Genomic DNA, 72,089 nt, shown 5'->3' on the forward strand with positions numbered 1-72,089 from the left:
AATTTATGAGTGGCAACGATATAAATTTGATATAATCTATGGTTGCATTTTATAAAAGGATTGTATTGATTTTGCCTTGTATTGATTGATTCCGTGAAGCATTGATGGGAAGTATTTATTTGAAATCTAATAGGTTGAGAGATGTGATTGTTCTTAATCTGGTCTTAACATTGTGATGTAATTGTTTAAACTGTGTTATATAAAGCATTTGTTTTGCTATATGTATACTAATACAGTAAACTAATACAGTGTGTGGACATTCCTTTGTGGGGGTTCGGGGACTACACAGTACTTAAGAACCAGCCCGCATCACCTTCCTGAGAAGCTAGGCCTTGATTGCTCGTCCATTGCTTCCGTAATAGAGAATCTTGGCGGGGGTCCTCTGTGCCTCTCCTCTACCATATAGAGAGCAGAAGTACAGACACCCCCTCCACTCTTTACAATCCCCCACTTCATACCCAGCGTGCCCCTCCAGGAGGTGATCGTTCTCTGAAAATGTAGGCCCTCTTGGTTGTCCTCCAACCATCTGCTTGCGCTTGCCACAAAAAGAGCGGCCCACAATCCAAGCTGACCTGAAGGAGAGGTGGCCTGCGGGGAGAAAGGTCAGTGCTAAATTCATTTGTTTTCTGATGTATTTTCTATACACGCCAGATTTCCAGCCCCCAATCCCTCTGATGGCTTTCTCCCCCATCCCTCCCATCCAGGCTGAGGTTGCCGCCCCAAAGCGAAAAGAATGAGATCCAACTCGATGGGATCCCAGCCTACCGCCCTGATTGCCTTTGTAAGGACAGTTTGATGCTGGAACCTTCTGAGGGCCTTGCCATCTGTATGCCTAAACAGTTGCACCCCTGGTGGGGGGCCGATGCAGAGGAATTCTCCGGTGGGACCAATAGGGCAGTATCTCATGTCGTCTATGCAATATAAATTAATTATTCTCCCCTTTCCTAACTGATCTCTTTTGGATCTACTAAGTCTAATGGCCATGCATTCATTGCCCAAAGTAATGTCACCTAATGCTAAGCCTTCCTCAGTATTTTGCCACTTTTTCGCTGCTCCTAAATGTCCCGCAATAATTTAGTGTGAAGGCGGCCCTGAATAATGCGGCCTCACATGTCTCATTGCATACATTGTGTAGGATGTCTATTAACTTTTTAGCTTCTCAAAGTTTAAGGGGCACGTTGTCTTTCTGGACTCCTTGCAATTTGGCTCAGCCCGTTAAGGCATACCTTGTAAGCGAGCTGTGAGTGGGGTTTACCCCCCTGCTAATTTAACATAATAGAAAACTGCTGCCAGATGGGAAGATGCTCAAGCTTTTTTCTTATTCTGTCTGAATGGCCATTCAAGAAACTCATTCATGTGCCTTTCCTCGATGTCTCTGATGTTACATGCCTTGGTTATTTCACCAAAGTCTTTTAGGCATTTACTGTATAGCTTGGCTGTTTTTGGGCCAATGCATTTCTTGCCACATCCACTGTATGCCTGTGGGCTCAGCTGTTGCTAGTGGATGGTTTGTTTTATGGCCCGCAGCACCCATGTCTTGGGTGCAGTCATGTGCAGTTTTGATGGCAAGGGGAGGGAACAAGAGAGAAATATATTACAAAACACAATAATTAATACGAGCAGTGGAGGGAAAAGGAGGAAGGTCGAACCTGCTATGCCTTGTGAATATTCAGAACGTGCAAGTGCAGCAAGGAAAAAGGGCAGAGGGTGTCAGTGCTGGGGAGTGCGGGCTCGTGGGTGAGCCACAGATGAAGTGCTTGAGTTGATGAGTGCTATAAGACCAGGGACTAAGTTAGAAGTAAGTGCGAACCTTCGAGGCGGAGGGCGTGCCAAGACAAGTGCTGAGGGTAGACAGGGCCCGATGTAAGGCTTACCTCTGGTGCCCAGTGTAGCCTACCATCTAATTGCACTTCAGCCATCAACCATGTTTCTTGCAATGCAACCACACCAAAGATGTCCATCTTACTCACCAGGCCATCATTCTCAAACAAGTGGGTATGCCCTCTAGTGTTCCAAGACTAGAGCAGATCCACCATGTTACATCACTAATACTCAGCAGCAAAATGAGACTTACATGCCACGGGTAACCACTGCAAATAGCCATCAAGGGTATTATTGGCTTGAGAGGTGGCAGGTGGTCCCGTGGGTTTCAGTGAAGCAGCCCTTAGCCTAATGATCTCTTTGTCTACTATGTCATGTGGCATACCTGATGTAGAGGGTGGATCGGGCAATACAGAAATCTGGGACCTTTTCGGGGCTCTGTTAGTAACACTTGATGGTGCTTCAATATCAGATTTGTGTAGCGGAATTTCAACGCATTAGATATTATAGCACAGGCGCAGAAAATCAGCTTAAAAACTTAAAACATAGTTTAAAGAGGCCTCCGCTTCAAAACATATGTTTGTTATGAGCTGATCCTTTATTTCAGCCTGGTCAACTATACGTATGTCACCGGATGTGACGACTCTTAATGGCACAATGGACTTGAACATGCACAATACAGCTGATCGATTCAAAGGTGTAGGGGAAGATTCTTGGTACAATTGCACTAACTGGAGGGCAGGTACCATCTTTCTTGGCCATTCAGATCTAATTCCTATCTGCGAACTGTCGTTTTCTGCAGACGTACCCTGAGGATGTGCCCAGACTGCCGGGAGTGTAGGTTGTGTGTTAATGTTCTTGTCAGCACATGCTGTGTGTTTAGGCTGTTTTGCTTTGAGGACCCTTCTCTGTTGCGTTTTGGTAGGTTTATTTGTGTTGGCTAAATTTACAGACGCAACTTCAACCGGGATTACTTCATCATCACCGACGACCAATGACACAACCGGTAATGGGCTGATTGCCACTACACTAGAATGGGATGGATCAACAACTGGACTAACACCATTCACTCTTCTTAGATTTTCCTGTTCATTCAATAATTTACTAGTTTTATGTTGTCTACTTAATTTTCTATTGCTGTACATAAATGCATGATGGACAGGAGCAATTAATTGTGCTCTAGATTTTTTCTTATGTTTTTTTGTCACCGAATTTAACGACACACTTGCTTTACTTGGTGAGCTACTTGACACACCACTACATGCCACATGACAACACCCACGGATGTTCCTATGTATTATCAAAGACCGGATTTTGATCTTCTTTTACAAGTTTTCACATTTAGAAATGAACTGTGTCAACAGATTTTCAAGAGCACAGAACATGTCGTCAGAGTTCATACTTATATCATTTGGGCTTTTCAACTGTGTTTCACTTGGGTCATGAATAGCCTTCGTGGTGGAATAATGGAAGACAGAGTTCCACTTGATATCTGTGGAACGGATAGGGAAAAAAGAGAGCGCTTGCACTGGGCATTCAGCCTTTACCGGTGTTCCAATGGAACCAGGGGAGGTTGAAGGATTAGCAATGCCCTGGGAGACACATGGTTTACTAGGAGGTGTAAAATACATGGGAGTAGACACAGCCTCCATTAGCGATTGGTCAGGGTCAAGACCCATGTATTCCACCTCTGGGTCGTCCATAGCTGAAGCAGCTAAGTCAATGGGAGGGTTCACCCCATTGATGAAGGGTCCTGAACTAGGGCTTTTACATGACTAGAATCATGCTGAAGGACGGTATTGGCATTGACACACCGAGTTGGCATAAAAATGTGAGCTGTAGGGTCAAGAATACCTATCCTGTTATCTCCAATCATCTCACAGGGTATTTGCACGATATCGGTATTTCCAATACAAGCAACATTATTCAAAATAGGTATGAAGTCAACTGGACAACATAGAACATCACTTAGCAATTTAGAACTCACACAACCCAGATCAGATGTCAGTTCAGTGACAAGGGTTTCTTTTACAATTGGCTTTTTACTATTGTATTCAGTAATTTGTTTACACATAGGCAGCACTTTCTTAGGGTTCGATATCATTTTCGGGATACACATCCTTCATGAAGTAAATGGATAAGGCACGAGCAAAGAAAAGAAGAGGCAGACAGCAGCTCCTGTGACTACCTAGACGAGTGCAGCGGCTTCGCCAATAGTATCAAGTGGCAGCCAAGCGGCAGCACACTACACGTATGGCTCTGGCAATAAATACAAATCACTCAACTAATATGGTGATATGGTTGATATCGTATTATATTCACCGTCACACCGTCACACTGTTTTTGCACAGAGACAATTTGACGAAGCTATGAGATAAAGGGAATAATAGTAGCAATCTCAACACCGCAGGACGTGTGTTTAATATTGTACACTCAGATGCTCATTTTTTTAATCCAACTTCAACTACGCCACAGGCAATAAAACTATATTCATGGGAACCAGTCCACACTAACAGCTAGCAGACTTAAACAAAAAATAGTCCCATTTCACATTTCATATTACATATATCGTATATCTTACTGCGGGTACAGACGGCGCTATTTAGCCTTGTTTCACCTTGTTTACTTTACCACCCCGCTACAGCTGCTTTAACACTGCACCACACCGTGGCTCCAGGGAACGTGCGATTTGTTGAGTGAGAGCCCACAAGGCAAACACAAAGCAGACAATAAAACGGGGGCCGCAGGGATCGCACTAGGCACTAGGCTGGACAATCATGGCAATGATGGTCAACGAAATTCAATAATAATAGCGACAGGACAGGGGCGGTAAGAGAGACCATAAATACTTTAAGAAAATGCTAAAAAACCAGGTGCACAGCGCACAACGCACGGTGCACGGACACAGACACACTTCTTTGTGCACTTCCGCAGTTAAATGTCACACAAATCAGTTCGTAAAGGAATCCAACAATAGATATAAGAGGAAAACAGTTGGATAGAACAATTGGCAGAATACTTGCCCTGCTACCTAGACACAGTTCTGTGTGGAGATTCCCCCCCCCAACCTGGGCAATCTGTAGAATAAAGATATATCACAAGCCCAGTCCACATATTGTTCAAAAGATGTAGAAGGAAAAAAAACACAGACTCCACTTTTGCCCTCCAAATATAAATTGTATTCAAGAAAAGAGTTTTTCAGAATTGGAAAGAGTCTTTCCTATAGTTCCACAACCCCAAAGTACCTGGTGTTGTAGAGTTCCTTGTCGGGAAATGGACGGCCCTTCTTCAGTGCGCTCCCTTTAAGGCAGGAGCCACGGGTCGTCGAACGTCCGGCGATGAACAGGGTGAACTACGGTGGTGAAGTGGCAGCTTCTTTGCTAGCAGTGTTCGTCGACGACGGAGCGTAGACATCCTGCAAGGAAGAGGCTTGCGGGGCACCTCGATGTCGATAGATCAGGACCGCAAAGAGTTTGAAGAACTGTAGCCCAGCAAGGGTGTCGAGTCATTGGCGTCTCTGTTGTCTTTAGGTTGCAGGAAACCCACCGGCGGACGCTCCTCGGAGCGTCGACGACCTGGCCTTCTCCTGCGGGATAAGGCGGGTGGCGGTGCGGACGAGCGCGTCCGTGACTCAAATGTTCTTAGGCAAGGGGACCACTGCGGCTCCGGTCGGCGACGGCGATCATCGACGGTGGTGGACAACAGTCCGGACGCTTCATCCTGGGATTCCGCGGCAGTCCCCATCTCCGGTCGGCAGCCTTTCGTAGGTCTGTCTACCAGGGAGCTTCTGCAAACATCAGCTGATGCACAATGGTCCCTCGTAGCTTGGAAAGAAGGCACCTTACCAGGTCCTCTCTGGGTCATTCCTTGGAGACACAGCAGCTTTCAGATCGATGAAGTAGAGCAGCAGCACCACTTCTCTTCCAGCTGGGCTTCAAGGTCAAGCTTCAGTTTCAAATCTGGTTACTCTTCATCTTCTGAACCGATTTCTAGCAGTGATAGGCCCCCAGACATACTAGTTGATCTCCCATTCATTCTGCTGGGACACACTCAGGAAACCAATCGCTCAGAAGGGCATTCAGCAGTCAGTCAGCCAATCAGGCCCATGGTGCATTCAGGCCACACTCCTCCCTTTCAGACACTCACAACACGGAATGTGGATTGGGACAAGTACCCAGCCATTCAATACTTCACATTGCATTCATACCAGTTTCGGGCAGGGCTGTCTCGGTCATTGTGTCAAACACCAGAACCCAGATATCCACAACAATAAGTGTCTATTCGTCACACACTCCATTCACCCAAGTCCCACCCACAGGTGTAACCACAACATACGGTCGTTGGGAAGGCTCCAGCTAGTCTGGTTGGCACTTCCCCACACTACAATATATGGAACTTCCACCCAACAGCCAGTCAGGGGGAAGGAACAGAGTCAGGGCTTCCCAGGACTTCGGGAAGATCAAGGTAACAGGAGATGGAAGTCAAGAGGCCACGGAGGCCATCTTGTTTCCACAGGAAGCTACCGATTCCAATGACAGGGCCTGGGCATCCCAAAATGGAGGACGCTCAGGGCACCAGTCATTTCAGCATGGAGCTGCCACCAGCCCGTACCCTGCTCTGTGGGCCACACACAGGTGCCCGAGAGAGCTGCACTGCCAGGAGTCCCACATGAACTCCTGCGTGGAAAACACAACAGAACACACGATAAAAAGCAGTAAAGGACAAGGATACGGAGGCCCTGTCCCTCCGATGCATTTGCAGCATCACAGTCGCCTCCCCCAGACTGAGGTTAGGGTGCCTAATCTCCCACGGAATAGATACACTCATCCAGACGGTCAACATACCTTCTGGAAAGGACATCTGCATTATCGTGACTCTTCCCTGGTCTATGCTCTATGGTGAAGTCTAGCCCTTTCAGGCTAATGGACTACCTGAGCAGTTTCGGGTTCTCATCCTTCATCTGCATAAGCCACTTCTGGGTCTTATGATCTGTTTGGACCTTGAAGGTAGACCCGGTAAGGTAGGGTCTAAAACGCCTAAGGCTCCAAACTATACTAAAACATTCTTTTTCAACAGTAGCCCACCTAAGTTCTCTACCATTGAGTTGTCTACTGATGAATATGATTGGATGTTCTCTTCCTTTGTCATCTAACTGGGACAAGACAGCTCCAATTCCGGTGTCGCAGGCGTCCGTTTGAACGATAAAGGTCTTGCTGTAATCAGGTGCACACAACACAGGTGCCCTACACAGACTTTCTTTCAAGCCATCAAAGGCCCTCTGACAGTCTTCAGTCCAATTAACCTTCCTCAGTTGTTTGGGTGAAGTAAGAGCTGTCAGAGGTGCAGCTATGGTTCCATAGTCCGCCATAAAATTGCGATAATACCCAGTGAGGTCCAAAAAGGCTCTCACCTGGGTTTGAGTAGTTGGAGTCTCCCAGTCATATACATCCTGTACTTTACTGGGGAGAGGTTGGATTTGGCCCCCTCCTACTTCATGACCAAGATACGTGACTTTCCCCTGAGCTATCTGGCACTTGGTAGCCTTGATAGTGAGGTTAGCCCTTTTCAAGGCCTGCAACACCTTATCCAGATGTGTCAAATGCTCTTCCCAGGTGGCACTGTAGTTGGCAATGTCGTCTAGGTAGGCAACACAAAGGCCTCCAGCCCACTGAGCGCATGATTGACCAATCACTGGAAGGCGGCAGGGGCATTCTTCAACCCAAAAGGCATGACCCTAAACTGGTAGAGTCCCTCAGGTGTTGAGAACGCTGTCTTTTCCTTGGCATGGTCCGTCACAGCTATTTGCCAATAGCCTGAGGTAAGGTCAAAGGTGCTCACAAATTTGGCAGAACCTATGGTGTGCACAAGCCCATCAGCCCTGGGAAATGGGTGCCCATCAGTTTTGGTGATGGCATTGACTCCTCGGTAGTCCACACAGAACCTCCAATCCTTGGTACCTACCTGGCAACTTGCCTTGGGCACAGGGACCACGGCCCTGGACCAGGGACTGGTTGAGGCTTCAATAACACCCAGATCCAACATCTTGGCAACCTCAGCCTGGATGTGGTTCTTAACTGTATCTGACATCCGGTAGCTCCTGCTTTTGACAAGCACACTGTCACCAGTGTAAATCTCGTGCCTACACCACGGTGTAAGGCCTGGTGTCAGTGAAAACAGAGAGGCATACTGCTGGAGAAAAGCCCTGCAGGCCCTCTGCTGCTCTGTTGTCAGGTCTGGTGAGAGGTGCACTCCCTCCACTGAGCCATCCTGAGGGTTGCTATGCAGCAAATCAGGAAGGAGCTCACTCTCATCCTCTTCTTGCTCTGAAGCTAGCAAGAGACATGAGACTTCTGCTCGCCTGTGGAAAGGCTTGAGCCTGTTAACATGGAAAACCTGAGAAGCTACCCCAGGGACTCCCATGTCAACCAGGTTATTGACTTCACCCATCTTGGAGATTATCCTGAAGGGTCCAGTCCACTTATCTGCCAAAGCTTGAGGCTTAGTAGGCTCCATCACGAGGACCTCCTGTCCCGTAGTCCAATCCACTGGCGATGTTTTAAGGTCATGCCAGCATTTATTCAGTTCCTGGCTGGCCTTGAGATCCGCGGTGACCTGACCCATCACCTGTGTCATCCTCTGTCTGAGGCCTAGCACATAGTCCACCACTTGCTTGGTGGGACCTGGAAGGGTGGCTTCCAAAACGTCTCGTATCAAGGCAAGGGGCCCCCTCACGGGATGTCCAAAGAGTAACTCAAAGGGGCTGAAACCAACACCCTCTTGAGGTACCTATCTGTAAGTGAACAGCAGGCATGGCAGGAGAAGGTCCCACTTCTTCATTAGGGGCTCTTCCAAAGTGCCTAGCATGCCCATGAGAGTGTTATTAAATCTCTCAACCAGACCATTGGTCTGGGGGTGGTAAGAGGTGGAGAACTTGTAGGTTACCCCACACTCTTTCCACATGGTTTTCATGTAACTAGACATGAAGTTGGATCCTCTGTCTGAGACAACCTCCTTAGGGAATCCAATAAGGGTGAAAATGCCCGGGGGAGAGCCCTGGCAACCACCTTGGCAGTAACAGTGCAAAGGGGTATAGCCTCAGGGTACCTGGTGGCATGATCAACCAAGACCAGGATGAACCAATGTCCACCTGAAGTGGGAGGGTCAAGGGGACCGACAATGTTGATGCCCACCCTCTCAAACGGTGTGCCAACCACTGGCAATGGCTGCAGTGGGGCAATGACACTACCTCCGGTCTTGCCAGACAACTGACAAGTTGGGCAGGTCCTGCAGTGGGACTCCACTTCTACTCCAATCCGTGACCAGTAGAAATGGGCAGAGAGCCTCTGCTTAGTCTTCTTGGTGCCAAGATGACCAGCTAAGGGCACCTCATGCACCAACTGCAGCAGGAAGGGCCTGTAAACCTGGGGTACCACCAACCTCTTGAGGGCACCAGGTTCAGGCTTAGTGGGCTCACTAACAAGGAGCTCACCCTTCCAATAGATCCGGAATGTCCTAGGCACTTCTCCTTGTGCCTGGGGCAGGGCCTGTTTCCTCAGACCCTCGAGAGAGTGGCACTCTCTCTGACCCTTGCAGAAGTCCGCCCGGGAGGGTCCCCCTTCAGCTAACAAGCATTGAAGGTCGGGGTGGTCCCTCCGGGTCAAGTACCTCTCCCACAGGAAAGTCTTCTGGCTCTTCTCCCACAGGAGTTGAGACTGGGTTCACCACTGGGCTCAGCCCGTCTGGAGTATGAGACCCAGCGGATGCTGCAGCAGGAAGAGAAGGAGTTCCCTCCATAGAGGTGGCCTTCTTACCCTTCGCAGGCACGTTGTCCTGAACCAGGACCGGAAGCTACGCTGTCTTGTCTCCAATCGTGATGTGGACTAAGGCTACAGGCGATTAATTGGGAGGCCCACCAGCTAACCTGGTAGTTTTCAGACGTCCTGCAAGGAAGAGGCGTACAGGGCACCTCGATGTCGATAGTTCAGGACCGCAAAGAGTTTGAAGAACTGTGGCCCAGAAAGGACGTTGAGTCGTCAGCATCTCTGTGGTCTATAGGTGGCGGGAAACCCACCGGCGGATGCTCCTCAGCACGTCGACGGCCTGGCCTTCTCCGGCGGGATAAGGCGCGCAGCAGTGCGGACGAGCGCGTCCGTGAACCAAATGTTCTTAGGCAACGGGAGCACTGCGGCTCCGGTCGGCGATGGCGGTCAACAATCCGGGCACTTCTCCTTGGGATTCCGTGGCAGTCCCCGTCCCCGATCGTCAGCCTTTCGTAGGTCTGTCTACCAGGGAGCTTTGGCAAAGATCACCTGGTGCACGATGGTCCCTCGTAGCTCGGGAAGAGGGTGCCTTACCAGGTCCTCTCTGGATCAGTCCATGGAGACACAGCAGCTTTCAGATCGATGAAGTAGAGCAACCAATCGCTCAGAAGGGCATTCAGCAGTCAGTCAGCCAATCAGGAGCACAGTGCATTCAGGCCATTCTTCTCCATCCAGACACTCACAACACAGAATGTGGATTCAGACAAGTACTCTGCCATTCAACACCACACACTAAAGTCATACCAATTTCGATCAGGGCTGTCTCAGTCATTGTGTCAAACACCAGATACCAGACATCCACAACAAGAAGTGTCTATTCGTCACACACTCCATTCACCCAGGTCCCACCCACAGGTGTAAACATAACATACGGTCATTGGGAAGGCTCCAGCCAGTCTGGTCGGCACTTCCCCACTCTACCATATATGGAACTTGCACCCAACAGCCAGTCAGGGGGAAAGGACAGAGTCAGGGCTTTCCGGGACTTCAGGAAGATCAAGGTAACAGGCGATGGAAGGCAAGAGGCCATGGGGGCCATCTTGTTTCCATCAGGAAGCTACCGATTTCAATGACAGGGCCTGGGCATCCCAAAATGGAGGACGCTCAGGGCACCAGTCATTTCAGCACAGAACTGCCACCAGCCCGTACCCTGTTCTGTGGGCCACACACAGGTGCCCAAAAACATACACTAGGTGCACATGGTTGTACCCCCACCCATGGGTGCCATAAGGGTATTCCATGGGTCTGTACACTAAAACCAAAAGAGAGAGCTGCACCGCCAGGAGTCCCAGATGAACTCCTGCGCGGAAAACACGACAGAACACACGATAAAAAGCAGTAAAGGACAAGGATATGGAGGCCCTGTCCCTCCGATGCATTTCTAGCATCACAGAGATGTACACGACAGGTTAGCAGATCTGTTAGGTGCCATGGACCCTGCGCCAGAATTTCTGATAATATATTTAGGCGGCAATGATTTGACACAATTGGGTAGGAAGGAACTCCTGGCTGAAATATGCAGTTCACGTAGGAGGATTGCAGGGTGTTGGAGGTAGACGGAGGTCATGATATCTGAAATACTACCCAGATATCACTGGCAGGGCGCCACCTCAAATAAAGCGATGGAAATACGCAGAAGGAAATTGAACAAAGCATTAAATAACGTTTACAAGTACACCGGTCTCAAGTTCATCAAACACAGGGGCCTTTTTTTAAATAACAAGGATTTGTTCCACCAAGACAGGGTTCATCTTTCAATAGCGGGCACGGAGATGTTCCCGAGAAACATTTTTTGCACATTAGCAGAAAGAGGGTGTCTATAAGGTACTTTTGGGGGGCCCTCAGTGGCCGTGTGACCTCTCAGGAGTGGCGGCATGGATCAGCCTCGAGTTGGTCCCATGATGGAGCAAGGCCCCCGCTCACCAACTCCCATGATGCCCAAAAGCATATCTTACTTTTGCATTGTTATTAGCTTTTTACTATGAGTAGTATGTTTGGCACAATAAAACATACGGCCTGTGCTTTCCCACCTTATCTGGTTTCTGGGGTTGTTATGTCTTTTGTTACATACACCAACTTGCTCACTATAGTTACCCGCACTCTGCCACTTCCAGACTTGTGTGGGTCAGACAAATCCTCCACCGTCCGTAGGAGGAATTGTCTCAGCAATTGAGGATGTGAAGGAGAGAGAGAGTAGAGGCGTCGTCTTTGGAACTTTTGGCTATGTATGTGGGGGTCAGTGACAGTGATCATCAGACACCAATGGAACTTAGTGCTGGGACATTTAACCGAGAAAGTCCGCTGCAAACTGTTGCTGTAAATTACATCCACATTCACACAATTTCCTGTCACATAATAGCTTTCCGCAACACCTATGCTGCACTAAGTGGAGTAGGAGAGGAGGAGGACAATTCCTCGCAGGGTGGCGCTGCTAGTTGTTCGTTGACAAAATACTGGAAACTATGTTGTCTGTGTTGGTTGGTAAATGTGATCGTATAGAGCAAAAGTTAGATTTTCAATGCCACACATTAAAGAGGCTTACAGCTTATAAGAGCACGATGCCTGACATCTTAACTAGGTTCGCAAGTAAGATGGAGAGGACCAAATGGTGGACGAGCGGCGTTTGGGCCCTGGTGATATAGCAAGTCGTGGTAAAGTCGATGAATCTAATCAGAGGGTTAGGATAAAGCGATTAGGAGTAAGATTAAGAAGGTAATTAGCCAGGCGGTTATGTAGGGGAGGAAAGGAGTCATAAGGCTTTGCGAGAACCTCTGGACATACCAGATAAGCTGCTTGAATTAACTGAAAATGCATCAGGTGGTTTTGCTGAATAAACTAATAATGAAAAGTCGTGGACTGCACCCCCCAAAGGGAAGTCTAATAAGAATATTAAAAAAGGTCAACTTTATCTGGGAGGATGTGCAGTGAATGATTCATTTGGTAGTATAGAGTGTGTATCCGACTAACAAACTAAGAGTAGGAACTAGAGCGCCCCACATACATTCCTAATGCAGCAACATAGTAGTAGACACATGAGTAGTTTGATTAATGAGTAGGCAGGGATAGGAACACCAAGGAGGCTGTTGAAATCCAAGATAAAGGTCTAATTGATTTAGAAGAGCTCTTTCGACCAGCTGAGGTGTCGGGCAGATAATACTAGAAGACATAAGGACGCCCCATCTCAGACCATAATGTCGCATGTCAGAAGTGACATGGACAACTGCAGTGACTGAACACGAGGGGCATGTGCTGACAGCGTTAGTGACAAGGCAACACGTGCTGTTCCCAGTGGGACCAAGGCACTTGGAGCCTTGGATGTCAATAGCTTTGCACCTATCCCCAAGAATAAGGCACTCCACATCCATAGTCTGTTTTCTGCTTGTGATGTGTATTCTATAAACAGGGCTGCACACTGTTATCCTGTGCGGCTTATTGGAAGTAACGATATATTGATTGTGGATATTAGAGAGAGTGTTCTATATTCTACCTTGTTTTTTATTTTAAATCAGAAGAAGCAATTAACTATTTACTCAGCAATAGGGGCTGTGATGGCTCGATTGTCTAATATGTTAGAAAGCCTGTAATGGATTCCAGTTCCACCTCAAGGGATAATGTATATCAAGTGTAATTAGAAATGTCGTAACACGAACTGAGGATGCCAATAGAGACAGGTATAACAGGTGAGTCGAAGAACCCTCCTACCTCAAGCAACCCGAGGGTTGACGAGATAAGTCTAGTGATAGCCGGATGATGGTCACTGGTAACGGGAAAATGTATAATCAAGCTTGTATGGCTAAGGATTGTTGGGACTGGTTATCTGAGATATTCCAGTCACATGGGATGACCCGTCCCTAATGGCAGCTCCCTATTACTATCTTGGAATCCTAGGGGCTGTTCTCATTTTGATGAATCAGGTAGACTCCTTGAGTCCATTGACCTTTTTGAGATCACTGCGTTAAAAGAGACTTGGCATGCAATGCCTCTAGCCATTGGTGGTAGGAAAGCTATCGATAAGCTGGCGGTAAAGGGAACTAGGGGGAGACCGAAGGGAGAAATGGTTAATAGTGTGCCTAGTACAGTCTCCATTGAGGAAATAGACTGTCACAATAATGCGTAAAGGTGCAGATTCAGTGTTGCCGGGGGGGGGGGGGCACCTAGCAGTTGCAGGAGTGATGGGGAGGGGGAAGAAGCATCCCTGGAGGGGGGGGATCATTGACAGCTGCAAACTGTAACATATGCACCGTGTGCGCAGGTGAGCTAGAGAGGTCCGTGGAGAAGAACGGGAATGGAGGCACCCAGGGGGCCAAGCGGGAGATAGGAATCCGGCGCACGTGCAAGCAGTAGAAGGGGCAGTAGAGTATAATATGAATCACAGAACAGCCGTAAGCCGCAGGTAAGTAACCCACTTGTCTTTTAGAACTCACAGGCCCTGTGTGCTGAAGAAATGTTGCAAGCTGACCATTCCCAGGAGACTGTAGTCACTAGGAAATGGGTCCAGCCGATACTTTCAAGGTCAGCGAGCCAGGCACCTGGACGCTCTCTGGTAAATGAAGGGATCCAACTAATAAATACAGGCAAATAGGAGCAGAATCATGGTGGGTAAGCAGTTTCAAAACGCCCCTTGCCAGATGGGCCTGGGAAGAGGGCTGTGGGGTAAGTGGGTGAGCCGAAAGGTGACCAATCATAGAGAGAGGATCGGTGTCCCTAGGGTGCAACAATGTTTTGTGTCCTTGTCAATGTCAACAGGGTACCTCATTGTTTGGATGCCATGTGAACGTCTTCCCATTGCCAAGCTCAGGTTGTCTTGTGTGTCTCATGAGAACTGATCATTGGCAGGATAATACATTTCCAGTGGTCAGCACAAGCACGTAATGTAATGAATGCCATTTTGGGGCGTTGTGGGACGGTGTGTGACATCATGTGGGGTGGAGTTGGACAGCGTGGGTAAGGGCGTTCTGTTCCATTCATGACTAAGTAATGTATGTTCAGCTATAGGGGACTGATGTAGTCCCACCAATAAGCTTTGTAGGATGTTTTACTAACTGCTACAGTTTTTGTTATGCTAATTATGGGAGACATGGATACAACATTTGCCCACGTAGGTAACGTCGACAGCTCCCTTCATTCAGTTCTGTTCCACTGTGCTGTTTGAATTGTGCTCTCCCAGCTGCTTCTGGACTTGTAATAAACTGTGCTATTTCCTGGTGTATACTCCTTCTTGGATTACATTGGTGTTCTAGTCGTTACTTACATTTGGAGGACTCCTGATAAATTTGGAGGCCGCAGCGAGATTCTCAGTTCCCTCAGCCAGCTCAGGGTATTCCGGCCACCCTACTGGGGGGCGCAGGTCAGGCGAGCGAGACCAGTCACACTTGCACAACTGACAAAGTTCTGCCTGGTCCCGAGCGCTGCCCACGCTCAGGTGGAGGGGCAAGCCATAGGGAAGGCTTTGTTCCGGGAGGACTCAAGATCTCTAGAACATGTGAGTGTACCCTCGCATGAATGTGTGATTCCGTGGTTGCATGCCCACGGAGGGGGAAGGGATTTTCTTTTATTGTGTTTAGGACACATCCTACAGGGATCGGGGGGGGCAATCGGCCATAAAAGTCTTAGAGTCTAGTTTCACCCATCCGATAGAAAGTGGGTGTGTGGCAGGCACATCTGCATTAGAGCAGAAGAGTGCGTAGAAGGTAGTGGACCCCATTAGATGAGAGTTGTGTGTAGTGCAGGTGATTGTATAGTTGCATCATTTTTGGGGATTGGGGTGTTTATGATTTGTTGACTTGTAGAAGGCGGGCAAGCGATAGGATAGAATATGTTGGATATGTTTAGTGTTCTGATTTGTGATGTTTTGTTGATTTAGCATTGTTCGAAGTTTAATTGGTCTATATGGCGTTGGCCGAGGTAGAAGCAATGACACCAGAGATAACATGAATATAGTTGCGTGTGGCTGAGTAGTGGCAGACGCAGGGCCGGAAGAGGGGTGCGGCCAGGTGTCTGCATACTTACATATAGTATTTAGGAGACTGGTGAGCCTGTGGAGAGGGCCATTATTGAACTAACAAGGAGTAATTGGGTAGGCCTGAGGAGGAGGCCGGTAAGCGTGACAGGTGTGAGTGGGCGGGTCTGTGGAGAGGGCCAGTGAATGTGGATAGGGTGTGAGCTGAAGGAATGGTAAGTATGGATGTGTTAGAAGAAGGCACGATGTGTGTGAAAGGGGAGAGTGAAAGGTGGGGATTCAGGAGGAGGTGTGCAGGGTATAAGGGTAATTTGAAGTTTGCAGAAGGTCTAAAATAAATAAGGAGGGAGGAACTCCAGACACAGGTATAGTTAGAGTGCATATGGGGTGGAATGGCCTGGAGGATGGACACGGCCATTGATCATTCATGTAATAAGTTGCCCCAATATTGGGATAAAATATTAAAGTACCACTTTCAGTGGGCTTGGGACACAGCAGGAAAGTGTTTCCGCCAATGGCAAGGAGAGGGAGCGTTTGATAGTGGAAAAATGGAACATATGTTCTCGTACTTGCTAGCAACATATAAAGGATCATCGCTCAAGAGCCGGAAAAATATTTTAGGCCTTTGGAACCTCTACGAGGAGAAAACAGAGGAGCCCGGGAAGAGGGCGGACAGGACAGTGTTACGACAGGATCAGCTACGGGTTGTATCCCATGTTTAAAACTGCTAAGGGGTACACAAACCCATGGTGTGTGTCCCCAAACAGGGGGGAATCAGAAAAGGGTAGAAAGAAGGACGAGGAGAGTGGTGCTAGGGAACCGAAGGAAAACAGTGATCGAAAATATTTAGCTGACATAGAAAAGTGTTGGACACTATATCCAAGGAGGCCGAGAGGGTGATAGAAAAGGAGGTGTGGAGACAGGAGAAGGAGCAAGGCACTGCCAGAAGTAGTGATGCGTGTGCATTAGGGAAGATAAAGTTTAATTGACCAATGAGGAGTCAGACAAGGGGGGGTAGGGCAGGGGCAGGACAGGACTGATGAGGACAGTGTTGTCTCAGAGAAGGAGGAGGAGGTAGAAATAAGCACGGAGATGAGGATCCCTGGGCGGTATCTAAGGAGAAAGAGAGGGGATGAAATAAGAAGAGGGATAAGGGGGAAATGAGCAGAAACTGGTCAAAGCAGCTTGCGTGAGAGAAAGGCGTATAGTGACGGCAAAGGTCATGAGAGGTAGGCCAGACCTTTGGCCCTGATCAACCCAAATGTGCCTGCTACAGAAGGGGAGGGGTGACGCGCACTATGTGCCGTGGCAAACAATGGACAGAGAAAATCTGACATACAGCTTACCCTCCCTTACAGTAGGGGCGAGCAAGTGGATATACGCTCTCATAAAGGAGACAGCGGGGGTTACCCTGGCGATCGGGGCTATGAAGAGCTTGTTTGCAGTGATAATATGGGAACAAGCGGGATACACCGGGGTAAAGCTAAATACAAATGTACACGATGGAGCGCCCTTTAATAACTGCAGCACCCACGTGGGGAAAGTACTAAGAAGTATGTATCCCAATACCTCAGATCTGGGAGCGGTAATGGCCCGCAAGATGAAGCCAGACGAGGAACCCGCAGAATATATATGACAGATACAGGAGCTCTGGATGCTGGAGACACAAAAATCATGGGATGAGTACATACCCATTTTTATCATATATTTGTCTGAGGGCTTCCCCCAGACATGCAGACCTCCCTAGATAAGGCAGTGGGATAGAAACCAACGGGTGGCCAGAGATATAATCAACTATCATACGTTATTGCAAAAGGAACCAAGAAAGGGAGGGGGAATCTGCGGATAGTGCCATTAACGCAGAGAACAAGCTAATACAAAAGAAGCTAGTGTAGCTCTTCATGGAAGGGGCGGTGCTCACCCCAGGTCCTGTAGAAATGGCTACCACCCAACATGGGAGTGGTGCCAATAAGGAGTGGGCCACATCAAGGAGGGTGCGTACAGCCACAGTATGCCCACAGTGGGGGTCCAGCCTCCCGGGTTTTACCCACATTAGAGGTCTTAACAGCAAATGGGATACTATCCACAAGGGAGAGGATACCCACAATGTGGCCAGGGGGCAGATGCAGAGGGGCAGTGTGAGAGAACGGATCTCAACGACCGGTGGGGGGTGTCTGTACTCCCACTCCCTATATGGTGGAGGAGAGGCACAGGAGACCCCAGCCAAGATTCTCTATTCGGTAGCAATGGTCGAGCAATCACGGGCTAGCTTCTCAGGAGGTGATGCAGGCTGGTTCTTAAGTACAGTGTATCCCCAAGCCCCCACAAAGGAATATCTACACTCTGTATTGGTTAGAACACAGTCTTTATATAATCAAAAGTTAAGGTTATGTACATTTATCATGATAACTCACTTTGTACTCTGGCAAAATCTATAATGACAAATATTTACAATCCTAAAGTGGTACCACCCTAGATCTCATTGAAGTGCATGAACAATACTGTACAATATCACACAGACCAATAGAGTGAAACCAGCAATAGAGGGAGGAGAGAAAATAAGATAGTTGAGCAATAGGCAGAATACTGGCCCCTACCACTGGGCACAATTCGGTGTGGAGATCCCCCCACCTGGGCAACCTGTAAAGAAAGATATAGCACAAGCCCAGTCCATATATTGCTCTGTAAGTCTTATTCTCTCCTATAATGTCTTTACCCCCCCAATGTACCTGGTGGAGTTGAGTTCCTCGAAGAGGCGTCGACAAACGTCGAGGGACTCGCTGTTCGTCGACGGGGAATCGACGGCCCTTCTTGAATGCCTTCCCTTTCAAGCGGGAGGCACGGGGCATCGAACGTCCGTCGACAAACGAGGAAGAACGATGTCGAAGAGGCGGCAGCTTCGTCCGAGCGGTGCTCGTCGGCGTCGAGACGTCGGCGTCCTGCAAGGCGGAGGTGTGCGGGGCACCTCGATGACAATAGTTCTGGACCGCAAAGATTGTAGAGACGGAAACCCAGCAAGGGCGTCGAATCGTCCAGGTCTTTGAGGTCGTTGGGTGGCGGGAAACCCACCGGCAGGTTACTCCTCGGCGCGTTGGTCGTCCTCGACTTTCTCCGGCAGGATAAGCGGTCGACGAAGCGGTCGAGAGAGTCCTTCGATAGAATGTTCTTAGGCAAAGGAGCGGACGGCTCCGGTCGTCGGCGGCACGACGTCAAGTGGTTCCCACGGCTGGGCAACACAACTTCGACGGGCCTCCAGCGGTTCCACAAACCTGCGAACCCTGGTCGACGGCAATGGACTTCGACGGCATCGATGTCCGGGTGCTTCACTTCGATCTCCTCAGCGGTCCCGTCTCGGGTCGACAACCTTTCAGGGGTCTGTCTTCCAGGGCGCTTCGGCGAAGATGGAGCGATGCTCGATGGTCCCTCGGAGCACGGGAAGAGGGCGCCTTACCAGGTCCTCTCTCGGGTCAGCCCTCGACGATCTCGTCAGCCTTCAGATCGGTCGAAGCAAATGCCACAGCAAGTGGATTGGGACAAGTACCCAGCCATTCAACACTACACACTGCATTCAGGCCAGTTTCGGGCAGGGCTGTCTCAGTCTTTGTCTCTCATGCCAGAAACCAGACAACCACAACAAGAAGTGTATATTGGTCACACACTCCATTCACCCAGGTCCCACCCACAGGAGGTACCCACAACATACAGTCACTGGGAAGGCTCCAGCCAGTCTAGCTGGGCCTTCACAACAATACCATACATGGAACTTCCACCCAACAGCCAGTCAGGGGGAAGGGACAGAGACAGGGCTTCCCAGGACTTTGGGAAAACAAGATAACAGGCAATAGAAAGCAAGAGGCCACAGGGGCCATCTTGTTTCCTATCAGGAATCAACAGATCCCAATGGCAGGGCCTGGGTATCCCAAAATGGAGGACACCCGGAGCACCTGTCAAATTCAGCACGGAGCTGCCACCAGCCCATACCCTGCTCTGGGGTCACCCACAGGTTACCCAAAAACATACACTAGGGGCACAGGGTTGTACGCCTACCCATGGGTGCCATAAGGGTATCCCATGGGTCTGTTCACCAAACCAAAAGAGAGAGCTGCACTGCCAGGAGTCCCATATGGACTCCGGGGCAGAAAACATAACAGAACACACGGTAAAAACAGAAAAAGGACAAGGATTCAGAGGCCCTGTCCCTCAGATGCATTTCCAGCATCACAGTCGCCCCCCCAGACTGAGGTGGAGGGTGTCTAATCTCCCACGGGATAGACACCCTCATCCAGACGGTCAACATACCTTCTGGAAAGGCCATCTGCATTATCGTGACTCTTCCCTGGTCTGTGCTCTATGGTGAAGTCTAGCCCTTGCAGGCTAATGGACCACCTGAGCAATTTCGGGTTCTCACCCTTCATCTGCATAAGCCACTTCAGGGGCTTATGATCTGTTTGGACCTTGAAGGTAGACCCCGTAAGGTAGGGCCTAAAACGCCTAAGGCTCCAAACTATACCAAAACACTGCTTTTCAACAGTAGCCCACCTAAGTTCTCTACCCTTGAGTTGTCTACTGATGAATATGATAGGGTGTTCTCTCCCTTTGTCATCTAACTGGGACAAGACAGCTCCAATTCCGGTGTCGCAGGCATCCGTCTGGACGATAAAGGGTCGGCTGTAGTCAGGCGCACTCAACACAGGTGCCCTACACAGACTTTCTTTCAAGCCATCAAAGGCCCGCTGACAGTCTTCGGTCCAATTAACCTTCCTAGGCTGCTTGGGTGACGTTAGAGCTGTCAGAGGTGCAGCTATGGTTCCATAGTCTGCCATGAAATTGCGATAGTACCCAGTGAGGCCCAAAAAGGCTCTCACCTGGGTTTGAGTAGTGGGAGTCTCCCAGTTCTGTACATCCTGTACTTTACTGGCGAGAGGTTGGATTTGACCCCCTCCTACCTCATGACCAAGATAGGTAACTTTCCCCTGAGCTATCTGGCACTTGGTGGCCTTGATAGTGAGGTTAGCCCTTTTCAAGGCCTGCAACACCCTATCCAGATGTGTCAAATGCTCTTTCCAGGTGGAACTGTAGACGGCAATGTCGTCTAAGTAAGCCACACAAAAGGCTTCCAGCCCACTGAGCGCATGGTTGACCAATCTCTGGAAGGTGGCAGGGGCATTCTTCAACCCAAAAGGCATGACTCTAAACTGGTAGAGTCCCCCTGAGAAGGCCGTCTTTTCCTTGGCATGGTCCGTCAGAGCTATTTGCCAATAGCCTGAAGTGAGGTCAAAGGTGCTCACAAACTTGGCAGCACCGATGGTGTCCACGAGCTCATCAGCCCTGGGCAATGGGTGCGCGTCAGTCTTGGTGACGGCATTGACTCCTCGGTAGTCCACACAGAACCTCCAATCCTTGGTGCCCGCCTGGGAACTTGCCTTGGGGACAAGGACCACTGGACTGGACCAGGGACTGGTTGAGGGTTCAATAACACCCAGCTCCAACATCTTGGCGACCTCAGCCTGGATGTGGTTCTTAACGGTATCTGACATACGGTAGCACCTGCTTTTGACAGGCACACTGTCACCAGTGTCAATTTCGTGCTTACACCACGGTGTAAGGCCTGGTTTCAGTGAAAACAGAGAGGCGTACTGTTGGAGCAAAGCCCTACAGGCCCTCTGTTGCTCTGTTGTCAAATCTGGAGAGAGATGTACTCCCTCCACTGAGCCATCCTGAGGGTTGCTATGCAGCAAATCAGGAAGGGGCTCACTCTCATCCTCTTCTTGCCCAGAAGCTAGCAAGAGACATGAGACTTCTGCTTGCCAGTGGAAAGGCTTGAGCCTGTTGACATGGAATATCTGAGGGGCTACCCCAGGGGCTCCCATGTCAACCAGATAATTGACTTCGCCCATCTTGGAGATGATCCTGAAGGGTCCAGTCCATTTGTCTGCCAAAGCCCTAAGCTTGGTAGGCTCCATCACAAGAATTTCCTGTCCCGGAGTCCAATCCACTTGCGAGGCTTTAAGGTCATGCCAGTACTTATTCAATTCCTGGCTGGCCTTGAGATTTGCTGTTGCCTGGCCCATCATCTGTGTCATCCTCCGTCTGAGGCCTAACACATAGTCCCCCACTTGCTTGGCGGGACCCGGAGGGGTGGCTTCCAAGCCTTCTCTGATCAAGGCGAGGGGCCCCCTTACGGGATGTCCAAAGAGTAACTCAAAGGGGCTGAAACCAACACCCTCTTGAGGTACCTCCCTGTAAGCAAACAGCAGGCATGGCAGGAGGAGATCCCATTTCCTCCTTAGGGGTTCTTCCAAAGCCCCTAGCATGCCCTTGAGAGTTTTATTAAATCTCTCAACCAGACCATTGGTCTGGGGGTGGTAAGAGGTGGAGAACTTGTAGGTTACCCCGCACTCTTTCCACATGGTTTTCATGTAACTAGACATGAAGTTGGATCCTCTGTCAGAGACAACCTCCTTGGGGAATCCAACACAGGTGAAAATGCCCAGGAGAGCCCGGGCAACCACCTTGGCCGTAACCGTCCGAAGGGGTATCGCCTCAGGGTACCTGGTGGCATGATCTACCAAGACCAGGATGAACCGATGTCCACCTGAAGTGGGAGGGTCAAGGGGACCGACAATGTCGATGCCCATCCTCTCAAATGGGGTGCCAACCACTGGCAACGGCTGCAGTGGGGCAATGACACTGCCTCCAGTCTTGCCAGACAACTGACAAGTTGGGCAGGTCCTGCAGTGGGACTCCACCTCTACTCCCATCCGTGGCCAGTAGAAATGGGCAGAGAGCCTCTGCTTAGTCTTCTTGGTCCCAAGATGACCAGCCAAGGGCACCTCATGCGCCAACTGCAGTAGGAAGGGCCTGTAAACCTGGGGTACCACCAACCTCTTGCGGGCACCAGGTTCAGGCTTAGTGGGCTCACTAACAAGGAGCTCACCCTCCCAATAAATCCGGAAGTTCCTAGGCACCTCTCCTTGTGCCTGGGCCAGAGCCTGTTTCCTCAGTCCCTCGAGAGAGTGGCATTCTCTCTGTCCCTTACAGAAGTTCGCCCGGGAGGGTCCCCCTTCAGCTAACAAGCATTGAAGGTCGGGATGATCCTCCGGGTTGAGAACCTCTCCCACAGGAGAGTCTTCTGCCTCTTCTCCCAAAGGAGTTGAGTTTGGGTTTTCCACTGGACCCAGCCCGTACGGAGCATGGATCCCAATGGGTGCAGCAGGAAGAGAAGGCGCTCCCTCCACAGAGGTGGCCTTCTTGGTCTTCCTCCTTCTTGCCTTAGGCCTCGCCTTTGGCTCGGGTAACTGACCCACAGCCAGACCCGGTGTCACCTGTGATCTAGTGACGGCAGCAGCAGTCATGGGAAGACCATCCGAGATCAACCCCAACTCTACTAGATCATTCCCTAACAAAATGTTAGCAGGGACATTGTCCTGAACGAGGACAGGAAGCTTCGCTGTCTTGTCGCCAATCATGAGTGTGACTAAGGCTACAGGGGATAACTTGGGAGGCCCACCAGCTAACCTGGTGGTTTGCAGAGGAGCACCTTCATAGTCCTCTGGCCTGAGCAGGGTCCTGTCCACCACTGTCATGCTTGCCCCAGTGTCTCTCAAACCAGTAGAAGGCTGGCCATTCAAGAGGACACTTCTCAAAAACCTACGGGTGTTCTGTGGGATAGTCGCCAGTACTTCCGCGTACTGGCCCCAGGCCCCAAGGGACACTAAGGAAATCTCCACCGGAGCACCAAATGCGATACCGGCAGAGGAGGGGAGGACGGTGGCCTCCACCTCAGACACGGGGTAAGGGTAGGTCAGGCTGACAGCCTGTACTCCAAGTGCCTTACCTTTACACCTGGGGTCACCCCTTTTGTGATCCAGAGCCCCACAGTCCCAACAAGCGCCAGGAGTGCGGGGTACGGTACTGGAACCACTGGGAGCCTGCTTTGCAGCAGGTGGACCACTACTCTTATTCCCACCCCCAGATGACTTATCCCCACTAGATTTTTGGGTCTTAGGAGAGGAAGGTTTTGGTTTACCCGACTGTGACTGCTTGGGGGACTCCTCAGCTTTCTGAGAGGCCCCCTTCTCCTTATCCTTGTCCTTCCCACTGGAGTCCTTAGGGGACACCCGGTGGGAGACCCACTTGTCAGCCAACCTAGCCAGCTTAAAGGGGTCCAAAATGTTCTGGTCAGCCACATACTGACGCAGCTCTGGTGAAGGCTTCAGAGAAATGCTCAAAAAACAAGAGGTGGGACAATTCAACAAAAGTCTTAACCTTGTATCCATTGATCCACCCCATCATGTTCATGTGCGCAGCACTCACCCAGTCAACCCAAGACATATTCTCCTTTTTCTTAAAATCCCTGAACCTTCTAAGGTATTGGGTAGGTGTCTTGCCGAACTTGGCAATCAAAGCAGACTTCATACACTCGTACTGACCCCTTTCTTCCACACTCAGCTTCAGAATACAGTCATACCCGGTTTGAGGCACTCTGCTTAACAAACACTTCGCCCAATCTCTTTTATCCACATCATGAATCTCACAAGCCATTTCAAACGCTTCAATCCATTGGAGGATATCCGAACCCTCCACATATACACCAACCAAATCTTTCATAAATTTGGTGGCTGGGGACCTGACACTCTCACTGGATCTAGCTGAAGTCTCCACTCTAGCTTTCTCTAGCTGGATCCTCTGACATTCAGTGTCCTGGCTCTTGAGTTCAAGGTCCTTATTTTTGAGTGCAACTTGTTGAGCCAACTCCTCTTTCTTAAGCTCAGCATCTATTTCCAACTTGCGGTATTCAAAGGCCAATTTCATCCTCAATAACTCAAGCTCTAAGGAATTGCTGGAGTTTGGAACAGAGGCAGCAGGAATGGCGGCATTCCCAGAAACAGATTCAGCAGAAACCCCAGGGGCAGAGTCCTCATTGGTTGCATTCCCCCCTTCATCAAGAGTTTCACTATCAGTCTGGTAGTCCACCAGGGCAGCTATCAGCTCAGCCCTAGACTTATCCACAAAGTCTAACTCCCTAGCTTCACAAGCACTCTGGAGAGCCTCCAAGCTCATCCGAGTTAATTTGCCATTCGCAATAGACTCCATTGTTTGTAATGCAGTTACCTTGTACACAACTAAACCTTAATTCAATAAAGGGCAAATATCCTTTGTAAGTGGCACGGTTATACACTGATTCTTAAAACCATAAGCATCCCACCGCTTGACACCAGTGTGAGAGAACGGATCTCAACGACCGGTGGGGGGTGTCTGTACTCCCACTCCCTATATGGTGGAGGAGAGGCACAGGAGACCCCAGCCAAGATTCTCTATTCGGTAGCAATGGTTGAGCAATCAAGGCCTAGCTTCTCAGGAGGTGATGCAGGCTGGTTCTTAAGTACAGTGTATCCCCAAGCCCCCACAAAGGAATATCCACACTCTGTATTGGTTAGAACACAGTCTTTATATAATCAAAAGTTAAGGTTATGTACATTTATCATGATAACTCACTTTGTACTCTGGCAAAATCTATAATGACAAATATTTACAATCCTAAAGTGGTACCACCCTAGATCTCATTGAAGTGCATGAACAATACTGTACAATATCACACAGACCAATAGAGTGAAACCAGCAATAGAGGGAGGAGAGAAAATAAGATAGTTGAGCAATAGGCAGAATACTGGCCCCTACCACTGGGCACAATTCGGTGTGGAGATCCCCCCACCTGGGCAACCTGTAAAGAAAGATATAGCACAAGCCCAGTCCATATATTGCTCTGTAAGTCTTATTCTCTCCTATAATGTCTTTACCCCCCCAATGTACCTGGTGGAGTTGAGTTCCTCGAAGAGGCGTCGACAAACGTTGAGGGACTCGCTGTTCGTCGACGGGGAATCGACGGCCCTTCTTGAATGCCTTCCCTTTCAAGCGGGAGGCACGGGGCATCGAACGTCCGTCGACAAACGAGGAAGAACGATGTCGAAGAGGCGGCAGCTTCGTCCGAGCGGTGCTCGTCGGCGTCGAGACGTCGGCGTCCTGCAAGGCGGAGGTGTGCGGGGCACCTCGATGACAATAGTTCTGGACCGCAAAGATTGTAGAGACGGAAACCCAGCAAGGGCGTCGAATCGTCCAAGTCTTTGAGGTCGTTGGGTGGCGGGAAACCCACCGGCAGGTTACTCCTCGGCGCGTTGGTCGTCCTCGACTTTCTCCGGCAGGATAAGCGGTCGACGAAGCGGTCGAGAGAGTCCTTCGATAGAATGTTCTTAGGCAAAGGAGCGGACGGCTCCGGTCGTCGGCGGCACGACGTCAAGTGGTTCCCACGGCTGGGCAACACAACTTCGACGGGCCTCCAGCGGTTCCACAAACCTGCGAACCCTGGTCGACGGCAATGGACTTCGACGGCATCGATGTCCGGGTGCTTCACTTCGATCTCCTCAGCGGTCCCGTCTCGGGTCGACAACCTTTCAGGGGTCTGTCTTCCAGGGCGCTTCGGCGAAGATGGAGCGATGCTCGATGGTCCCTCGGAGCACGGGAAGAGGGCGCCTTACCAGGTCCTCTCTCGGGTCAGCCCTCGACGATCTCGTCAGCCTTCAGATCGGTCGAAGCAAATGCCACAGCAAGTCTTCTTCTTCCAGCTGGACGTCGAGGATCAGCAGTTCCAGTTACTCGTAGAGTGGAGACTCAGCTCCCTGGCTGCTTCAGGAGTACCAAGGTTCCTTCTGAACCAATGGTCCCTTCTGAACACTGAACACTGAACACTTTTCCAGTGGTGAGAGGTCCCCAGATATACTATCCTCACTCTCATCCCAATGCTGGCACACACTCAGCAACCAATCATACTGCAGGGCATTCATGCAGTCAGTCAGCCAATCAGGCACACAGTGCATTCAGGCCACACTCCTCCCTTCCAGACACTCACAACAAGAAATGTGGATTGGGACAAGTACCCAGCCATTCAACACTACACGCTGCATTCAGGCCAGTTTCGGGCAGGGCTGTCTCAGTCTTTGTCTCTCATGCCAGAAACCAGACAACCACAACAAGAAGTGTATATTGGTCACACACTCCATTCACCCAGGTCCCACCCACAGGAGGTACCCACAACATACAGTCACTGGGAAGGCTCCAGCCAGTCTAGCTGGGCCTTCACAACAATACCATACATGGAACTTCCACCCAACAGCCAGTCAGGGGGAAGGGACAGAGACAGGGCTTCCCAGGACTTTGGGAAAACAAGATAACAGGCAATAGAAAGCAAGAGGCCACAGGGGCTATCTTGTTTCCTATCAGGAATCAACAGATCCCAATGGCAGGGCCTGGGTATCCCAAAATGGAGGACACCCGGAGCACCTGTCAAATTCAGCACGGAGCTGCCACCTGCCCATACCCTGCTCTGGGGTCACCCACAGGTTACCCAAAAACATACACTAGGGGCACAGGGTTGTACCCCTACCCATGGGTGCCATAAGGGTATCCCATGGGTCTGTTCACCAAACCAAAAGAGAGAGCTGCACTGCCAGGAGTCCTACATGGACTCCGGGGCAGAAAACATAACAGAACACACGGTAAAAACAGAAAAAGGACAAGGATTCAGAGGCCCTGTCCCTCAGATGCATTTCCAGCATCACAGGCAGGATCTAGGGTTTTTGGGCCATGCTTCCTCTATGGTCAACAGGGGCACTTTGCACCAATGTGTCCTTTAGAGCAGCAAGTATATTATGATCCCGGGGAACCACAATTAGGGGCCAATTGGCACAGCAGCAGGCCCGAACACTGCAGGTGCTGCCCAAGCAGCCCCCACTCCCGCCTCAGCAGGTACAACCCTGGCCCCAGCAGGTACAGACGTTCACCCAAGCAGGGATGGTAGGGCTCTTGGGGATGCCCACAAATGCATTGCAAACACCGGTGCAAACACACCCACAAGGGGACAGTATACTGTTGGGCCAGAGCGTAGTACCCCACTACACAGAAGTAACTATTCTAGGAGGAAATCCTTTCCTGTCCCCGGAGAATATTACACCACAATAGGAGTACCCCACAGAAAGTGCGTGTGTGTCCAGTCCTTGCTGTAACTGAAGACCCTGAAGAGGAACCCGAGGTAGTAGTGAAAATAAGAAAGAAAGATTTCTCCTTCCTGTTAGATACGGGGGCCACCAAATCTTGCATACAAAGTGGGTGGGTTCCTAATTTGAAATAAAGTTATGGACACACAGGGCTTCTCTGGGTCTATTGTCACAGTTCCAGTTACACCGGATTTACCCTTAACGATAAGGACACAACACCTTGTAGCCCCTCTACTGCACTCAAAAGATACTCCCATAAATATATTGGGAAGGGACAAGCTAAATGCAACCATTTCGTTCACAGAAAAGGGTATGGTGTGCTCAATTCCTGGCACGTACCAGCGAGGGTGGCAGCCATTATACAGACCTACTGTGCTGTAGCACCTTGAAGCATCTCTTGTGCTGGATGAAATTACCAATAAAGATCTCAGACCAAATAACCAGACAGACTCAAAGAATATGGCAAAGTACTACTTTATTCTCAATTTAATAAAGCAGGGCAAACTGGTAGACATCGGACTGATGCTTGCACATTCACACACAAACTTGATTACACAGAGGTCCTATATCCCAATATGCATCATCTATTACATCATCCTATGTAGCAAACAGTAAAACCTATTAACGGGAGGGACTGGTTAGGGGAGCATATCTTATAGAATACATATGGGTTAGTACTTTATTGGCTGCCCATTATCTGTAGGACACACCTTGAACTACCTCTAAATACGTATAATACTGATTATAGCAGACGAAATGGCACTGGATTGGTCTGCGCAACATTGAATAGCAGGTTGCCCCATAGACCCATTGGTTGGCATTCCCACCCAATCTTGGACATTTGGCTCGGCTAGCAGCACATAAGCAAAATTAAACCCAGGTGCTTGAGTCACGTCAGATTTCTCCAAACCTTCCCAATTAGTCCACCATCTCTCATCAGTCCAACAATAAGCCAAAGTTTCCAGTCTGTAGTTGACCTCTAGTCTTCTTTCTGTTCTGGGACATTCAAGGGAGTATGAGCACATCACTATCTCCAACTGAGGCTTAATGAATAGCCATTGTTTTCTACTTCTGCATCACGTGTGAGGATACCGCAAATGTGTTCATTTCGATCTCCTATTTACTGCTATTTGATTCAATTATGCTGGGTGTTATTACACCTTCGGGCCTCTAGAGACTTGCTCACTCCATCTTGTAAGAGCCTTATCCATTGTTAATTGTCCAATACTTGGCTCTTGTAAATGTTATCTTTTTGTTTAATCTAAGAGAAATATGCCTCACGGTCATGGTTTATCCATCTGCCTCCCTTAGTACTTGGCAGATATTCCTTGAAATAGCATCCTTGATCCCAGGCCAACCTAAACTCCTCTTTATTCTGCACACAAAGCTGTTTTCCAGGGCCTCCTGACTCTGAGGCCCTGGTCTGTTTCTAAGGTAGCTGGAATGAATCTTTACACAAGCCAACCCCCATCTTCCTATCATGGCCGCCCTTGCCACATTACATTTTCCTCTATAGCAAGCTTCTATATGTCTCATCTACCTTGTTATACTGCGTATTTACACTTATTGCTCAGCAAGTTACTTTATCCTCTTTTGCATGCATGATTACTTTATCATGTCGTACATGTTTCTCTTGTTGCTTCGGTTACATCGACACTCTTAAATATTTTCATAACATTTCAGTATGTCCTCATATATCTTCTTCATGACATCACTCTGCCCTCGTCAGATGTCACTCAGCACTCCATGATGTCCATGGTGCGTGCATACATCCTTCCACTCCCTCTCCGAGGGTACATTCGGGATGGTTGTCTAAGTGCATATCATCTCTTGTAGACTCTTTGCGGTATAGGGACAACACAGGGGGTACCACACAAAGCTCATCTCCTGTTGTTCCAGTTTGACAACGCAGAGGAAGCGAGAGTTAGAGTTAATGTGTCCGCCTGCTCCTCTACACTACTATGCCCCCAGCACCTTACAAGGGTAACCTATGCACCCTGAGGGTCCAAATACTATTGGGATGGGTGCCATGGCTAAAGGGTAAGACATTCCAATTATCCACAGAATTGCTGTTCAAGCCCTCGTGGCACAAGGTACATAGATATTGTTGTACTTAGAGGAGATGATTACACAAAAAGACATGGTGATCCAATGTGGGGCAGATGAAGATGACATGGAATGGCGTACAGTACTCTGTATTGACCCTACATTGACATTGACTGACGTGACTGATGTACAGCTTTTTTCAGATGGGGAAGAGGAGGGAGAAGTAGTGTTCCAACTGCACATCCCATGACCCATACGAGTGCTAGAAAGGCTAGTGCCGCAACTGACACAGATAGTGAAAAAGCAAGCCAGCTACATTTCAGAGGATTTGAAGAAAGTCCCGGACGCACTATGGACAAAAGGGCTCCATGAAGTGGGAGTGCTCAAAGGAGATGGGGCAGTCAGCATAAAGTTAAAGGAAGGGGCAACAATGCCCTGGGTGAAACAATACCCACTTTCCCGCAAAGAAAATTAAGCCATTCATGACACACTACTCACGTTATGTCAGCAGCATATAACACAAACATGAACATCCCCATGCAACACTGCCATATATCTAATTAAAAAAGCAAAAGGGGATTCCAAGATGGCCGTGATGCTCTGAACACCGCGGCCACTGAGCTCCTGCCCCCGAGACTCAGTTCTTTGTTGAAAATCCCGGCCCAGCCCACCCCAGTCGACGGATTATGGTGGCGGCGGCCCCCGGCGTTGGAGGATCTGCATCTGTTCATTCCTCTCCCGTTCATTTGGAGGCGCAGTCTCATCTCTTGGCACCTTGTGGCGGCGGAGCGGCCCTGCAGGACCCGGCGGCTCGCAGCTCGCGGCAGCTGCATTCCTGGTCCCTGGCACTTAAAGAAGCGAAGTGGAGGAGGTCTGGCGGCCAGGATCCGGCAGTCCAAGCGAGGACTGTGCGGGGACTCCTTGTCCCTGCACAGGCCTGGGGTGCTGCGTGACCGCTGGGCTCGGACCTGCCTGAACCCTTGGGAGGGGCGCCCGCGGTGGTCTCCCCGGCCTGGCCGGACCTACATTAGTGGATGTGCGGAGGAAGAGAGCGGGGTCAACGGCAACATCCTTCGGGCTTAGCTGCGCTTCCAGAGCGGGAGCCCGAGAGCCCATCGCCCCCCCCGTGAAACCAGCACTGCAGGTCCCTCGCCATCTTGTAGGGAGGGGAGGAGAGGGACGATACTCTGCTCCTGCTAGAACTTTTGCCTCTGAAGACGGAACCCCCCCTTTTTTTTTTCTTGCCCACTGGGCCTGCCTGCTCCCCCATTTGTCTTACTGCAGATCACCCGCAATCCTCTGTGATCCTCTTCCTTCAGCATCTCGGGACCCCCCCACTATCTCCATGGTTGATTTACCTGGACCGGGGGATGTCTTAAACTGGTCTCTTTTGGGGTTGCCCTGCCTTCAGCCCGGCATCTTGGATGCCCCACCTAAATTTCCGCCTGGCAGCGTAATCCACTGACCTCCATTCATCCGGCCTGCGGTTGGCTCTGGGAGGTCCTACGCAGGGCCCAGTGGCGATAACCGGACCGTCCTCCCCTCCCCCCACTCCCTCCCATTTTTTAAATTTTTTTTAAAAAAGGCACCCAGAGATTTACATCTGGCACTCCGTGGATATCAGCATGTTCAAGAACAAGTCTAAGGACCCTCAGGTCCCTCAGAGGCCCCCGAGGAGGCCGCAGGCGAATGCTCTTACCAAGCTTTGGGCTAAGGAGATGGAGGGCTCTCAACTAGCATCCCCTAGTGAGTGCCCCATAGGGGATAACTCAGCTGACGCGAACCTGCTGGATCAACCGGTCACCCAGGCAGCATTGAAGCTTCTTCTGGCTGACATAGTGGACAAGATCACCACCGTGGGGCAAAAACAAATGGACACACTCAGAGAAGATTTGGCGGAGGGCCTCCAGGAGATTAAAAGGGATATTAGCAAGATTGAGCAAAGGGTCGACACTAACGAGAGGGCGATCCAGGACATCGTAGAAGATGCACGAAAAACCGAGAACCTCCTGGACACGTTAGCGACTGCCACTCATAACTTGGAGGTTCAGGTTGAGGAGCTAGAAAACAGGTCTAAGCGCTCGAATATCCGGATAAAGTCCCTTCCAGAGTCCATCTTGGATCAAGACCTTACCCAAGCAGTGAAGGGTATTTTTGCAAGCTTCCTGGAGGAGCTGGGGTCAGACGACATGGTTTTTGACACGATACATAGAGTGGGCCCCAAGCGTGCAGACCCAGGTGCCAGGCCCCGGGATGTTCTGGGAGCTATGCATAGCTTTATGGTGAAGGAGCGAAATCTGGCTGCTGCGCGGAGAGCTGGACGAATCAATCACAACGGCACAGAGATTGCTCTATACCAGGACCTGTCACAAGTAACGTTAAATAAACAACGAAAAATAGGCCCAGTCCTTTCCCATTTTAGAGCGCTAGGGGTGCGATACAGATGGCTCTACCCCTTTGGCTTGGCCTTCGAATGGCGAGGCTCCGCCCAGAAGATTACCACATGTGACCAGGGTCTTGCTCTGTTGGGGCTTGAAGACCAGGCTCCTTCGCCGTCGCCCTTGATGTCATCCCAGAAAGCTATTCGGAAGGATTGGGAATGGTCCACGGCCCGCCCTAAGAAGTTGAAGAAAAACATTGCCCAATCCCTTCCGAGGAATCAGGATCCGGGGGGGTGGTCGGGGCTCACAGAGCTGACTTCACACTGTTCTCTAATGCCGGGGGGCCTGATTTATGATGCCTGGGGTGGGCACGACAGTGGAGTAACTTCAGCTGTCTAGGCCGGTTTCATGCACCTAACTTAGCGGGGGTCTTGGGGGGGAGGTGTGTTGGGGTTTCACTTCTTGGAATGGGATTGGGATATCCTGTGTTAGAACTGTTGGGGTTTTTTCAATGGGACGGCTCCCAAGGATTTAATTTGAGGGGGGCTCCCCCCCTTCCCTGTAACAGGGAAGGGGGGGAGGTCTAGGTGTGTCCTGGATCCGGGGTGCTTCGAGCCCCCGGCAGACCATTGGAAAACGCAAGTCCATCCAGTGAGTCCTATATGCTCTACTGAGAGGAGGGTGGCAGATTTCTTTTTTTATTATGGCCCTGTCATGTCTACTCAGCGAACGTTGACGATCTTCTCTCTCAACGTCAATGGCCTCAACTCGCCGATTAAGCATAAGAAATTGGAACGTTTTATCAGGCGAGGAAGGCCAGACATTGTCACCCTACAAGAAACCCATATCAGGACGGCTGACAGGGAAAGGATCAGGTTCTGGGGCTATGCCAGGGTGCTACAGGCGACACAATCAGTAAAGAAAGCAGGAGTTCTGTTGACTCTTAGGCACGGGCTGGAGCTACGCATAGCGGGGAAATCGTCAGATGACCAAGGGAGGTTTTTAGCGGTTTCTCTCGAGGGCAATGAATTCCCTGTTACGGTTGCAACGCTATATGCCCCTAACACTGCACAGGACGGTTTCCTGCAAGAGGCCCTGGGGACGTTAGAGAAGTTTGCTAGGTTCCCTATTGTCCTTACTGGTGAATTCAATATTGCTTGGGACCCGGCGAAGGATCGATCCCCGGGAGGGGTGGGCTGGCAGGGGGAACCTTCTCAGGCTCTGAAGCAGAAACTCACTACTCTGGCCCTGGTTGACGCTTGGCGGGAGATACGGGGAGAAGCTGCAGGGCATACCTTTTTTTCTCATGTCCACCGCTCCCATTCCAGAATAGATTACATTTGACTATCACTTAACCTCCTGGGGATATTTCGTTGGGTCTTACAACCTTGTCGGGTCATAGTCCCCTCTCTATATCATTGAAGGGGGCACCAGATCCGTGGGGCTGTGGAAATGGTGCTATCCTGACTCCCTTTTCAGGGATTTTGTGTTGGCCCGCGAAATTGATGAGGAAATAGAGCGCTTCTTTGTTGAAAATCCCGAAGGGGACACATCACCACAAGTTAGGTGGGACGCTTTTAAGGCCACCCTGCGGGACCTGATAATAGGGATCAAGGTGAGGCGCGACAGGGAGCTGAGGTTGGAGGAGGCGCGCCTAGAGGACGCTCTAAGGGGGATAATGGCCAAAATGGGTCCAAATCAATCTCAGGCCACCAAAAGGAAATATAGAGCAGTGCGTAGTCAGCTAGGCCTGATTCAGACTCGGGCAGCGGAGCGGGGCTTGCTCTATCTCCGGCAGAAATACTACATCAAGGCCAATAAGGCTGACCGACTCCTCTCAAGAATGCTCCGTAAGGAGCAGGCATCCAAGGTCATAACTAAGATCAAGGTGGGAGGCGGGAGTGTCTCTACCAAATCTGATGACATTGTAAGGGAATTTTCTCTTTTTTATTCCGCATTGTATGCGTCCGAGGCCCCGGAGCGGGTGGATCAGCTGATCTATCTAGATAAGGTGCACTTACCCTTCATAACGCAGGAAGAGAAGCTCTGGAAAGGGAGATCTCAGAGGATGAGGTACGAGAGGCGATAAGAGATCTGCCCACTCTGAAATCCCCAGGCCCGGATGGCTACGTCGCAGAATGTTATAAACGGCATAAGGAGCTACTTATCCCTAGACTAACCAGCCTATTCAGCCAAATGGGCAAGGACAGTGCACCCCGAGATCCATGGAAGAAGCGAAGGTTGTTCTCATTCATAAAAAGGGCAAGGATCCAACTGAATGCACTTCCTTTTGCCCCATAGCCTTAATTAATGTGGACTCTAAAATCCACGCTAATATCTTAGCTAAGAGACTTGACCACCTGGTACCGAGGCTGGTCCACCCGGACAAATCAGGATTTGTTAGGGGCCGACAATCCAGCGACAATGTCAGGAGGCTGGTCCATTTGGTGGAGAAGGCTCACAAGCGAGGAATCCCTGCTCTGCTCATGGCAATAGACGCAGAGAAAGCGTTTGATCGGGTGGAGTGGGGATTCCTTTTTGCAGTCATGCTCCGGATGGGTTTCGGCCCCAGATTCATGGACAGGATCAGAGCTCACTATAGAAGCCCGACCCTCAGACTGGTGGTGAATGGTCAGCTGTCGGAATCGATATGTGTTGAAAGGGGTACCAAGCAGGGCTGCCCGCTCTCCCCGATTTTGTACACGCTTCACCTGGAACCATTCCTCAAGGCGGTACGTTCCAACCATCTAATAACAGGAATTCCCTTTGCAGGAGAGTCACATAAAATCGCTGCCTTTGCTGACGATATAATTCTCTATCTTACCTGCCCATCTACGGCCATACCGGCACTTGAAGAGGAATTGGCGCAATTTGGGAGGGTGGCGGGTTTGAGAGTCAACCCCGCCAAAACTGAAATACTTAATCTCACCATTCCGAACCCAGAATTAGCTAATTTGAAGGCTGCTTCTCCTTATAGATGGGTTGATCACTATATTACCTACCTGGGAATAAAATTTACCACAACACTGGAACATAATCGCGTGAATTACCCACCCCCCCACCCCCCTTGCTGGAGAAGCTTAAAAATAAACTAGTTGACTGGGGGCCTCTAACAATCTCATGGTTAGGGCGTATCAACACCCTAAAAATGATGGTCCTTCCAAAGCTCCTGTGTAACTTTGCCATCTTGCCGGTGCACGTTCCTCCATCCTTTTTCAGGTCCCTGAACAGAGTCACTAGCAACTTCGTGTGGGCTAACAAGCCCCCAAGAATAGCGCTCAAGGCAATGCGAACCCCTACTGACCAGGGGGGCTTGGGCCTACCCGACTTTAGGGTGTATTATAGGGCCGCACAGTTGAGGGTTCTCCGAGACTGGCAAAAGGATGACCGGGGGAAAATATGGAGGGCTATGGACAGGGCCGTATTGGGAGAGGACCTTGAGGGGGTCCTGTGGAAGCCGAAACAGGATAGGCCGACCAGGATGTACTGCAGTGCGATCCTGACCCAGGTGGGCCGTATCTGGGACGAGGGGGTGCAACAGGCCCTTCTAACAATGTATCCATCCTCCTACACACCTCTTTTCGAGAACCCGCAGTTTATCCCGGGGTTTAGCACATCCGCGTTTCAGGCATGGCATCAGGGGAGATGTAGAGTGGTCCGGGACATGTTTGGGTGTGGTCTGGTTAAGTCTTTTGATCAGTGTAAACTGGACTTCATTTTAGGAGAGGGGGAAAGATTTTGTTATTGCCAACTAAGGCATTGGCTTACTCATCCCTCGCTAAGGCAAGCGGCGACCCGACAACTCACTCATTTTGAGAGGTTTCTCAGTAGGGAATCTGGAGACAAGCACCTTATTGCAGACCTGTATAGGCTTTTGAAGGCCGGGGAGGTTCCTCCAGTCCGGCATATATGAGGGCCTGGGAGTCCGCCAACAGGACTTCTTTGGACTTTGGAGGATGAGGAGTGGGAGTGGTTGTGGAGACAGATTCCCAGGCTGACTGGGTCCCTCCAAATAAGGGAGATGTGGCTGAAGCTTCTTACCCAATGGCACCGGACCCCTGCTAAGCTACATAGAATGTACCCTTGGTCTTCCCCTTTTTGCTGGAGAGAATGTGTAGCAGAGGGTTCTTGGGAGCACATATGGTGGGAATGTCCTTTGATTGTGAACTTCTGGGCGGGGATTCGAGACGCTCTCACTCAAGTTTTGGGACTGTCTCTTGTTAATGATATGGGCCTGGCAATGTTGGGGCTGGGGGGGGTCCCTACCAGCGATCAAGAACAAGGCGGGCCGTAAGCTTTATGTTATTATGGTGATAGCCCGCAGGTGGAAATCAAAGGACCCTCCCCACGATCACGAATGGGTGGCTAAACTTTGGAATTTATTGGCGCTTGAGTGGCTTACCTACTCAATCCAAGGACAACACCCCAAATTTAGGGCTGATTGGGCAGGCTTGTTGGAATACCTGTTGGATGGACTAAGGCAGCATTGGTGTCCTCGGACCATGAGACTCTTGGGTATAGTGGTGGACTCACCTGGTGAGCCGGTCTTTTGATGGACATTATCTTCTTGGGCTGGCTCTTTCCATGAGGACTCGCCGGGAAGGGGGGAGATCAGGAAGGGGCTCTGCTGAGCAACCACTGGATCATCGGACTACTCTCAGACCTGGAGTTGGTGGGGGGGTAGCGGGGGAGGGGGGGTTTGGGATTCATTGTTGTTTGTTTGTTTGATATGAAAATGCCAATACAATCTACAAAAAAAAAGGCAAAAGGGGGGCCTGGAAATTCACACAGGAGCTCTGACCACCAGAACAATGTGGTTGCTTTTGCCAAACCCTGCTACAATATTATGCATCATTCCAACAAACATGAAATGCTTCAGTGATTGATTTCAAGAATGCTTTCTTTTCCATCCCATTACATCCCAACTCCAGGTATCTCAACACGTTCATGTATCATGGGGTCCGATTTGAACACACAAGGTCAGCCCAGGGGTGCTGAGAGTCCCCAAGTGTGTTTAACAGAGTGATCCAGATAGATTGGAGCAATAGACAGGTAGCTAGTACAGTGATACAGCATGTGGAGGACCTCCTACTGTGCAGTGTGATAGAGCAACAGTGCAGGGCACATTCCATCCTTCTTTTTACCGCTGGCAGATAAGGGGTACAAGGTAGACAAGCAAAAGCTATAGTATTGCCAGGAAGAGGTGGTGTACCTAGAACAGATAACATCTACAGAAGGATGGAGGAAAACACCTGAAAAAGAAGTGGAAGCCACACATAGGCCCAGCCACCATGCACGGTAAAGGAGATGCAGCAGTTCTTAGGAATGTGTCATTACTGTTGGGCATGGGTGTTTGATTATTCAACTTTTGTCAAGCCCCTACTCCAGGCACGTAAAGAAGCCCAAAATGTTAAGGGTCATTTTAAATGAACCTCAGAGATTGATGAATATTTTGCCGAACTGAAGGAGGCACTGGCACACGCAACAGTGTTGGCAACCCCCAACTATAAAGAAAAGTTCTACTTGTTCTCACATTCTGATGGCACGGTGATGACGTCTGTCATCACCCAGAAAAAGCCACAGGGGGACAAGCCCCTGGCATACTACAGCGGTCTGTTAGAGCCAGTGATGCAGGCTCACTTCCCCTGCAAATAAGCCCTTGCGGCAGCAGCTTTTGCAATAGAGAAGGCAGCAGTGATTACAATGGGGTTCCCTGTAGTTTTGCACATGGAGCACTTACTTTTTGCAAATCTTGAGAAGTCAATATCCACGATAAACACTCAAAGGGCCTCAGGTTACGAGGTGATTCTGTCAAATCCAGCAAATTAGGTTGTTAGATGTCGTGTCGTGAGCCCAGCAACATTCATAGCACAACCAGCTGCGCTTGGAGAATAAGTTAACGACTGTGCATAGTACATGGACAGAATGGAAGGCAACCCCCATGTGAAGGAGGATGTAATAGGGGAGATAGATGCTCTTTGTTGACGGGTCAACAATAGATTCCAGCACAGGATGCAGACATATTGTGCCGCAGTGGTGTGTCACAAGGAGGGACGATTTGTCATTTGCTCTCAAGTCGGTTTTCCAGCTCAATTATTCAGCACAGGTGGCAGAATTACTGGCCCTAATAGGAGCATTAGACATGTCAGAAGGGCACAAGGTAAAAACAATTTCAGACTCTGCTTACGTCACCTCCACAGTGCACTCAGGGTTGGCCCGATGGGAGATAAGGAGGTTCACGAGAAGTGAAGGGTCCTCGGTCCAGCACGCAGAGTTGCTGGCACAAATAATTGAGGTGTTGAAACTTTCAGTTGAGGTAGCCATAATAAAGTGTGCTGCCCCACACAGACAGCATGGACTTTATTTCCCAAGGAAATGATAAGGCCAAACGCACAGCAAAAGAAGCACCCTACCTGCCTGAAGGCACAGGTACAAAAGAGAAAGTACCCATGATGGTACAGGAGACCAAACGACCTGAGATGGCTAACACTACAATGCACTTCAATACATTACCCATTGTTCAGCTAATTGAACTGCAGGGAGAAGCACCCCAAGAGGAAACGGAGCTGTGGATAGATTGGGGGTGTTCTCTCTCCCTCACTCACTTGGTGTGGAGACGGAAAAATACAGGGAACCAGTAATGTCCAGAACATTACTTAATGTAGCTTTAGAGCAACTACATTATCCAGCCCATGTCTCAAAAAAACACATGGGCACATAAATAAATGAAAGATGGTTTGTGCCCAAGCTTTATGAATTGGTGGCTGAATTCACAGGCAATTGTATAATGTGTCAGACGTCTTTGGCAGGGGAAACACGTTGAAAACTGTCAGGGCAACGCTGCTGTGACCGTAAGGGCCCTTCCGGAACTTGCATATTGACTGTGTCAATATGTAAGAAAGATGTGCCTCTTGTAGGTACATGCTTGTCGTAGCTTGTCCTTTCTCACGTTGCCTTGAGGCAGGACCCTGTGCCAACAATGACGCAAAATTGGCAGCCAGATTTTTGGTACGGGAGGTATTTCCGAGTTGGGGCATATGTGATGAATTGAGGTCAGAGAGTGGGAAACACTTTGCCAATGATCTCTTCAAGGAGGTTACAGCCCCCCTGGGAATAAAGCACATCCTACACTCAGTGTACCACCCAAAAGCCAATGGCTTAGTAGAGATATTAAAAGGCTTGCTTAAAGAACGCTTAGCAAAACTGACACTGACGCTTGGCAAACACCGGCTTCACTGCTTACCACTCGTTATATTTGTTTAACGCAAATCACCTTGCGGGGATCATCTCTTGACACCGCACAAAATTGTTACTGGCAGGAGAATGCATGTGCCTCTCACTTCTTCACGTACAATTTCAGATGCTAACAGCTTGGCCGAGATCCTCAGTTAAGAATTCCACACATAGTTAACGGAAAGTACAATTGCTGTTAGGTATATATCTCGTCAAGCGCACCCAAGTCCAAATTGCCAGGCTACAGAGATATCACCCACAGACACACAAGAAGAAGACAATTTTCCACCAGCTGTACCTCACTACCCAGGCAACAGAATATACATCAGGAACTTTCTCAGAAAGTGGAAAGAACCGTGATTTAGTGGCCTTCACACAGTTATCTACGCAACACCCAATGTAGTGGGGGTGATGGACAGGAAGCCATAGATTCACCTTTGCGACATCTGCCAAGACAACAGCACCGGCTCCCTCGGAGAAGAGGAGAGGAGCACAAATTGATGGGAAGTATGTATAAGCCAACTTTCATTTACTTTTTTCTTTGCTATTAGGTTTTACAGGAGGCCTGTGGAGGAGGAGAATGATTGGCCTCAGAATAGTATTGGTAACAATAAAAAGCAGAAACATAATGTGTGATGACTTGTTCTTGCTTTTATCAGTGTCCTTCTGTCTCTTTCTTTCCTCTGGTTTTTGTTATATAATGAATCAGGCAGCATGACAAAACAAAATGATAAGAACAAAAAGTGCATTGAATGTTGATGTGTTTCATGATGCAATTGGGGAGGGCAGGACACGGCATCTGATAATGTAAGGTATGACGTTATGTGGCGAGAGAGGGCTAATGGCCCTTGTTACGTGTGCTCGCTCATCCCACACGTCACAGGGACACCCAAGCTCTTTTGGCCCCAGGAAGTGATAGCAGGCAGGTGGGGTGCATACTGCACTTATCACTGTGTAAAATGCTAGGCTTTTTCAGGAACAAGCAGTGTCCAAACACTGGATAGATGAAGGAGAAATGTATATGCAGACAACTACATAGAGCTAGGGAAAATGTTTGAAAAAGAGTATACAAAGCACATAATATAAGAATACATAACAGATGATGCAAGGAAGGGAGAGCAACTGTTCACAACTCACGGCAGATTCCACTGCAGAAATGAATCAGGGAATGATGTTCCATGGTGCCCCATGAGGCCATTAATGAAGATACAGGGATCAGTATTTCATGACGGCAAATAGGAGAGGGAATGGTGTAGTGTTGAGCAGAGGGTTTGGTGGGGTTTGAGGAGGAGGTGGTAGCAAAAATAATGATATTTGCAGGGCAGTATGGAACACATATATACATGCATTGACCGGGATAGATGAGATACATCAACTTGTCCACATAAAACCTCTTACATGATTTTCCTTATGTTTCCGGTCCACAGGGTCAGCATAAATGGTGGCCAATGCCGGCTGCACCAAGGTGTTGAGCATCTCAGCACTGCAGAGCGGGACAGCAGCGGGGATGGATCATTGGTGGACATGCGGGACCTAGGCGTACACCCAGCTGCTTCCTGATTGGGGCGACTGTGTTCCCTCATCACGCTTCACAGACCTGCCCTGGTAGTCTCTGAGCAGACCTGATGCCCTTCAACGACCACTCTGTAATGTTGAAAAGAAAAATAAAGGAAGAAGAAAAGGCATAAGAAGGGCAGGGCACACATTGAACAGAAGGAGGCGCAGCAGTAACTACTGGTCGGCAGCATCATCACAAAGTTTGGAAGCCATGTCATTTCTGACTGTTTTCAAAGGCTTACGTTTTCTTTACATCCCTTCTGCTTCCGGCAGTATAAGCCAGCCACTAAGGCAAAGTGGCTACAAGTGACATAGTATGAAGTGCTAAAGCTAGCAAACTCGACTGAGAAAGGACACATTGCGTGGAGGGAGAGTTTTGTATAGTAACGCTGGTGGCACTTAAAATCCACTACGTATTAGACATGATCACAGCAATGGAGGGTGACGTATGCCACAAAATAGGCAGCAGCTGCTGCACCGTGACCACTGCAAATGATGCAGCCAATGGGACGCTAACCAAAGCCAACCAGGAAATGTGCACACTCCATGAGAAAATGATGAGAGAAATGCATGCTGTAGCCTCTCACACGATTCGGTGTTTTCCTAGGTCCCCACCTGATCGGCAAACATATTTTAAGCGACTGTCCTGGTGCTCATGCTCATCACCTTCTGTGCTTGCCAGATGATATTGCAGCATTGTAAATGTACAAAGGGGAGAAAGAGCTATATAATGGCCATGAATGTTGGTGGGGAGGAGGGTAAAACACATGGTAAAAAAGTGAATGCCACACAACCTGGAGCAATCAAGGGTGATGCACAAGTGGTGCGTACAGTGCTGCCTGCAAATGTGGATGAGTATGATGCTTTTTGGGGGGTGTGCTCAGCCAATAGGCATGATTGTATGGTAATAGACTTGTCACTGGGGGAATATGAGGAAGAAGGGGGGACATGAACAGGGTAATGATGTTGTGGATCCCTAAAATGCTAAGTAAGAGTATGGTGGGCAAAATAGTGTTGATCGATAGATCGATCGAAATGGGAATGCAGTAAAGGTGTAGATTCAGTATAGCCAAGGAGGGCGCACCTACCAGTTGCGGAAGTGATGGGGAAGGGGCATCCCTAGAGGGGGGACATCATTGACAGCTGCAAGGTGTAACATATGCACCATGTGCGCAGGTGCAGCCAGAGAAGTCTGTGAGGAAGAACGGGATGGGGGCACCCAGGGGGCCACCTGGGAGATCCAGGGCAGGAGCGAGTGGTAGAAGGGGTAGTACAGTATAATACGAACCACAGAACAGCCATTTTGTGACATAAGCCACAGGTAAGTAACCCACTTGTCTTTTCGCACTCACAGGCCCTGTGTTTTTGGCAGACATTAATTTCACAAGCACTCTGCCACAGCAGTGCGCTGAAGAAATGTTGCAAGCTGACCATTCCCAGGAGACTGTAGTCACTGGGAAATGGGTCTAGCAGATACTTTCGAGGTCAGAATGCCAGGCACCTTGGAAATGAATGGATCCAACTAATAAATACAGGCAAATAGGAGCGAAATTACAGTGGGGTAGGCAGTTTCAAATCGACCCTTGGCCGATGGGTTTATGACGAGGGCTGTGGGGTGGCGGGGGTGAAATGAGAGGGGACCAATCATAGAGAGAGGTTCAGTGTCCATAGGGTGCAACAGTGTTTGTGCCCTTGCTGATGTCAGCAGGGCACCTCATTGGTTGGAGGCCTTGTGAATGGCTTCACATTGCCATGCTCAGGGTGTCTCATGAGAACTGGCCAATGGCAGGATAATAATGTTGCAGTGGTTAGCACAATCACGCAATGTAATGTAATGTAATACACTTTACTTTACTTTACTTTACTTAATATATTTGTATAGCGCGGCCATGAACCCGAAGGCGTAAGGGCACTACAAAACACATAAAACAGAAAACAAGAGACAATGTCATGTCACTGTGTTACTTCCTGCTTTGTGTTCGCTCCTTCTTGGATTACTTTGGTGTTCCAGTCGTTACTTGCATTTGGAGGACCCCTGATACATTAATAACATCTTAGTGGGCACAATGATGTTTCCTGAAAGGGGGTCAATCAATGGCATTGGTTTGACGCTGTATCTCATTAATGTGTATGTGACTCCTTATGGTGCACAATACATGGATGTTTTGAAGCAATTTGAGAAACTAATAATTGAACTAGGGGGATCTAGACCAATAGGGCCTCATTACGAGTTAGGCAGTAATAACCAGCAATTACCAGCATGCCGGTACGAACGTGTCTGGGTAGTACTGCTACCGTAATCAGCATCTGACATATGAGTCAGCGTGCATGCACGTATCAGCATGCCGGTAATGGACGCACGTCATGCGGGTAACGTCCCAAAACCCCCCTATAGCGGCATCAAGGAATGCGCTGATACCTCCTCCGCCATCGTTGACCCCCTTAATAACGGCACTGTTCATACCGTCAATGTCAATATAGGAACCGGAAGCAACGTCATCACCGCCAGAACGGGAAATGCGCTGGCGGCCATCTTGAAAACACAATCCATTGCAATCCACTGCAGACAGGACCTGTGCACCAAAAATCTCTACCCTTGTGGGAAGATAATGTCGAATGCTACAATAAAAAGGTACTGCTCGCCTGCGCAAACCACGCTTCAGTGACAACAAACTCAATATGCTGGCAGACACGTTTGTAGAGCAGGCGGATGTGGTGTTCTGTGCGGACTTGCGGCGTGCAGCGCAATTGTGCAAGAAACAAATATGGTAAGAGGTTGCAAGGAAGGTCAGTGCGGTGGGAACAACACCATGCACCATCAAGGATTGCAGAAAGAGATGGGATGACCTGCCCCTACGAGTCAGGAATATACTTTCTGCCAATCACAGCCAGGGGCAGGCAACAGGCAGCGGTCCTAACTCCCCCATCAAGTTGGCCAGGTGGGAGGAAACATGTAGCTCCATCATAGACATGGAGTTGATAGAAGGAGTCGGACAAGCAGAGTATGGATTTCCACCATCGGATGATGAGGGTGAGTGATCCTTTGCGCACCACAGAAGCCCCCACACACCTCTGACATCACAAGTACAAAGTTGCCCACCAAATGGGATGTCGATGAGAGCCAATACAGGGCCCATCAGCCACACCTACACACATCCCTAACCCAAACGCCACATCCCTGCCACTAAAACACACAACCAACATATGCATGCACACACACATCCCTGGCGAGATGCTGGCCTCACCAGTGTCACATCAAAATGCATGCTGCATGCCTCTCCAATACCGAATACACCCCCAATACCCAACCAAACTGCACATGGCACACAGCAAGCAAGCCACAACACACCTGTAGGCCTCACAACAGACACCATGGTCAACATGGCTGCACCTGAGGTATGACAATACAACCCTCCCAATCTTGCAAGCACCATGCCCGCCGCTCCAAGCAGCACACAACGAAGCACATGCCCCAAACTGCACCAACACCTATGCATGCAGGATGCAAGTCCTCCCATTAGTGAAGCCCTGCCTCTCTATCCCCCACAGGCACAAATTCAGACAGCAACGGCTGATGCCGCAGCACAACCAAGAACACCTGCACAAAAGTCCAGGGGTGAGGATGATGCCACCAGGCCATCCACATCCAGGGGTGCAGCAGCAACTAAAGGGAGAGCCAAAGCACACACCAGTGCCCAACAGGGTATCCAGCCCCTACCACAAGCTGAGCAGCCACCTGCCCGTTACCCTGGAGCACTATGGTCGAAGGAACCCATGCCAGCAAGCCACACCTGCCAAAAGATGCTGCGGCCAGGAAGGGTGCCCACATGCAACAATCGGCCCCCCAGAAGACACCTCTTACCGAGGATGAGCCAACATCAGTGGCAAGTGACATGGATGGCACACAGTCAGCAGCCACCAGTTCCGTGGGTGAGGTTGCAGCATCGGCCCACCACAGTGCTGACAAGGACGAGGGGGCTGAGGAGGATCCTAATGCAGGAGTCAGCATGTTGGGGAATGGTGGAGACACGCCCAGCCCGCAGGACACACCACAGGGCACCCCTGAGCATGAGTCCGAACGCCACTGCGGCGAGGAGGAGTCAGCTCCACAAGTACACAGCCCTGTGTTCAGCATGTCACCACCGCCCATGCAACCATCCCAACGCACATCAATCAGGTACCTAGAAGGACGGTTGACCCGCATGGAGGGGAGACCAGAATCAATGCACGATATGATAAGGCAGTATTTGGCTAATGGGGAGGCAAAACACAAGGCCTACAGAGGGAACACTGTGGCCATCATCCGTGCAGTGAACCATGTTGCAAAGCAGGTCCATGAGGGCTTCACATCTGTTGCACAGACCCTTGCCCGCATGGCCAACAACATGGAACAACGCTGTCCTGCCGCACCCGAACCACAACAAACTACATCATCGAGCACCACACCTGAAAGCTCCACACAAACTAGCCCTGTGCGCAGGTCCCTGCACAACGCGCGCCTCCAGAAATGCAACCCCCTCCATCAAAAAGGGGGCAGCAATAGCAAGCGACCCTTGGACGTGTTGGTTAGCAGTCCATTTCAAGACATATTGGACCTCATTACGACCCTGGCGTTAAGGGGTTAATGGCGCCGTAAAAGGTGTTGGCGCTGTTAAACCCTTTACGCCTGATTACGAGGTCCCTTTGCGGCTCCCGACCTTAACGGCTGGTCTGGACCAGCCGTTAAAGTAGGGACCCGCAAAGGGACTTTCGAGGTAATTACGGTACCGCAATTTGCAGTACCGTAATTACCACCTTCCCCAGTCCCATTGAGCCCTATGGGGCAAAAATGGGAATGGGGAAGGGCCAATGGTAAATGGGGAATTACCGCCCCGCCAACCTTGGAATGGGGTGGTAATTCCCCATTTACCATTGGCGGAATCGGTAAGTTACTGGCGTTAACCATGGCGCTATTAGCGCCATTGGTTAACGCCGGAGTCGTAATGAGGGCCATTGAGCTGTGGGTGTGTGGGGCTGTTGGGGGGGTGGGTGGTGTGGGTGTGTGGGGCTGTTGGGGGGGTGGGTGGTGTGGGTGTGTGTGGGGCTTTTAGGGGGTGGGGGCATGGGTGTGTGGGGTTGTTGGGGGGTGGGTAGACTTTGACGTACTGCGGGTGGAGGGTTCATTCATGTCAATAGTTTCACCAGATCAATACACCTTTTGTGTCAAAAAAATCACATGACTGGATATTGCTTCTTCAGTGTGTGTCTATTTATTCTACAACAGTGTCCAGTTCCCAGAGTCCCCCATTCCCAGTGCCCAGAGTCTCCCATTCCCAGTGCCCAGAATCCTCCATTCCCAGTTCCCAGAGTTCCACATTTCAAGTGCCATCTGCATCCCAGTGCATCAGAAATAATGGCCAATCAATGCTTGGCGGACAGTAACTCCCTCATGTGCATCGCGACCTGGCCGATCTTCATCCTCACCCGGAGTTGGCTGGTCCATGTCAGATGGCAGTGGTAGGTTGCGCCGGATGCCATTGTTGTGCAGCATGGCACATTCCAATATGATCTTGCCCACCTTCTCAGGCTCGTAGATGAGTGCGCCACCTGAGCTGCTGAGGCAGCGAAACCGTGCCTTCAACAGGCCAAAGGTCTGCTCTATCACCACACGAATGCGTGTATGAGCACGATTGTAGTCCTTCTCATGCCTGTTCTGCGGATTGTGGACAGGGGTGAGGAGCCACGGCTTCAAGGGATAGCCAGCATCATCTGCATGAGAGCACAATAATGTAGGCGTGTGAGTATTTATTCCATTTCATTTGTGCACAGCATGTACATTGTTCATGTTCATATGCAGTGGTTCTTCAACGACAGCTATTGACAATGCATCTGCACAAATATCAGGGTGGTGTACTACTTGGCAATCCATGATGGGGGCATGGATGACGTACACGACTTAGGGGCGTTGACATCAGATTCACCACTCACCTAGATGAGGTGCAAAGGTCCATGATGTAATCACATGTGAGGGATGTGTGGCAGAGGATGTTACCATATGCATGTTGGGAAATATTTGATGCATTTGGCTGATGTGCAACATGTTACAGGTGGTTTTGGCAATCATGCTTACTAATAATTGATGACGCCATGCGCATGTCCCTCAACATCTTCACACATGTGAGAATGGCACAATGTGGTTGTTGGTATGGTCCGCCAATGTAGGGATACGTTCTTTGGATGTGGCTTGGTGTCGACTGGCATGCTGGTACTTAAGTACTGTGGATTGTTACTGCACAAGTCGCACACATGTTGGTGATGTTCACTGGTTGAAGGATTCCATTTGCCAAACCTTGTGGCAAGGTATTTTTGAGTGTGCCTTCATGTGCACATCTTGGCATGGCGGTATGCAGTGTTACTGTTGGGGGGGGGGCAGTGATGGTGGTTTCCATGAGTGGCATTTTGTCTTGCCCAGTCATGGATGCATGACCTGTGAGGTCCTTTGATACGCTCATGTGTATTTGGCTTTGTGACTGCAGGGTGGTGCATTGTGGTACCTGTAGCTGTGGTCTGATGATGTCCAGTGGAAATGTGCAGGGGTGGGTGCTGATTTGTATCTGATACTTCCACAATGAGACACAGCCATGGTACGTCTGCATCCATTGTCAGTGTCATGCATCAAGTTGGAATGCACAAGGGCACAGTGGTTGGCACCAAGGACAGTGTCCAGACACCCAAAATAAAAACATTGCCAGGTAAGCAGACAGGTTGCATATGCATGTCACCCCTCCCCCTATAACACCCCCATGGCCCTGTGATCAGACTTACCCAGCAGCCAGGCACGTCGTGCAGCATGTCGTTCCATGTAGCTGGGAAGCGAGGAGTTCCGCAGCACCATTGCATCATGTGTGGATCCTGGGAATCTGGCACAGCAATGTGTTATCATCTTGCTTGCGTCAAACACCATCTGCACATTGATGGAGTGGTATAGTTTCCGATTGCGGTACACCACCTCCACGGCATGCCGTACTACCAACTCCATGCGGGTGCAGTCGAGGGCACCAATGACATTGGGCATGCCTGCCAGTGCATGAAATGCAATTTTGGTGTAATTCACCTCCTGTGCTGTCCATGGTATGGATATGTAGGCCCTTGCGTGCTTTAGGAGTGCATCCAGCACTTGCTTTAGCACACCGGTAAAACATGGTTGCAAGATGTCATGCAGCTGCCCCACTGTGTGCTGGTAGATGCCTGTGGCCAGGAAGTGGAGCACACACACCACCTTCAGTAAAGGGGAGATGGCAGTGCGTATGTTGATCAGGCTGACCAAGTCGTCATGTATTAGATCCACAATGGTGGTGATGGTGTCCCTGTCCAGGCGGTACAGAGTGTGGATCTGTGCTGGGGTTAAGTTGAATGGACTGGCCCTTGTATGATGGATTGATGGCTGCCTGCGGGGAATCACTACCTGCACTGGTGGTATTTGCTGAGCCAGTCTGACCCTCCTTCTCCTCCTGCGTCTCCTCTGTAATCCCAGGTGTACTGCCTGATAAAGGAGTAGCAGTGCAGGCATGTCCTCCAGCTCCAGTATCGCAACTGCAAGTGGAATCATTTTGTTCTTGGAAGGGGTGTGGTGTGTGGGTGTGCTCCTTTTGTGCTGGACAAGGCTCCATTGCCTCCACCTGTGCTGATTATGTGCACCTGTGTCAGTTGGAAACACAGCAGATTGCCATTAACGGGTGATCCGTGATGCCAATGTTACTGGCATCTTGGTGACCCTTCTTACCGGCATCTGGATACCGGTATGTGCATGTCCGTGCGACTCATAATGTCCTCTTACTTGCGCAATGCCGGTACTACTGGCACAGCGTCCGCGGGCAGTGCGGTACGGAGGTGCATGGTCACAGGGGGTCCCTTTCGATGACGGTGAGATCGGCATTGCAGGTCGTAATGGCCCGGTCCAGTAAACGATGCCGGTATTGCCTTACCGGTACCGTTATTACCGGAGCGCCAACCTTGTAATGAGGCCCATAGTATTATGTGGGGATCGCAATGCAAGAATTCCTAAAGATAACTTTGAAGAAAGGGATGTCTCGGTTGGCACTCAAAAACTGTGAATCGTGTTTGCAAAAGCGGCCTGAGGTGGGTGACGCCATTATACTCTTTCGGATTTAGATTAATGGCAACTGACCTTCGGATGTTCCTCCTCAGCAGACGAGAGTCTTGCATAATATTGCCAGCATTATCGATTATATTTTTTTTATCTGCTGCGTTTAATGCTTTGTTTACTGATATGCACATATCCTTGAGGCAAGAGAGCGATAATTTTCCTTTGATTGCATGTTTAGACCTGTGCAGATCGGTAACCCGTCGGGAGGTGCTAGGCAAGCTGAGTACCAAAAGTCAGCTCACCCGACTCAAGTGGAGCTCTAATAATATTGAGGAAGCAAATCATCAAGACTTAGTTAGTCTCACTATGTACATTGCAGACTGTGAGGAAATGAGAAGCAACTCTCTTAGCTTAGACAATTTGAAATGTTGGATTCATTGATATGAAACTCTTTGAAATGAGGTGAAGTCTGCTATTGTGAATCACAAGAGCTCGAAGGCAAGGCTGGGTTTAGGCATAAAAAACGAGGTCCATCATTGTAGCTCTTTGATAAGGTAGTAAGCGATAGGAAAAATCAATTCTGTGCAGAATGATACCCAGCTAGCTTAGACGCTTCCTCTCCAACACTTCACGCAGCAGCTGTGAAGAATATTCAAAATAATTATCGGATGTGGTTGAGAACGTAAGTTTGATAAGGAGTGTCAGAAACGGGTGACTTTGGTGGCTTGTTTGCAATCTCATGACCTTAAGTCCTTTTGGTATATCGTTAATAATAGCTATGATTGCAGACTGAGTACTATATGTGGGGTCTCTCAGGATGACTGTATAACCTTAATCTTCCCCAGAACGCACCTTGTGCCTTTGGTACTAGATGGGTTTATACACCGGGATAGATGGATCTAGCTAGAATCACGGGCACAATAAAGTCCTCTAGAGTACCTGGATCTGACGGGATGTGTAACCTGTTACATAAGGCTTTGCACTGGCTTATTCATTGGTTTAACTGATCCAATAGTCTTCCGTCAACCTGGACTGAGAGCATCATTGTCCCCGTGTACAAGAAAGGGAGTCGGGCTGAGCCAGGCAATTATTGCTTGTTGGCAATGCTCGACGTACCAGCTAAGATATTGGCATGTGTACTATTTATTTATTTATTTATTTAAATTTATATAGCGCGCAAGTAACCCATGGGCATTGAGGCTATACTAGTGCTGGAACTGAACGCCTGGATCATACCATTTGATCAAACAGTGTTCAGGAAAGGTGCTAACACGATTGACAATGTATTGGCTCTAGTGAATACTTTCCAGCAACCCGGGCTGATTGTGGTGTATGTGGTGTTCATAGACGGTAGTGCCGCATTTGACACAGTAGTGTGTAACAGACTTTGTAACGCCAGGCTAAACATTTGCATGGAGCAGCATGGCGCAACCACTGGTTGGATAACTACCAACACTGGTCTAAAACATCGGTGCATCTTGGCCCCAACTCCATTTAACCTCTTTTTGGCTGACTTGGGTGCAGGACTAGAGAACACTGTTTTCATCCCGCCAAAATTAGGGAACGTAGGACTCCCGTGGCAAGCATACGCCGATGATGTTGTTATCCTGGATTGTACACGTAGAGGACTACCGACAACTCTGGATAAACTCACAGCTTATGCAAAGGATCATTCCATTAAGATCAATATTGGGAAAACCAGAATTATGGCCTTTAGTTACAAATGCTCCAGGATGAACTATACCTGGAAACTTAATCCAGCCCAGGTGGAAGAGGTCAGCTATTAACGATATTTGGCAGTGGTTGAAGTGTATGAAAAGAAGTAATGGAACTGTGTTTCCTACTGGTGTGCCCCACACCACACAAACCCCATCCCCCCTCCCACGCACAACACGAACCTCCAAACAAACGCGCCTGCTGTTTAAGGGAACGTTCAGTAAAGTGCTCTGAAGTGCAAGTTTCAACTGCTTCCTACACTTTTATTTTAAAACGAAACCATTCTGGAACGGTTTCTTTTTCAAATACAAGCGTAGGAACAGTACAACTTAATTTAAAAACGTTCAGAGGCACCGCTCCCAACCGCTCCCGCCCACTTCGACCACTGAAATTTGGGGATTGTGGTGGACTCCTCCCTTGGCTGGAAGTCCCAATGGGAATCGGTTCAGATTAGGGTCTCTCAAGTGTCTGGTGCCATTAGATCCATGTCATATCACTGTGGGGGTATTTTTATAGGGGTCATTATCAGGCTATTTTAGATAAAGGTGTTCCTGTATGGATCAGAAATACGGGCAACTAATAAAATTGGTGAATGCGAAAAGCTGGAGCGCAACATGTTGAGGGGTCTGTTACGGCTGTAATACCCAGGCTGAATACAGTTATCTGGAAATCAACATATGCAGCATGCTGTCTAAGCTCTTACTACGTTGCCTTATTATATACTGGAAGTTTGCCAATGCCTCGGGTGACTCCCTACTGGGGCTTCTTTGGAAGGTTTAGAGATCCGTAAATTGCTTATGAAAAACAGCATCATTATAAAGAAGGTCTAAAAATGTGGACTTTGGGCTAGTAGGTTGCCTGAGGAAGTTATGCAATGGTTCTAGAAACAGAGTTCGTGTAGTTCTATTTAATCATCATTGGGAGCAAACGTATGTTCATCTGGCTTCCAAGTCCCAGTCTGAGTTGTTTGCTCAATATATTACAGAAAGGACTAAGGGCCTCACTCTAAGTCAGCCGATCTGGTAAAAAAGTGCCGGCATTGATTTATACTGGCACTTTCCAGACAAGCCAATTTCAGGTTTGCCAGTGGGGTACCTTAGTTACCCCCAGCTGGAGGTAAGGCAGGCACCCTACCGGTAAAAAACACTGGGCCTCATTACACGGTAGGCAGTAACCATGGTGCTATTAGCGCCATGGTTGACGCCGGTATTTTACCGTGTCCGCCTTGGTGGATGGCGGAATTACCGCCCTACTCCAAGGTGAGCGGGGGCAGTAATTCCCCATTCACCAAGGCACTTCCCCATTCCCATTTTTGCCCCCATAGGGCATAATGTGAATGGGGAAGGCGCTAATTACGGTACCGCAAATTGCGGTACCGTAATTAGCACCAAGATCCATTTTGCAACACCCTACTTTAACGGCTGGTGAAACCAGCCGTTAAGGTCGGGTCTCGCAAAGGGAACTCATAGTAAGGCAGTAAAGGTTTACCAGTACCAGTGCCCTTACCGGTACCGGTAAACCCTAACCGCCTACCGTGTAATGAGGCCCACTGTCATTACCGGCACCAGTATTGCCTATGCCGGTAATGATGGCAAATCTCCTTCTGGAGTCCAATAGGACTCTATGAATGGGGATTAACACCGTCCTCCCAGCACCTGTAATCTGGCGGAAATGCCGCTGGACCGGGTGCCAGGAACGTTAACATTTGCCGGCAATGTTAGAATGAGGCCCTATGACCCCTAATTACATCAATGCTTATCTTGACAACTTCTCGGTGTGGGAATATTTGAAGATCAAATGTGATACCTCGACCTCCCTTGAAGTCATTGGAGCTAGGCGAGGAAGTATGGCTATGGAGATCCTGTGGGGAGCAGATTGTGGAAGGTGTAAAACACCTCCTACTTGATTGCCCTTCACTGATGTGCCCCAGAACTGGCCATTAGGCAGCCATCGGTCTAGGATTGGATTATTCTTTTAAAAACACTGATTTAAAAAAAAATATTTTTATGAATGGCAAAACGGACACATGTATGATGACATTTTGGATACAGATCAAAAAATGTTTAAACCTGTTTGATTAGAATCGTATTGTGGAATTGAAAATATTTGCACTTGTGTATTTTAAGGGTGTTGAATTGTGTGGTATTAAAAGTGAACTAACATTGACTACATAGCACTAAATATATATTCCTAGTTTACCCCCGTTTTCTGCAGGTTAGGGGACACCTGCTTTTAGTTTATCTATGTTTGGCACAGCAAAGAGCATCGGGTACCTGGGTCCACACCTGGGTACTGCCCAACAGATGAGCACCACCTCCAGGTGAAAAGAGGGGCGCACCAGCATAGTCAAAGCAGAGGCATGGGAGGGAGGGAGCACCCTGTTAGGCTCCAGCCTTGGCACCACCAGTTTTGGGGGTCTTACTGATGAAACTGCTTTGGGTTTATCTAAGCACTGTGACCACCAAGCCTCCTTCCTGTAGGGTCTCTGCTCTACAATAGAACAAGTCGTCCCTACCTCTTCATATCCGCATTCCACCCTCCATCCCCACTTTCAGAAAGAGATTCAAAGCATACCTGTTTCCCCACACATTCCTCTGCCCCTCCAACTCCCCTGATATCATTTGGCTATCCTGAGCATTCTGGCCTATCCTGAAAACATTTTGTAACTTCTGTTTCACCTCCCACCTTTTCAATCTTTGACCCTTGTAAGGTGCTGCGATATCCTCTGGGTAGAGCCATTGCTGAACAAAAATGTAAATAAATAAATAAATAAATAGTTGCCATCCTACTTTGAAATCCCATAAAGAATATGTCAATGGGCCTCATTATAGGTTTGACAGTGCAGTAAAAGTGCTGGTAAAAGTGCTAACAATTCTGTTACCGGGACTTTTCCCGCCCGCCAAACCACACGTTTGCCAGTGGGGGACACTGATTTACCACTAGCCATGAGCTCACTGGCGTAGCGGGGGCCCCTGCAGTCCCTGCAGTGCGGGGGCCCCACCACCACATGTCCTGGGAGGGGAATGGGACCATTTGGACTGATAAATCTTTTCAAAATAAATAGATTTTTTTTTAAATGGTTTCTTTTTGAAGGCACTCTGCCTTCATAAAGACATTGTTTCTGTGACAGGTTAACACAAATAATGTCTTTATTTGTATTTATATTTGTATTTATTAGGTTTATATAGCGATTTACGCCAGAGCGCTTTACAATACAACAACAAGAATACATAGTAAACAAGAAGCAACAAGTTACAAAGACATGAAACAAACCATCAAAAACAGTATGTAGATCAATTGACTAGTTCTAAAGGAGGAATGGATAAGAGGAAGAAGAAGGGAAGTAGAAAGGGAGGTCAGAGTGGGGGAAGCATACAGAGATAACAGGAGGAGGGAAGGAGGTAGGAGAAAGAAAAGGAAGAAGGAGGGAAGTAGAAGGGGAGGTCAGAGCAGGGGAAGAATACAGAGATAACAGGAGGAGGGAAGGAGGTAGGAGAAAGAAAAGGAAGAAGGAGGGAAGTAAAAGGGGAGGTCAGAGCGGGGGAAGAATACAGAGATAACAGGAGGAGGGAAGGAGGTAGGAGAAAGAAAAGGAAGAAGGAGGGAAGTAGAAGGGGAGGTCAGAGTGGGGGAAGAATACAGAGATAACAGGAGGAGGGAAGGAGGTAGGAGAAAGAAAAGGAAGAAGGAGGGAAGTAGAAGGGGAGGTCAGAGTGGGGGAAGAATACAGAGATAACAGGAGGAGGGAAGGAGGTAGGAGAAAGAAAAGGAAGAAGGAGGGAAGTAGAAAGGAGGGTAGAGATAAAGGAGGGATATAATAGGAGAAAGAGGGAAGTTAGGGCGGGGGTGAAGAAAGAAAGATTTCAAGGAGGCACGGAAAGAGGGGTAAGAGGAAATAGAACGGATGGAGAGAGGTAGAGTGTTCCAGTGATGGGAGGCTAGAAGCTGAAAGGAACGGAAACTAGAGGAAGCACAAGGGGAAGGAGGTACTGTCAATAAGAAGAGATCAGCAGATCTGAGGGAGCGAGAAGGAGAGTAGAAAGAAATGAGAGAGGAAAGGTAGGAGGGAGCTAGCCCATGAAGAGATTTAAAAACTAGGCAGAGAAAGTTAAATTTAAGTTGGGAGTGAAAGGGAAGCCAGCCAAGAAAAGAAAGGGAGGAGGAAATGGAATTAAGAGGTGAAAGAAGACAGAGGGTACAGATAGCAGAGTGGTAAAGGGATTTGAGGGGAGCAAGGTGAGAGGCAGGGAGTCCAAAGAGGAGAGAGGAACAGTAGAAAAGTCGGGAGAAAATGAGGGAAGATATTAGGAGTTTAGTAGCATGGAAGGTGAGGGAGGAGCGGATTTTGCGCACATGATATGATATGGTATTTGTAACGCGCCTATACACAAGTGTTTCACATTGAATAGGTGAAAGCGTTTATGAACGCTTTTTGTAGTCACTCTGCCTTTATGAAGGCAGAGTGACTACTAAAAGAAACTATTTATTTTTGAAGTCTGGGGGCTTCCACCCACCCCATGACATGGAAGCCTCTAGGCTGGAGGCCTCCATATCATGGGGTGGGGAGAGCCCTATGACGTCAAATGAAATAGTTTATTTGTGAAGTCATTCTGGCTTCACAAAAACATTATTTCTGTTATGGTTCGGTCCTTAGAGTGACTTCAAAAAGAAACAATTTCTTTTCGAAGAAATAGGGCTCCCCTCAACCCCATGACGTGTGTGTGTGTGTGTGTGTGTGTGTGTGTGTGAGTGTATGCTGAAGGGGTGCACACTTAAATGTATGGGTGGCTGCTTGTGTGTGTGTGCCTGTATGGTGAAAGGGTGCACAGTTAATTGTATAGGTGGCTGCCTGGGTGTGCCTCTATGGTGAAAGAGTTCACACTTAAATGTATGGGTGGCTGCCTGGATGTGCCTCTATGGTGAAAGGGTACACACTTAAATGTATGGGTGGCTGGGTGTGTATGTGTGTGTATGGTGAATGGTGTGGGTGTGTGCTTGTGTTCAGGGGCACAACGAAACCTACATTTCGGGGAGGGGCTAACCCTTAAAACTTTGGGAGAGGGGCTAACTTCACAGGTGCTGGGAGAGGGGCAAACCTATTTGTGTGGGGGCATCTAACTTCTTTACGCATTCTAATGAGACTATTCTAGTGCAGCTTCAATTTTACAAGCAGTTAACTCCCTCCTTTAAGTTTGAAAGCACCCACTTATTGACTGCTGTGAGAATGAGTGGTCTCCTGTCCCTTCTCTAGCCCTCCAATCACTAGCCAGGCATGCAAGTACTAAACCCACATCACGATTTCAATTGCATAAAAAATGATGCATGTGAAAGCAGGTACTAACAGTGCAATGCTTTACATTAGTAATTGATGGGCCTTTGTTAACAGCGAAACCCAGGTGCCATTTAACATCTGTTTCCTGTTCTGTCTGGCATCGCTCTGTAGGTAAGCCAGGTCGTGTCAACATAGCCCAAAATTTCAGGGGAGGAGGGGCTGAAGCCCAGTCAGCTCAATGGTGTTGCACCGCTACTTGTGCTTAATACCGTGCTTACTTATTGGTACTCTTCATTACTCCTAGCCCTATTCTTCCTTGTCCCAGTACTTGTGTATGAGGCAGCACTTGTGTATGAGGCACTTTACCTCATACACAAGTACTGGGATGAGGTAGAGGGACATGGAGGTAATGCCTGCCTTAGTTATCTGTAATCTTCCTCACTCCTAATTCCAGTCTTCTTCATCCCAGTACTTACCTATGAGGTAATGAGCCTCATACGTAAGCATTGGGAAAAGGAAGAGGGGCGTGGAGGTAAATCTGGCCTGGGGAGCTGATTTTGGGGGCTAAGCAAAGGGTGGGAGGTAGAGGGGATATGTGGGGGTTGGGGGAGATTGTGCGATAAATCATAATGCATACTAAGGAACATATATATATATATATATATATATAGGTGCACTCTCAGGGGTAAATTGACTGTAATATATTTGAGAATGTAGGAGGGTGCAGGGGAGAGGTAAATGCCCCTGGCACTGGGTCATGTATTCACTAGGAGACAGAAACCAGTGTCCACAATAAATCATAATGGTCATCCATGTCCAGGCTAAGCAGGCATGATATGTGGTATTAGTGGCTAGAGAGGCCCTTTGCTGCAGCCAGTCTAGTCATTTCTTAGTTTGGCTTCACCTTTTTTTAACTGGGCATCTCTGATAAAGCAGTCCTGCTAAGTGTAATTACCTGGCTAGACTGCCATGTAGGTGCTGCCAGTCTAGCCATTTCTTACTGCAACATTGTATATTTGTTTGGGAATCTGTGATAATAACTTTGTGTTATTGCTTCAACTGGCATTTGGACAGGTTTTCATTGTGGCATGGCATTTTTAATAGCAAAGCATTCATGTTCCTGTGCACTATTGGTGCCTTGAATGTTTTGGATTTTTGGATAGGTGTTACCCTACAAAACAATTGCAAACACTCTGGACCTCATCACGAGTTGAACGCTATTAGCCCTACCGCCAAACCCCCCAGTGCTATTAGAGCCGGATCACAGGTTTGGCAGAACAGTAAGTCCCCATTCCCCATTGGGCCCATTCAGGAATTTCCATTGCCCATTGGGCCCAAGGTAATAGCGCCGAAAATCGGCAAAATCGTGGCAGATTTGCCCCCAGCTCAGAGCTGGGGGTAAATCCACCAAGCCCGTGATTTGGCAGACCCTTAAATGCGGCGGTAATAGCATTACCGCCACATTCAAGGGTCACCGCCAAACTCGTGATAAGGCAGTCTGGCTTTTTAGCCACTTGTTCGGATAGCGCCCAGGGTGACACACCAGGTGAAGACGGAGGTAGGAGAGGAGTAGGCCCCCAGGATGACTTGGGAGGAGCAGTCAGTTAAGAAGGAGGTCAGCCGGTCTAGTGCCCGCTCTGAGATACCAAGGGTATTGTGGAGCCTTTGTGTGAGGATGGAGTGGTTGACCGTGCTAAAGGCAGACGAGAGATCAAGAAGGATGAGGACAGCTGGGGAGTTGGAATCCAGCGATGCAAGCTGTTCTTCACTGGTGTTTAGAAAAGCAGTTTCGGTGCCTCTGGATGCTCGGAATCCAGATTGATGGTCGTGGAGACCCGAAACAAGTTCAGTGTGAGAGTTGAGTTGGGGCAGGGCCAACTTCTCCAGCCGTTTCCCCAGTAAAGGGATGATGGAGATAGGGCAGTAGTTGGCTGGGCAGGTAGGGTCTGCTGATGTTTTGTTTAAGGAGGGGGCGCACAAGGGAGTGCTTGAGGGAAGAGGGGAAAGAACCAGTGGCAAAGGAGTGGTTGCAGAGATCAGTGAGTGCCGGGGCAAGAGAGCCAATGTTGTCCTTGAAGGTTCTGGATGAGCAAGGGGAAACCTGTTTCAAATAGACCTTCATGGAACGGACAACTCTTTTGACTTCTTCAGGTGTGACAAGGGCGAAGGAGGAGAAGGAGGAAGGAGGAGGTTGAGTGGCCATGTGAGGCAAGGTGGTGAGGGATGGGTTGGTCGATTGAGTGACAAGGCTGTTCAGGATGTCCTGAGTTTTGGTGGTGAAGTGAGTGGCGAGTGTGTTGCAGAGGGCCTGAGAAGGAATAGGAGAGGAGATGTGATGCTGGAAATGCATTGGAGGGACAGGGCCTCTATATCCTTGTCCTTTATTGCCTTATCATGTATGTTCAGTCTTGTTTTCCGCACAGACGTTCATGTAAGACTCATGGCGGTGCAGCTCGTCCTGTATTTGATTTGGTGAACAGACCATTGGGATACCCTTATTGCACCCAGGGGTGGGAGTACGACCCTGTATTCCTAGTGTATGTTTTTGAGCACCTGTGTGTTGCCCACAGTGCAGGGTACGGGCTGGTCGCAGCTCTGTGCTGAATTGACAGGTGCCCTGAGCGTCCTCCATTTTGGCATGCCCAGGCCCTGTTATTGGAATCAGTGGATTCCTGATAGGAAACAAGATGGCCCATGTGGTCTCTTGCTTTCTATCGCCTGTTACCTTTTCCCGAAATCCTGGGAAGCCCTGACTCTGTCCCTTCCCCCTGACTGGCTGTTGGGTGGGAGTTCCATGTATGGTATTGTGGGGAAGTCCAGGCCAGACTGGCTGGAGCCTTCCCAATGACTGTATGTTGTGGGTACACCGGTGGGATGGCACGAATAGGCCTTCTGTGTTATGGGTGTCTAGTATCTGGTGTTTGACACAATGGGCCTCATTATAAGTTTGGTGGTAGCAATATTTTCCGGCGCCCACAAATGGGCAATTACCGGGGCATTCCGGCCCCGCCGGCCCCAGTAATTGCCTATTTGCAGGCGCCGGAAAAATGATGCTCCCCATTCCCAGTCGGCCCCAAAGGGCTGAATGGGAATGGGGAGGTCGGATGCTGTGCTCGCGGGTACATTTCTGCCCGCCTGGTCTGACCTGGCGGGCAGAAAGGCACCCACGAGCACAACTCGTATTTTGCCGGTCCGGGAACTACGATACCGGCAAGCTTACTGGTACCGTTGTTCCCCGACCGGCAAACTCATAATGAGGCCCAATGACTGAGACAGCCCTGACCGTCACTGGTATGGATGCAGTGTGTAGTGCTGAATGGCAGAGTGGTTGCCCGTATCCACATTCTGTGTCGTGAGTATCTAGATGGAGAAGAATGGCCTGAATGGACGGTGCACCTGATTGGCTGCCTGACTGCCTGAATGCCCTTCTGAGTGATTGGTTGTCTGAGTGTGACCCACCAGAGTGAATGGGAGATCAACAGTATATCTGGGGGCCTCTCACATCTAGAAATCCAAAGGCTGAAGTTGATACTTGATGCTTACTCTCAAAGCCGAGCCAGAAGAAGAAGGTGAACTGCTGTTCCCTTCATTGCAATCTGAAAGCTGCTTTGCCTTCAAGAACTGATCCAAGAGAGGACCTGGCTAGGAGACCTCTTCCCGAGTTACGAGGGACCATCGTGCACCAGCTGATCTTTGCCAAAGCTCCCTGGCAGGCAGACCTACGAAAGGCTGCTGACCGGAGAAGGGTACCGCCGTAGAGAATGAAGAGAAGCACCAGACAGCCGTCCACCATAGCTGACTGCCGTCGCTGACCTGTGCCGCAGTGCTCCCTTTGCCTAAGACATTTGATCCAAGGATTCCCTTGCTCATCCTCGCGACCGCTTTCGTCCTGCCGGAGAAAGTCAAGGCCGCCGTCGACCGAGGAGAATCCGCTGGTGGGTTTCCCGCCACCCGAAGACCTCAGAGACGCCGGCGAAGCTACTGAAGCCAGCCGAAGTCACGTCCCGTTTGCCGACGCCAGACACCGAAAACTCAACGCCCTTGCTGGACAAAAGTTCTTCATTGACTCTTTGCGGCAACGAACACTCGTCGTCGAGGTACACCGCACGCCTCTCCTTCACAGGACGTTCACGAGCTTTCGTCAACAAGCTCCGCGAAGATCGAAGCGGCTCCCTCTACGCCTACATTTGCCTCTTTCTTCACCGAATCTCAGCGACCCGCGGCTCCTGCCTTAAAGGGAGTGCGCTCAAGAAGGGCCTGTCGACGACTCACCAAATAACTCTACAAAACCAGGTACTTTGTGGCAGTAAAACTTTTACAGAAGGAGATAAGACTCTAATAGACAATACATGGACTGGGCTTGTAGTGCATCTTCATTTACAGGTTGCCCAGGTGGGGGGCAGTGGCATTGCCAGGAATCAAATTTAGGAGGGGCACAGAGGGGGCCAAAGACAAAAGTAGGGGGGCACAGACAAAAGTGAGGGGAGAACATGGTCAGTGCTCGTCTTAGGTAGGGGGGCACAGGGTTTCACAGGGGGGGCCCTGGCCCCCCCAGTTACCTCCTTAGCGACACCACTGGTGGGGGGCTCCTCATACAGAACTGTGTCTAGGTATCGGGCCGGTATTCTGCCAATTGTCTAACCAACTTGTCTTCCTCCTAGGTCTATGGTTGATATCGTGTTGCTGTGTTGATTCGTATGCTATTTGAACTGAGTACAGTTGATGCATTTTAATGGAATCTGCTGTATATATTTACCATTTTAGAATTGTCGGAGCACACAGTGTGTTATTGAGATTGTGTATATAACATGAACCTTATTTATATAAAGACTGGGTTTTAACTAACACAGTGTGTGGACATTCCTTTGTGGGGGCTTGGGGACGACACTGTACTTAAGAATCAGCCCGCATCACCTCCTGAGAAGCTAGGCCTTGATTGCTCGCCGTGTTTACCAATATAGAGAATCTTGGCTGGGGTCCTCTGTGCCTCTCCTCTACCATATAGAGAGCCGGAGTACAGACACCCCCCTCCGGTCTTTACAGGAGGAGACTGCGGAAGGGTTGGCAAGTTCGCTGCAGATTTTTAAAAGTTCAACCGTGTTGTTGGATGCGCCAGATACCGTGCCTGAATGTGGGCCTTTTTCTTGGAACAGATAGAGAGTCTGTATTGCTTTTGGAGCAGGCGGCAGGCCAGTTTGTCAGAGGGTGAGCGGATCCTCATGATTGGGGTAAGAATGTCAAGGTTGTTGATAATGGACAGGTGAAAGTTGCTGAGAGCAGTGCCGTGGTAGAGTCTAAGTTGGGGGGTAGGGAGATAACGGTGGAAGTGAAGGCAGCAGCTAACACTTGTTCATCGGGCCTATGTTTGTGAACGAGGTTGGCAGGGCTTTAGAAGGGGCAGTCACAGGGTCATAGGGACCCAGGTGGGAGGAGAGAAGAGAGTGTTCTGATCAAGAGAGAGGGTTGACCAAAGGAGATGAGAGAGGGAGGTCTTAGTGGAAAAGGGCATCCAGAGTGTGCCCACCAATATTACTGGTGCCGGTAATACTCGCAATCCCTTCCATGGAGTCCTATGGGACTCCATGGAATTGGGATTTACCGCCCTTTCCGCATTCTGTAATATCCCAGTAATATGGTCAGTTTACTGATATCCCGCCGAAATTACCGGCAGGACACCGGCAAACTTCCAATGACCCCCATGTCTTGACTATTCTGATGTCACTTTGCACCTGTTTTTGTAACTTGACCTTCGTGTAATTGTCCTATTATTCATGTCCAGAAAGATGACGCTGTAGCTAATACTGCCATTTAAAAGTAAAACATGCATCTGCCCACCTTAAGCTGTGGTTAGCTAGCGGTTTGCTTGGGCCTCGTGCTAAGAAAGACAGTGGCATCCACATCTCTCACTATGCGCTACTCTGCTACGTGGTGCAATAACATCCTTCCATTTTTCTGTGATAAGATCAACAAGATCAGGCACCTCTCTGACCACCAGGTCCTCGGCTAGGAGGAATGAAAGCCTGCTCATTCTGATATGGTGCCACCTATGGGGTTTCAATTTAAACCTATCCCCGTCAAGGAAGGTAAAAGCAATCCTAGCTAAACTTAAGCACTCTAGTTTCCCTAGTGACCATTACTCCTCTACAATTATTGAGGAATGTGCAGATTCTCTGAGTCCCATGATCTGTAAAATTATCAAAGCCCCTTTTAGAGATTGCTGGGTAGCAGGTGTGCTTAAACAAGCCAGTGTTACTCCACTACCTAAGAAAAAATCTCTTCACCCAGAAGACTGTGCCAGGTATTGCCCTATCACAGACACCTCTTTCCTCTTGAAGATTCTGCATCGAGTGGGCAATATGCAAGTGCACGCCCACCTTGAAAGGCATTGCGTCTTGCAGGCCTGTCAGTCTAATTTCCGCCCTGGTAGAGGAACTGAATAGGCGTTGGCGGGTAGAGGAACTGAATAGGCATTAGACTCCCCCGCCAGTCTAGCTTTCGCCCTGGGAGTGGAACAGAATAGGCATTAGACTCCCCCGCCAGTCTAGCTTTCGCCCTGGGAGTGGAACAGAATAGGCGTTAGGCTCCCCCGCCAGTCTAGCTTCCTCCCCAGGAGAGGAACTGAATAGGCGTTAGGCTCCCCTGCCAGTCTAGCTTCCACTCTGGGAGAGGAACCGAATAGGCGTTAGTCTCCCCTGTCAGTCTAGCTTCCGCCCTGGTAGAGGAACTGAATAGGCGTTAGGCTCCGACACTAGTCTAGCTTCCGCCCCAGGAGAGGAACAGAATAGACGCTAGGCTCCCCCGCCAGTCTAGCTTCCTCCCCAGGAGAGGAACTGAATAGGCGTTAGGCTCCCCCGCCAGTCTAGCTTCCTCCCCAGGAGAGGAACTGAATAGGCGTTAGGCTCCCCCGTCAGTCTAGCTTCCGCCCTGGTAGAGGAACTGAATAGGCGTTAGGCTCCCCCGTCAGTCTAGCTTCCGCCCTGGTAGAGGAACTGAATAGGCGTTAGGCTCCCCCGTCAGTCTAGCTTCCGCCCTGGTAGAAGAACTGAATAGGCGTTAGGCTCCGACACTAGTCTAGCTTCCGCCCCAGGAGAGGAACAGAATAGACGTTAGGCTCCCCCGCCAGTCTAGCTTCCTCCCCAGGAGAGGAACTGAATAGGCGTTAGGCTCCCCCGTCAGTCTAGCTTCCGCCCTGGTAGAGGAACTGAATAGGCGTTGGCGGGTAGAGGAACTGAATAGGCGTTAGGCTCCCCCGTCAGTCTAGCTTCCGCCCTGATAGAGGAACTGAATAGGCGTTAGGCTCCGACACTAGTCTAGCTTCCGCCCCAGGAGAGGAACTGAATAGGCGTTAGGCTCCCCCGTCAGTTTAGCTTTCGCCCTGGTAGAGGAACTGAATAGGCGTTACACTCCCCCGTCAGTCTAGTTTTCGCCCTGGGAGAGGAACTGAATAGGCGTTAGACTCCCTTTTGCAGATCTTGGATCAAGGTCACGTAGGACTCCTTATGTTACTTGACCTGGGGGCAGCATTTAACACCATTGTCCACTCACTTCTATTGAATCGTATTGGGAAGACAGCCAATGCGACCACTTGGCTCACCTCTTTCCTCAGTCACAGAACTTTGCGGTTCGAGATCAAGGTGCACGTCTCACAAACAGAATCAGTAGATGTGGGGTTCCATAAGGCCCCTGCATTTCGCCTATGCTTTTCAATGTATAGGTGAAGGCACTACACCTTTTATTAAATCTCGACGCAGTGTTTTGAAATTGCACAGCACCCACTCTTATTGTCTTCCGTCTTGACAGCGACCATGAGGGCAATATTGCCCACAACCAATCCTTTTTCAGCCCTTGTGGAACAAAGGGCAGAGAATTGGTTGGGGTTAAGCCAGGAGGAAACAGCCTGATTTTTGCTTACCCACACCTAATTGAAAAAGCTATGGATGTATAACCTGAATTCACGCTTGCAGGACATCCAATTAAAGTTCAGACAAAAATGGAAGTACTGGGCATCATTTTAGACTCTACTCCCACTGCAGATGCACGAGTAAATACGGAGCTCAGTTCCATTAGCTAATATTTGATGCTCTTTAAGTGGTTTAGCTCGTTTCTATCAGAACTACAGCCCAGGTCTCTATTGGGTCAAAGCTAGATGATTTTAGCGCTCCTTGTTGCCATATGCCTGATTCTGCTCTATATCGACTCCATGTGCTGCAAAATACGGCGGCCTGGATTGTCACAAATACCCCATGACAAGTTCATATTTCTCCAGTGTTGAAAATGTTGCACTGGTTGCCAGTGAAGAATAGGGTTACGTTCAAGCTCCTTACTCTAGCCCATAAAGCCCTCTTTGGATAAGTGACACTTTATTTTAAACAATGTTTCGAATGGCAGCCCTCCTCCCTGTCCCAATAACCTGCCACTCTATACGCTGTGCTTATTAGTTTAGTTTATTTTATTTTCTTATATAGCGCACCTCACCCAAGGGTAACTGGGCGCTTATACTTAGACAGAGAAGTAAAGTTACATACATCAAATACCAATCCCGCCAGGCGGGGAAGGGTTACAGTTCATTAATCATTGCCATTTACCTAAGGGCATTTGGCAGTTCTAGTGAGGTCATGGCAAGCAACCCCTGGAATCTTCTTCCCGAGTATATTCCTAACACTAGTAATCTACTTGCTTTCAGGAACAAAGTCAAGACTTTACTGTTCTAACAGGTGCATTCCTTCTCCTTCGTCTTGATGGTCTTGATACCCGATAGGTTGGAGCGCCAGTCTCGATCTATATTAATATCAAAGATCAGAACAGGGTCCGGTATCCGAGTTGCAGCACTGGGATGCTAGCATCACCCATGCAGATCACTGGCAAAGCTGTAATTGTAATTGTTTATTTGTAAAGCGCTTATACACAAGTAAAGTGCTTCAAAGCGCTTCAAGGCGGGAAGGGAATAGGGCATATCGTCGTCATTCTTAGGCTTTGAAGATTCTGGATGATCAAACAGCAATAACTAGCATACTAGGCCAGATCATTTCTACTAGTATACATGTGTGACAAAGAGTGGGGGAAGAAGTAGGGGGAGTCCTATGCACGCAGGCACAGACAGCTAGGGAGGGGAGGTAGAGGAGGACATGGCAGACAAACATGCTACACCTAGTATATACAAGGTTGTTTAAGTGCATAGACAGAAGTGAGAGGGGACAAGTGCGCCCAGTCCAGCAGGGGCCAGGCATTAAGTGCAGAGTGGATGCCCCTCATGGAATGTATTCTGAGTGCAATAATGCAAGGCAGAGTGAGGAGGCCCGGAGGCAAGTGCAGAACTGGCGGGGGAGCCTGGGACCTGTGGGCTCTGGAGGTGCACCAGGCGACCAGTCAGTTGACTGAGACAGGTTGGGGATGAGAACAAAGTAGGAAAGCAGGAGAGAAGAGAAGGAGGGTAGCGAGGGAGAGAGAAACAGGAAGAGAAGAGGAAAGTCTTGAGGAGTTTCCAGAATTTAAGGAGGTGTGGCTCAAGACAGAGAGAGGCAGGTAGGCTGTTCTCGAGGGAGGCACCTGCAGAGGATAGGGATCTACCCCCAAATCTCTTTTTGGAAAAACAGCTCACCCGCAGGGTGTTGGAGGAGCCGAGTGGAGGGCTCTAGAAGGAGAGTATTTAGGAAGAGTGTGTTGAAGATAGTAAGAGCCCAGGCCCCAGAAAGCCTTGTGGAATATGCATAGGGATTTTAACTTGATCCTTGCAGCCACGGGAAGCCAGTGGAGGGATTTCAATGCCAGAGAGATGCGGTCCCTGGGCTTGAGGCCAAGGATAAGTCTTGCGGTTCTGTTGTGGCTAAGTTGAAGAAGTCGAAGAGAGGAGGTAGGAAGACTGAGAAAGTGACTGTTGCAGTAGTCCAGTCTGGAGACAACCAGGCTCTAGAGACAGTGAGCTTCTGGGGGAAGGTGAGAAAAGGTAGAATACCTCTGAGTAGGTGCAACTGGTAGTGGGACTTTTTGGACATGTCCAAGATGTGAGAAGAGAAGGAAAGAGTAGAGTCGAAAATGACCCCCAGGTGTTTTGGCTCATTAGTGGGTGAGGGTGCAGGACCGAAGGTGGTCGGCCAGAGTGAAAGTAGGAAAACAGGAGCAGGGGTCCCAATGAGAACGATCTCTGTCTTACTGGCATTGAGGCAGAGATCATTGGCAGCACACCAGGACTAAATTGTGGACAGTCAGAGATGACCAAGTAGGAGGAAGAGACCGAGGGTAGCCTGAAAGAGAGCTTTGTGTCATCGGCATAACACTGAAAATCGGAGGTGAAGGCAGAAATCATGTGGGCGAAAGAGGCCATGTAGATATTGAGAAGCCAGGGGGATAGATTAGATCCCTGGGGGACACCACACATAGAGAGAGAGTGATAGCGGAGAGAAAGGAGCGAGACTATCTGGGAAGGCCAATAAGAAAGAACAGATGCTAGCCACGCCAGGGCTTGAGCAGTTATGCCCAAGGTCTCACTGGAGACGGGAGATCAGGATGTTGTGGTTTACCTTATCGAAAGCAGAGGAGTGGTCGAGAAGAATGGGACAGTGGGAGAGTTGGAGTCAAGGTTTGAGCGCAGGTATTCACAGGTTTTCAGCAGAGCAGTTTCTGTGCCTCTGGATGCTCTAAAGCCAGACTGATGGTCATAGAGACAGCCAACAGATTCAGTGTGGAGGGAAAGCTCAGAGATAGCCAACTTCTTCAGGAGTCTGCCCAGGAAAGGAGGTGCCAAGAGGTTTCAAGTCAGCCGTGCGTGGCTGGCAACTTCAGCCACTCCTGTTTTTCACATTTCTTGCAGGGGGTTAATTTCTCCCAAAGGAAATATGGGCCTGCAAGTCCCGGAATGCAATGTGCCTGTTTGGAACTGGCTGAATGCGTTACACATGACAAACCATGCACTGTACTGGTGCAGCACAGTTTAGAAGCTCATAGCAGTCCTCCATGCAAATATGTATACTCACTATAAATGGGTAGAATTGCCAAGAGATGAATAGGAGATCCCCTTCTGCGGTTACTTACTCTGTAGCGAGGCAAACATTGGTTTACTTCATACAGCTCGTGAAGTGGTAGGGGAGTAGAGAGGGATGTCTGCCGCGGCCCTGATTACCAGGTCACCAGTTCTGGAAGCTTTAATGAAACAGGCCTACTTGGGGTGCCCAATAAGGGTAATTGCCCAACTGCCCTGGCCAGGATGTATGTACCCAACCAAAAACACTTAAAATATTCATAGGAGCATGCCACATTACACCAAGTATTCATTCATCTTCCATGTCCCATTAATAACAAAATATGGGGTATCCCCTAATCCCCTCCCTGGAGAGGCACTCTGTTTCCATATGGCTGAAAGAAAAAGAACAGATTTCGCCCTTAAACCCACTCGACTCTCCCTCCTAAAGGGGCAGACATGAGAGGGGCAACCTCTGTCTTTCCTGTCTACACTATGCTCAAGCGGTGTGCTGCACCGCAAAGTAAGCCTATTACTAAACTTGCTCTTGTTTTTGTTTTCCCAGGTGGCAGCGGTAGAGAGGGGCAAGGGCATCAGTTTCCTGACACCGGGCGCACCATTTGCAGCATCTACTCCATCCGCCCCTCAACGTTTCTCAAAGGCGTTTTTGCTGCAATCGAACATGCTGCACATACTGACGAGTATTTACCCTAGATATTAACTAAACATTTATACATCCTTGGATGCTACAAAAGTGAGCAAATCACAAATAAAGCAACATTTTAAAGAATCAAACTATCTAAATAAATCCTATTGACGAGCAAAATGGCGAAACATGCGTAGAGGATTACATTGATAGTAAATATAATAGGATCAAGAATATCAAATGAGGACTTAAATGTGGATATTTTAAGAGGATCAAGATGATGTTATGATGAAAATCTAACAGGATTATTTGATAAAATCATGACCAATCATGACAATGAAAAAAGTTATTATTTGAGACACAATTAATTGTATAACACTTTTTTCATTTAAAAAAAAAAGTTAACTTCAAATCACATGTGTGAATAAACATATTGGGCCTCATTATGAGTCAGCCGGTCCGGAAACAACGGTGGCACTAAATCCGCCCCCACTGTTGTTTCCGGACCGGCTGATTCCGAGTCCTGCAGGTGGGATGTATCACTCCCACCAGGTCTGACCTGGTGGAAGTAACACAACCCGCCTGCAGGCGGATCTGGAAACACCAGCTCTGTCATAGACGGAACCAGTGTTTCCATGGTCCCCACCCAATGGATGGGACTTCATGCGAATGGGGATTTACAGAATTCCGCCTCCGGAATTACCGGGTCACCAGGGTTGTAATGCCCCGGTGATTCCGGCAATAACGGAGGCGGAATGGTATTACTGGTCTGCTGCAGCCTGCCGTTTTTTCCGGCACAGCTACCGCCGGACTCGTAATGAGGCCCGTTGTATCAAAATACAAACAAACTGAGTGATTCTATACACGCTTATTGTCATCTGGAAGCGCAACTCTCTCCCTCTTTTCTTTCTTCCACTATCTGGGAATGGTACAGATGGAGTCTCGAGGAATGAGAGTGCCTAGGTAGGAGGCTTGGTGGGTGATTTAACTATTTCCAGTGCGTGTGATACCCTCCAAAAGCGTGTGAGTTGACAGCTATGGCTTAGAAGGTGGTGGAGTGTGGCATGAATCGCTATATCATAGTTCTCAACTTTTTTTGTCAGCAAGACGGGTGAAACACCAGATTTTTTGGGGGCGGGTGTGAGCCCACTGAATTAAGTGGGCGTATAGAGGCCTTGGTGATGAGTCTGCTAATTGCCAGGCGGGTACCACCAGCCAAAAGCATGCGAGTTGAAGGCTAGGCTTTATACCAACAAACATTATTCTTCAAATCTTCAATGTTCATCATAGAAATAACTTATTTTTTGCCTCATTGCATGCATGGTAACCCTCCTTTAGGGGGATCTCCTGAGTTTTCAATAAAAAATACTGATATAGCGCCTGGGGACCAATTCCGTTGGTGATGGTGCACGGTACTAATACCTTTAATGTCCCCTTCTCCTGCCGAAAATAATTCTAACCCCAGTACAAGCCTATGGGGGAATTAATTTCTTCCTCCCAGTTGCTTCAGAATGTTGGCATGCATGTCATGGTGTAGGATTTCCGATTTTCTCATCAAAATGATTGTAACATTCAATTACAGCGATGACTGCATTATTTTGCGACCTTCAAAAATGTGTTTTTTTCCAGAATGCAAATATGGCTGGGCTGGTGGCTCGTGAACATGGCTGGCGGCAGTTGCAGCCGCCCCACGCCTTACACACACGTGACTCACGCCAACCCCGCCGCTGACGCGCGCGCCTCGCCACTGCGTTTTACGCAACAGAACGAGCTGCCGGAATGCAGGCGCCAGATGGTGCGTCTCGAGCTCTCCAGCCAATGGGAAGGAAGCTATGTCGCGCTCGCTGCGTCACACCGCAACTGTCAGCGGCGGGTTTCAGGGGCCAGCCGGTGCGTCTCGAGCTCTCCAGCCAATAGGAAGGAAGCTCTGTCGCGCTCGCTGCGTCACACAGCAACTGTGAGCGGCGGGGTTCAGGCGCCTGGTCGGCGCTCTGCCCGGGCCCTCAAGCTGTTCTGCGCAATATGTCGCGGCCAGAAGTGACGCCTGAGCTGATAACTGGATGACCGAAGCGTTTCTTCATTTCAAATCGTCAGAAGTTTGGCTTGTCACGAGGAAAAGCACCCTGCCTGAAACGCTGGAAACGTGGAGCCGGAGAAGTCAGTAGACTGCACGAGATGGGCCTACTCCCAGCTGACGACTTAACGCCCAGGCGCACCTGAGGAGTTGTAATGTTGTCCCTGCGGCCGGTGCACGAGGAAGTTACGATGGCACCAAAATGTTCCGTGTGACCTGAAGGCTTCGAGGGCAGGCCTGGACAACAGACTACGTGTTTGCCATGTTTTCTTTTGTGGAAACATAATGTGATAGGGTAGAATTCCTGTGCTCCAGCACTCCCTCAAACGAAGGCAACTACAATGCCAACCATTTTGTAGGTTTGCACAGACCGTTGCTGGAGGTGTTCAGGGAAGGATTATTTAGTAACTACCTCCTGGCATTCCTTTCTGTGCTACAACTATAAGTGAGCTGGCATTAACTCTACATCCTTGTCTTGCCTGGACCCAGGGCACAGTGGTCCAGGCACATCCTTGCTGGTGGACACCCGGCTGACATGCACCATCACAGGGATCAACCTGTAGGACTGTGAGGACAAAGTCGGATCGGGCCTGGGGGCACTCTGGACCAACACAGCTTCAATGCAGCCGGAGTTGCCCAGCAGGGGCTCAGACACGCCAACGCGAGTTGCCCAGTAGGGGCTCTGCTAAACACCTGTGGACAGCGCAATGTTGCCTCCAGCGGCACTGTCATGGTATAGGGCCTTACAAGTCAGGCCCCTCTGCCAGTAAACGCAGCAAAGCACATCACTGCAAATAACGAGACATTAGGCTGGAATCTGGTGGTGCTAACTGAAGAGCGACAAACCCCTCATCTCATTTTATTAACGTAGTCACCTGGTCACTAACGTGGCATGATCCCTGGCAGGGCCTCACAATATCTTAAAGAGGCAGGATATTGGTCAGTTAATTACAGTAGTGGCAGAAGACGCTGCACACAAACGCATGCAGCTGCGTTACTTCATTTCCAACGTTTTCCTGTTTGATTTTCTTTCCCATTAAACTCACTGCTGCTAGGCCCAGGATCGCCTGAGGGACATTTGTATTTTGGTATTCATGCTCCGACGTGGAACACTTTGTTGTTCACCACTTCTTGGCTTGGGCACACCTCGAGGGCGCAAACCGGCATGGCCAGTGCAGGCAATCACTGCTGCTGATGTGGGGCCCACTTCTGTAAGACAAGAGCAAGTGGCCACACACCTCTATCTTCTTTCTGACCGCACTGATCACAGAGCCCGTTCTTAAAAACCACTGCCTGGTCGGTCCGGGATCGCCCTGGGGGCAAGTCTTATTTTACTGGTTTTCCTCTGGACAGGGGCTCTGCTAAACACCTGTGGACAGGGACCGTGTTGCCGCGTAGGGCCACTATCAGGGTAGAGGGTCTTACAGGACAGCCCTCTGCCTGTAAATGCAGCGCCAGCACAACGCTGGAAATCACGAGACATCAGGCTGTAATGTGGTGGTGCTAACTGAAGAGCGACAAACCCCTCATCTCATTTTATTAACGTAGTCACCTGGTCATTGACATGTGACATGAGCACGGGCAGGGCCTCATAATATCATAAAGGGGTGGCACACCACAGTCCCTCTTCCCCGTACCATTACTTGTGGGGTATCATCTACCCTGATAGGAAGCACATGGTGCGGCACGAGCCTCAACTTCTCCTAATTTCCCGCTCCAGTAATAGTTTGATTTCCCAACCATGTTTAACATGCAAGAGCACATGGGGAGGCAGGTCCAGAGGCTATTATTTTCCTTCTAGAGCATTGGGTTAACATGTGAGCACCATAGAAACTAACGTGGCTGAAGTGTATCCGCTTCACAGCAATTTGGCCTGTGAAGTTAGATAGCTTTGTTTTGCGGCTTGGCGAGGGTTATTTTAGAATTACCAGTTGGTTTTCCACTTCAAAGCATTTTGGGGCTGCGAAGTCGAAGATCAGGGCGACAGTAATCACTCTTAATTTACAGTCACGTCACCACCCTGTGTCCAGTGCTTTCTTTTAGGCCACCAAATAATTGGCGACCAGGACCAGAGAAATTTCCCCACGAAACCACAATGCAGGGTGCCACCCCACCATTTCTCCTGTCCCCGGGTAAGCCAGGAATTCCCTGGCTGCATTGGGGACCTTTGTTCACTACACACCTAGAGGCGTTGGGAGGCACAGGCTACTCTGCATGCTGAAAAGATGCCATGTTGCTTAACGCAATGGGAGGCGAAGGACAATGGATCTTCAGATGCCTAAAGCGAGAGCCGGTTTGGGGTGAAGGAGACGATGTGTTTAAAGAGGCAAGCCGCTGCTGTAAAACTGTTCTCCAGTAAAGAGCACATAGTTCTGCACCAGTTACATTTCTACACCAGGAAGGAGGAGTGTGGCAAGCCTGTCGATGATTACATTACCCGCATGAGAGAGCTGGCGGCTCGATGTGGGTTTGGG

This window comes from Ambystoma mexicanum, chromosome 7p, assembly GCF_040938575.1.
Source record: "Ambystoma mexicanum isolate Mex_15411 chromosome 7p, UKY_AmexF1_1, whole genome shotgun sequence".
Taxonomy (NCBI): Eukaryota; Metazoa; Chordata; class Amphibia; order Caudata; family Ambystomatidae; genus Ambystoma; species Ambystoma mexicanum.